At 47.7% G+C, this 70,590-nt stretch overlaps 2 protein-coding genes across 4 annotated transcripts; both read left to right on the top strand.

Moving 5' to 3' along the window:
• Positions 1 to 10,457: 10,457 nt before the first annotated feature.
• On the top strand, positions 10,458 to 12,837 carry LOC142018585 (transcription factor HES-4-B-like). Its single transcript, XM_075004518.1, has 4 exons — positions 10,458 to 10,570; positions 11,084 to 11,179; positions 11,316 to 11,394; positions 12,097 to 12,837. Exons 1-4 carry the CDS (start codon positions 10,508 to 10,510, stop codon positions 12,540 to 12,542), a joined length of 684 nt encoding a protein of 227 aa, XP_074860619.1. The 5' UTR covers positions 10,458 to 10,507; the 3' UTR covers positions 12,543 to 12,837.
• Positions 12,838 to 52,308: 39,471 nt separating this feature from the next.
• Positions 52,309 to 59,940, top strand: LOC142018316 (transcription cofactor HES-6-like). 3 transcript variants are annotated; one of them, XM_075004027.1, is made up of 5 exons: positions 52,309 to 52,446; positions 52,537 to 52,623; positions 52,743 to 52,824; positions 52,931 to 53,384; positions 59,827 to 59,940. In XM_075004027.1, coding segments are annotated over exons 1-5 (690 nt in total). In that variant the 5' UTR covers positions 52,309 to 52,380; the 3' UTR covers positions 59,828 to 59,940. The 3 variants fall into 3 exon arrangements, with proteins under 3 accessions (XP_074860128.1, XP_074860126.1, XP_074860127.1); XM_075004025.1 differs by having other exon boundaries at positions 59,798 to 59,909; XM_075004026.1 differs by having other exon boundaries at positions 52,943 to 53,384; positions 59,798 to 59,909.
• Positions 59,941 to 70,590: the final 10,650 nt, after the last annotated feature.

Raw genomic sequence — 70,590 nt, forward strand, 5'->3', positions numbered from 1 at the left:
TAACCAAACAGGAATAAGGGGATTTCAAAGTGTGCAGGGTCCTTTCAAAAAGGACCCCATGTAGATGAGCCGCGCGTGAGCGAAAGCGGCGCTTTTGAAGTGCCGTGGCCGCCATTATGCTAATGAGGCACTGCATGTTCATGGCAGCGCCTAATTAGCATCTTTGGATTAAGTTCATTATAAGGCCCCTTTCAAAGTTTTGGGGCTGGTATAGACATAGCCTGAGATTGGCACAAGTGTAACTACAGAAACCGAAAGACAAAGGGAGTGCATGGAGAAACTAACCAGAGTCTAACGCTAAGGCCTGCTCTGCACTATACAGTGAATTGATGCTGAAGTGATAAGCCACAGGTCGTTGATTTATCGTGCCTGCTGTAGGCGCAATATATCAATCTCTGGGTTTGCTCCCATGGGCTCCAGTGATCCACCAGAATGAGAAGCGTAGCCAGCACCAATTGGAAAGCAATGCCCCTTGACCTCGCCACATGCATGACACTGTGGTAAGCACATCAACTTCAGCAATGCTATTTGTGTAGCTGAAATAGGTTGAGGGTGCTGGTAAGTGTAAACAATAACAGCTGAATAAGTTTGAGAATTTCATTCATGCTCAGAAATAAGAGGGAATGAGATCAATTACTTTTGAAATAGACGTAGACTGGTTTGTTATAATAATAACTTAAGCATAATCCCTTAAATTCTCCTGTTAATTATCCCCACTTTACAGATAGGAATAGAGAGATTGAGAAATTAATGGCAATGTTTCCAAACTTGTTTAAAGCTAGTCTCTTAAATCCATACTGAGGTACCAAAATAAGCAGCCTGATTTTTCAGACTTCTAGTACCTCTGGAAGTGAGGCCTCTTTGCTTAGCTACTTAGCTCTGGAATCGAAAAATTGAAAATGTTGTCTTATGTTATTTGTCCAAGGCCATATATTGAAAGTCTTGTGTCAGAGCCAGAATTAGAGCTCACAACTTCTTGGCTGTAACTGCAGTGCTCAGGACACTGGATTATAACCCTCTCTGATTGTCTGATGCTAAGAAATTCCTTTCCTATCAGTTTAGAAATGCTATAATGACATCTTTGGGTCTCCTACTGCTTTACACAACTGTTCCCCACAGCAGGCTGCTTCCAAGAGTCACCAGCAGATCTTCGGGGAAAATACCAGTCTGCACTCAGTCCCTGCCTTCAGACTTCCACGAAAATTATTTTGCAATATTTAGGTATCAACAAGTGCTCTTTGTCAGGTGCCAGGAATGTGTCACAAACTGCAGAACTGATCCATCTGGAACACCTTGGGGATCTGCAAACAGATTCTGGAGAAAACAAGAGAAGTGTTTAAATGGATGGTGTCATGAATCAGACATGTACAGTATGTGCAGTTACGCCGATGAGCCAAGTACCCTGTCTGTACGAAACATCAGATGCAAAATATTGTCTGTGTTGGTGCAGAAATACAGCACTCTGTGACTACACATTCCCACCCAGCAGTCTTACACCATGTGTTCCTTAAAATAAGTACTGCCAGTGGGGTTCATGAAGCTCCAGAGATTTTAGTGAAGGGCTTTGAATGAGGAGAGCTTGCATCCATACCAAACCAGCCACCCATCATATCAACTTGGGTAAGTTCTCTGACTCAGCTAAGCTTACCTAAACAGGAGGTATGACACTCAGACACAACTATTCTGGAGAAATAAAAGTTCTCCATCACCAATAGCTTCATATCAAACACCACTCTATGGAAAGCAAGGCCTCAGCTGTGACCTCTCTTGAATGAGATATTGTGCTAACAGGAAACGAAGACTATTGCTTATGTATAACCACCAGGCTTCACTGCCTGGACACTGACATCATGGATTAGGACCCATCCAGTGACCTATGCAACAAGAATGTTTGGATTTTTCTCATGGCTCAGACTCTTCCAGTCTACTCTGCAATCTGACAGCTGTGTGACCCAGGCAGGCTGCTGGACACAGTGATTGCAAGGTGTTTGATGTACGCTTATAGCCTCTCACAAATCGTTGCATCCTGAAATGAAAATGCTCTCTTCCCGAGACCTGTGCTGGCTGAGGCTCGCCAAGAGGCAGGAGGGAAGGGGGCAGTTGCTGTGGGTCCACCGTTTCTGCAGTGGTGGAAGCCACAGCTCTGGGCCACTATGAAGTGCCATAGCAGCAGTGCTCTGCTCATCCATACAGCTGTGAGGGGAGTGCCCAGCTCCACAATCCTAGACGTGCTAAGGGTGGACCACCCTAGGTCCTGCCCCTTCTGTTATTGGCCCCACCCCTTCCAGGGCATGGAGCTGGGCCCTCCTCCCGCCTTGCCCTGTGGCCCAGGATGGCTGGAGGCCTTGCTGGTGTTTCTTCAGATCTAACTGCAACTTCAACCCACTCTGTGAAATGATATCCAGAAGACATCTTCTGTCTCCACACTGAGCTCTCAATAGCTAGTGATGCTTGAGAACATGGAACCGCAGAGAGTCGTGTATGTCATCTGAAATGAAACCTGAGGAGGAGGAGAAAGGACGAAGCCATGATTCTCTCATTTGGCTACTTATACCTTAACATCTCATGTCATGCAACGGAGCTGGAACTGGAATTCATTTCTCAGATAGGGCTTGATCCATAGCCCATTGGGGTCAGTGGGAGTCTTCCCACTGATTGCAGTGAGCTTTTCATCAGGCCCTTGTTTTACCCCAGGAAAGTAGAAAGGCTTAAAAACCTTCCCCTTGTGCCATTATTGGCTTGCTGTCCATTTCTCTGCTGCTTATTAGATTGTTCATGGCTATTAGGTTTGTTTGAATAAGCTCTTTTGTTCTATAGCATTTCCCACGTCTCTGCATTCGCTAGGCAGTCGTGTGTCCTAAGTCAAAGAGGGACTGTGGCCATGAATTCTTAAAGAAACTTTATTCAGAGCAAGACATCTGCCTTGGAGGTAATCTGCCAACATCTGCCAGGCTTTTTTTTCCATTTTCAAGACCCTTTCTTGCTGTCTTCAAAAGAGAGGGAACAGATGTTAAAAGTTGTTTTCTTGCTAGAGTGTGTGAAATGTAGACAAATACTTAAAAAAAAGCACTCAAAGCAGACCTGCCCCTGGCTTTGTAGGAAAGCACGGTTGAAAGGCAGGCTTTGTCTAAGCTGAAGAATCTACCTTTCCAGCTAGATCTGGCAGCGGGCTATGCACGTCAAAAAAGCAAATTGCAAAATGTTTCCTTTAACACTGCAGCATTTACTGTTTATTTTCCAGACAATCACAAGCACAGATGTTCCTGAGTGAAGAGTTACTCCTCAGCCACCATAGCTCTTTGATTTTTCACATAAAGGCTTGAACCCTGGATAAGAAATGTTAAGGAACTGTTTAGAGATAACGCTGCCCATACCAACATTTGAATGCTGTCTTTCAAATGGATTTTGAAATACTCTTACCAAAAACTTGAGATATTTGCAAAAGCTGTGGTATGTTAGGTAAAAATATGAGATCTCACTCTTCCAAGCCCACTGCGCCAAACAAGGGGCCAAACTAACCCCAGTAGAGGACACCTACATCAAAGGAGTTACAACAGGAAGAGATATGACCCCAAATGATCAGATAACCTTCCGTGTGACGTTTTCCACAGGCCTCCTTCACCATATTTGCAATATGTGTGGGCTAATCCATTTCCATGTTCAAAACCCACCCTCTGGCTCTAAAGGCTGCTTGGTAAAACTCACGTGGATTTCAGCTAGGGCTGCCAGCTCTCTTACTTTCATCAGGAGTCTGCCAGAATTATGCCCCATCTCCAAGAAGCTACCTCAGCCAAACCGGGAGATTTGAGCGCTAACAGTCTGGTGAGGCGGCGGAGCGAAAATGGGCTCCCCGACTTGCTTTCACCCTGTGCCACTCCCAGAACCAGTCAATGCCCTTCCTGCAGCCCCTGTGTGGGGGCAGGGGGTCTCTGCATGCTGCCTCTGCCCAGAGCAGTGACTCAGCAGCAGGGACGGTGCCTGTGGACAGAGACTCCCTGGCTGCACCACCTAGGAGAAGCCACTGCCAGAGGGATGCACATTCAGGAACTGTACCCCATAGGGTAAGTGCCTGCTGACCCCCCTGCCCGAGCCTAGATCTCACACCCCACACCAAACTCCCTTCCAGAGCCCAACCCCTCTCCCTCCCATACCCAAACTCCCTCCCAGCTCCTTTACTTCACACTCCTCCTACACCCCAACCCCTGCCCCAGCCACGATCCCAAACCTCACGTCAAGCTCCCTCCCAGAGGCTACACCTCACAGTCCCTCCCATCCCCAAACTCCCAGTCCCAGCCTCGTGAAAGTGATCAACAGAGACAAGCGAGATGGAGGAAGTGGGGGCAGGGCCTCAGAGAAAGGCCAGACAGGGGATGGAGCAAATGTGATGGGTTTGCGCAATTAAACACTTGGGGCTCCGCTACACTAGCCCCTCCTTCGAAGGGGGCATGTAAACAAGCCCGATGGGTGAATAACAATAAGGTGCAGCCCTGCGTATGCAGCACCTCATTAGCAGAATTCTCCCCACACGAACTTCGAAGTTGCCAACTTCGAAGCACCGGCAAGCAGTGTAGCCACAGGCATTTGGAAGCACCCACGCAACTTCAAACTTTCCTTACTCCCAAAGCGTCTTGGGAGTGAGGGAACTTTGAGGTAGCGCATGTACTTCTAAGCACCCGCAGCTACGCTGCTTGCCAGCGCTTTGAAGTTAGCAACTTCGAAGTTCGTGTGGGAAGAATTCTGCTCATAAGGTGCTGCATATGCGGTGCCGCACTTTACAATAACAATAAACCGATCGGGCTCGTTTACATGCCCCCTTCGAAGGAGAGGCTCGTGTAGACGAGCCATTGGCAACCATAGTTTCAAGAGGAGTAGAGTCAGAGCAGTGTTGAGTGTTGGTGAAAAATCCCACATTAGTCTCCAAACCAAAGTGGGGTACGAGTTCTTGATTAAACATGTTTTATTTTTGGCTTGTACCGCTGACTACACGTATTGCCTGTCACAGTATAAATGCCTTTTTACAAGCATCTCTTTCCTGTTTCTGAGGCATTGATGTATCAGGTTTGCCTTCCTAGCTGGTTCCACTCTTAGACCAATTGAAATGCAGCTAGTGATGATAGCAGTAGACAGAAGCAGGTAGGCAAGTAACTATATTCATGTTCTCCTGTCAGGTTGTGGCTGAACTTGTAAAAATTATAGCGTAGCAGGGCCTCCGTCCCCATGCCTTTTCTGAATCCCTACTCCTCTGGTCAGGCCTCAGTGGCCTCGGCAGTCATTGCAGCCTCGGCAGTATCCTCTCAGTCGGCCATCAGCAGCCCAGTCAGAAGGGGCAGGCCTCAGCAGCCTACTTGACCTTGGCAAGTGAGTGGTGCCCCTTCCTTGGAGTCACAGGGGTGGGGAGAGGGGAGCTTGGGCCCCCCCTCTCCACCTGGCTCCATCCTAGGGCCCTGTTAGTGGTGGGCGTGTCTCCCCAACCACCAGCTCAGTGGGGTTCCCCTCCACAACACACTGAGCTCTCGGGATACCTCCCAGCTCCCTGCCCTGGGCTACTTCTTACCCCATTCCAGAGGAGACACACTGCCCCAGCTCTGGTGACAGGGCTGCTACCTGGGTGGCAGATGCTGCTCCCAAGTTCTAGCAGGAGTGTCTTCTCCCCTGGTGGCCAGCCCCAACTGACTGGCCTCCCTGGCCTTTATACGCAAGTTGCAATTGGAGCATGCCCAGCAGAGCTGTAGGGGACGGGCCTTTTCCACCCAGCAAGCCTGGCCCCCACCCGCCTGCCTAGTGCGGGGTTGGTACACCCCATCACATATGGCTGTGCTTAGAAGTTAAGAGCTGACATTTTGCAGGGGCAGTCTTAGTGTCAATACGATGTCCATATTCAAGGAACTTTACTGGGATGTTTGACATGTCCCTCTGTCGTCCCACATTTCATTAATCAAAATAGTTAGGGGGTTTTGTAACTATCAAAAGTTTGTTCCAGACATGTTGCTACAATGAACAGCAAACATTTCTTTCATCCATGTCACTCCCATCACGTAAAGTGTGTGTGCTTCAAAACAGCCATCATTCAAGGTCAGCATTTGGCATCTGTCAGGCAACGCCATTACATGAGGAGGCTGTTGAGTCCATAACACACCTGGTCAACACAACTCCCTCCTCCAACCTCTTGGAAGTAGGAAGGAAAACACCAAGAGCAGGTGGGGCACAGGAGGCTGTGGGAAAGTTGTGAGGGGCACGAAACATGTTGCGAGTTAGACAGTGGCGGAAGGGGCAGGTTTGCAGAAATTTTGATGGTACCCAGAAAGCCCAGAGCCTACACCCCCTCCCCCACCCAAGGCTCCTCCCCACCACCTGCCTAAGGCATTGGCAGAGACTTTAGGGGCTCAAGAGGGGGCAGCGGGGAGAAGAGGTGTGGGAGGGAGTTTGGAGACAGAAGAATGCGGGCTCAGTGGGGGGGTGTGGCACTTACCTGGCACCTCCACCTGGCAGTGACTCCTGGGGGGAGGGGCACAGGTGTCTATGTGGTTCTGCCGGCAGGCACCACCCATGCAGATTACCAGACAGGGGCTCTTAGGGCTGGGGCAGCACACAAAGATAATCCCCTGTCCAGCTGCAGGGAAGTGCTGGCAGCCACAAGAAGTGAGTGGCTGGAAGCTGCTCTAGCTCCTCTCCATTGCTGGGGGTGGGGTGGGGCTGTGTTAAATTGCCCAGGGATGACAGGCTGGGGGTGGGGGGGAGCACATGGGGCAGCGAGTGTGGCTGGGGGTTTAACCTGGCCCCATATTTTGAGGAAGTGGGGCCTCTGGGCCACGAATATTCCTGCCACCCAGCACCAGAGGCCCACAGAACTCATGGCGGTGAGGGGTGGTAGCGGGAGCTGAATGCAATGGCAGCTTTCCATGGGAGGGGCGAGGGAGGGGGAGTCACCTTCAGGCAGCCAGCAGGGAGGCCTGAATTTCTGTGGGTACATTTGAGATCCAGCTTTGAGCCTGAAATGATCCCACGTTTCCCTCTCACGGCTCCACTATCAAAAGGCAGGTGAAGAAACAAGGAGACTGACCATTGACGGGCCAGTCTCTGTGTTTTTTGGCATCTGACCCCAGAGGCTAGCGTGCCAGGGACTGACATTGCTGGGCATAATCACGCATGCCGTGGGGGTGGGGGCAGGAAGGGAAAGGGCAGAGTTCAGCCCCTCCCTCATCTCCTTTGTTACCGCCCGGGAGTGCACTGCAGGGACAGTGTCAGCTTTCGATTTTGAAATAAGTGCACACCCTTAACCGGTTCCTTGGGAGGGTGGGTGCAGAGCATGTAACTAAAGGCCACAGAAACCAGTAGATTCAGCGTGACAGCTTTGAAAGCACAGGTGCAATCACAGCGTTCGTGTGTGGGGGAGGGGCACTGGAGAGCACCTGGGGACAGGTATGTGCTGCAACTTTTCACTCTCCCGGTAACGTCCCACATGAGGCAGCTTCAGGACCACCGCACTCACTCCTGCCCCTGCTCACTCAGCCTGTATTCCCCCAGGAAAGCCTACAGGAGGGGGCTCTGGGGAAGAAATCTTGAGGAAAATCTTACTCCATTTGCCCCCTTGTTCTGTCAGAGGGCCCCTCCTACTTGTACCAGAGCCCCGAGCTTCTGCACTGGCTACGGCAGGCAAGTGAGAGGGGAAGGCTGAGGGAAATGACGCTGCACTGTCAGCAGCTGGGAGAGCGTTTATGATTACCCAGGCACTCAAGTCACAAAGGCGGAAACAGAGCAGGGCAGAAGACACCCCTGAGTTGCAGTGGAACACGGATGGAGCAAGGAATGAGTTGGATGGTCATACAGAGGAAAGTCTTGAAGGGACCACATGGCCAAAAGTCAACAGAGCTCATTTAAATCACCGAAGAAGAGGAGATGGGGAGATGACAAGAAGAGAGCCCATGGATTGCAGAGAACCCCACCAGCAAAGGCAGGTAGTGTGAGTACAGGGGAGATGCAGCCCTCACTCATCTCCCCACCTGATGCAACTAGTTATAGCTTTAACACAAATTACAGGAGAGCCCAGTCCCTTCTGCTCTCTCTGCTGGAATCAGGGTGGACAGGAAGCGGCTGGGGGGCAGCATTACGTCCCACTCACTGCAGGGGTGTGAGAGGGTTGGAACAGGAGCTGAGCAGCAGACATACTTCAACTTCATTCACACAAGTGCCCCACCACCACACTCTGAGCAACTCTGCAGTGCCTCCTTCTCCTGCAGCTTGGGAGGGCAAGCCCCAGCCCTTCCCCGGCAGGTGGGTGCTGTAGGCGCTTTTGGGAAGGCAATGCCTTCCCTTCCCTGCATTACCTGCCTCCCACGGATGTAGGCCTGATTTCCTTCTCTCTCCAGACACCGGCTCAGCTTTTTCTAGGACAAATGCATCCTGCTGCAGGAGGCTACCTGGGCTTCCAGGGCTCCATCACATTAGAAAACTGTAAGTGAGGGTCAAGAATGACTCTTATGGCTAGTCTCCAGGCACCAATTGAGTGGTGCTAGCTCTTAAAGGGTTTGTTGAAAGTCTCAGGACAGTAGGTTGCTCCTCTTACAGCCCCAGTTCTGGAGTGAGGTGGTTGGGTGATTCTCAGTTTTTTTTTGTTTGTTTTGTTATACATTTCTAGTTCTCCTGATTATGGAAAAAAGCTTGAATATGTGAGCTCTGAAAGCCTCAAACCAGGGCCCCAAGCTCATTGTTTGTGAAACCTTGCACGTGATTTTGAATACTTGGAGATGGCAGTACGGAAGCCCTGGGAGAAGTCTCTGACCAGGGAGAAGGGTAACACCCTGTTATTTTCCATTAACAGGGATTACGTATATAATCCCCCTTTTGCTGCCGTGCTTGCGGAGGTACGTGTTCAGCCTCATTTTGTAGTTAAACAATGCATCCCAGCGTCCATATCGAGAAACTCCCTCTCTCAGATACCAGAGAAAATGCAAAATAAGGTCCCGCTCCCCACCCAGAGTGATGTCACCATAGTCCTTTATTAAGCAGGGTGTTTGTTCATTTAATTGAGAAGTCATCTGTCCGCCTCACTGTGCTGTGATTATAAATTCAATACTTGTGTAGATGCAGGTCCGAAACATGTATATCCAGAAAGAGCAGAGCTGTAGAGTGTTTAGATACACTATATAGTGTGTGTGTATATACACATACAGAAACATACTCCCACAGATTATTTAATAAGAGAGAGAAGATGGGTGTATTTTGTTCTCACAAGTTTGTGACCCCTTTGGGGGCACATGGTGCTGAGTGACATCATTTGCAGTTGTGTCGTTGAGGGGTATGGGAAGCGCTGACGTGGAAGGGGGGAGAGGGTTGTTTCTTCTGAAGCTACCTAAGGCTTTCCTGTGTGCTGAAGTAAAGTGATGCATTCAACACCTATTTAAAGGAGATAGTTGGACTCGACAGGATACAAGCAAATCCTGCTTATTACCAAAACAATCAGAAACAAAGAAAACTCCCTGAGATTTTCCTGACAAAAAGTATAAAAAGGTAAAATAAAGACACACAGGGAAGCTGCTTTTGCATGAGCATTTTAGAAGATGGGGGAAAAATCACATTTTCAATCGCATAGTCAGAAGGGACACCCTTGTGAAAAGTCCTCTGGAATTTAATAGGCATTAAACCCAAATAATTCCATAGAAAAGCAACAAAGGTCTATAGATAGTTGACATACTGAATTCTGTGGGATGATTTAAAATTAGAAAGGTTATTTTCTGTTGTGTAAACTTTTTACTGTTCTTTTGTACAGACAGATTATACTTCTATTGATTCCTATTGCTTTCACTCATGTTAAAGAATGCAGGACTATCCCATAAGGGATTTTCATATAGGTATGAAATACATAGTTTCCATATGAGTCTATTGTCAACAGACTTTAAGGCAGCAATACCTTGTTATAACCTTTGTAAGAGACATAAAACAAAACACTGGATCACATTCTTTTTTCTAACTGTTTCAAAGCTCCATCTGGACTTAAATTAGGAAGGGGTTTATATCATGCAAGTAAAAAATGCAGTCAGTTTATCATCATAGTAAAATTAATGACCAAAAAGCCTAGAAACTTAGAAGAAATTCTCCCAGGTGTAACTCAGCCAGTTACAGCCTGTTGTTGGTCCCTGGGAATCTCTGTAAATTGAGCAAGGAACCATGTGATCTGCTCAGTGTTCCCATTTTGTGTCCTTTCTTCTTAACAAAAGCTTTCTGCAAAGCAAAGCTTTGCAGGCAGGACATCTGTTGCTGTTTGGAGGGGGGAGCAAGCTGGCCATTGAAAAGAAGCAGTGACCTGTCAACCTTGATTGATGGCCAACAAGCCTCTGGTCTCGACCCTTCATGTGGGAAAAGAGGTCCAGCCAAGGAATGCCCTTATTCACATGCTAATGATGGGCTATAAATATAGGCAGTCTAAAGAGGAGAGGAAAGAGAAGGAAAGAACCAACCTGCTGCCCAAGTACTTTCTTTTCCCCTTGCTCTCCAGACGAGCTGGATTATAATGACTGCCACAGCAATGGCCAGCACTGTGCAGAAACTTTCCAACGCCAAAGAGGAAAGGAAGGTAGGTAATTTCATATACAGATTTACACCCTCTCTGAAATATGCAGGGCCTGAATACTCCCTGAAAGTGTACGAACTATTGCTTAGGCAACATGTATGGCACTCACCTGTGGAAATGAGAGAGAGAATTCCTTTTTTCACATGTGGGGCTTCACTTTCCTCTCACTTTACACTGGTTTTCCAGTGGTGGATCTCTGTAGACATCTAATGTGCACCAGTTTAAGGAAAGCAGACTCAAGTTCAATGCATGTAAGAAATAGCTAAACTGGAGTGTGATACTGAGATTACAGGAGCATACACTGTCTCTTACCACATACCAGGGATCCTCTGATCCCTGATGCAGAATGTGGCTCTTGTGGATTAAAAATGTGGGACCCAAGCTGTCCCCAACACTGCTGGAAGTTCTGCCAGTGAGTGCAGTGGGAGCAGATTCAAGTCCTAGCAGTTGTACATTGATAAAACCTGCCATTCTGACTCTCAAACCCTAGTGTCTATTTCACTATCTTCCTTTCAGTTAAGAAAGCCACTGATTGAGCGAAAGCGAAGGGAAAGGATTAACAACTGTTTGGACCAACTGAAGGAAGCAGTTGTCGATGCTTTTTGTTTAGATGTAAGTGTATTTTTCAAGTCAGCTCCTCCCCACCTGCCTTCATTTTCTTAAAAGAAGGAGAAAAAAAACAGAAAACACGAACCCAGCATCATACAAAACAATTCTTCTTTACTGACCTACTTACTTTTTTTAATAGCAATCTAAACTTGAAAAAGCTGATATTCTTGAAATGACAGTAAAACATCTCCAGAATATTCAAAACAACAAAACCATAGGTGAGTCTCTTGTTTTTGCATTTTTCTGTCATTCACTTCATCTTGCTGATGTGGCATTTGTTTCCTGCCATGAGCATGGGCTGCATGTTTAATCAAGTACTGCTTTTTTCAAAAATCTTTTTCAAATCTGATGACACTTCAATCTATTACAGTCATATCTTCTAGTCTCTATTCCTTGCCACTAGAAGGAACTCTAAACCTAATGCCTTTCAGTAAATCAGTTGAGTTGTTTTGATTTAGATTTATGCCACCTTTTATAACAGCATTGAAATCAGGATTGTGGTATCCTCTTTATGGAATAAAGTTGCTACAAATGTTGTATTATTTGATTTAAGTTTTTCAGCCATCCTGATTCTTATGGAAAAGCCCTAAAGACTTGATTAGGGATTCAGTCAGTAAGGGTTTATAGCAATTGAATCTAAAACATATAGAATTCAAAAGAGTTATATTCTTGCTGTAGAATTTTTAAGCCACCCTGTACAATCCAGTGTAGAATTCTAACCCTCCTATGGAATCACATAAGATAGTTTTGAGCTCTAGCTGTTAGATAGTGATCAATGTTATAAGTCTCATTTAAATTCTATAGGACTTTTTCAGAAAAGGCAAGTGTTACTGACTTGTTAAATGTTTGTTTAGTCAAACATAATGTACTACTAGCCCAGTGCTCGTAAATCATCTGAATTGTCTCCTGTTCTAATGCAGCAGATTCCAAAGTGGGTCTCGAAGCTCAGCAGAGATACAGCACTGGATATATTCAGTGTATGCATGAGGTTCACAACCTTCTATTGACCTGCGAATGGATGGACAAGACTCTTGGGGCACGGTTATTAAATCATCTCCTGAAATCCTTACCGAGATCCAGCGAGGAGACTGGCAAAGCAGCCTTAAGGTCATCGCTTCCTGTCCACCAATCCCATGCAGGGCAGAAATCCTCTATCTGCAATAAGGGGAACACCTTGGGGTCAAGTCCATCTCAGGACCAGTTCTATCCTGTGGAGCAAAAACAGGCTTTGAAAAATCCCCTTCTACCACAGCCACCATCTCGTTTTAGTCAGCCTGATGTCCCACCCCCCTGCCCAATCCTGCAGCCAAATTTTTCAAATAACCACCACGGTATGGGGTCATTAGATATGTGGAGACCATGGTAAAATGTACTTAAGTTTTCACTTCTAAGCTTAGACACTTCTATATGTATCTTATAGATATGCCTCTTTAAAACACTTGTGGAGCAAGTCTGTTCCAGTAGGTGGCTAAAGACCAGGGTACTTCAAGCCGAAGTAAACCTATACATAGCCTGCATTGTAGAAGGCTGCTATTTTTTGTATTTATTTAATACATATAAATTATTGTATATAACCCTCTCTTGGGCTTTTAGTTTACATTAATTATGTAACTTTCTTATGTTATTAAAACAATTAACATCTAATTAATAAAAACAGGACCGAGGAATAGCCACCTTCTGCATTTTGGTTTCTGCCTTCATTTTTTTTTTTCTAGCTCTCACTTAAGATCTTGAGAACATGTCTCTGAGGTAAAGAGGACAGGCTAAATCCAGTACTCTAGTACATGCAAGTAACAGAAAGTAGAGTTTATCTCTTGCCTTCTGGAAATACCACATTCATTCAAAACGGTTGGTTTGGAAAGTTTTAATATCAGTATAAATTTAAATCAGCATTCTCTGTATTTCATGTGAAAACCAGACTGTAACGTGCCCACTTGAAGAGATCTGATGCTTTATAAAGAGCAAAGTAGGTTGTGGCTTTGGTTTAATACAAAAATACGTTGTCTGGTGCATTATATCTACACGCTATTTTTAAAACATTATTATTTGAAAGTTCAACATTGAAGTTTCCCTACCTAATTTTCCCTTCTCTGCTGGGCATACACAATGACCTGTTTTTGTAAGGTTGTTTCTAGGTCCTTGCTGATTGAATGGGTTATTCATTTGTTAGTTTTTGTTGTGCTTTTTGTTTTAAAGAAAAAACAGCTAACTGCACCCACACGGAAATTCGAAGAATTAAATGGATCTTGTTAACGTACAAGACTATTAAAAGGTCAGCTGTTTGGTTCATCAACCTTGACAGCTTCTTTAGGTTATATTAATGAGAGATTTCCAGACTAGATAAAAAGACTAGAAGGTAAGATTGCCAGCAAACCCTACGAATATGTCTAGGAGAAATCTGCTAAACTTATAGACAACATTTGGTCACAGTTTTTTCAAGTCAAAGGCAGTTAAAACTTCTTTACAATTAAAAGAGCGAGGGATCTCTTAAACACTCTGCATACTAATTAATGACACCCTTCCCCAACAGAAGACTAATTATGCAAACTGATCTGTTTGATGATGTGTTGAAAGAGTGAAAGTCATCACCTTGGGTTTTAGCATCTCTGTGAAGCTCTCCCCTTTTATCCAGCCCTCTTGAAAAGACATTAGAAATGGTAGCACAGGGATGACAGGAGTGACAAGTGTCCTACATGAAAAGAGAGCCAATTATAGAATGTAGGCAAAATACTGGAACTGTGGTTTCAAAAGCAGCTCCATTAGATTTGTACAATTCAACGCTTCTATTAGCGGCCTCAGTTTCTTCACATATATGTTTGGCTTTGCTTCTCCATTCCGGATCAAGCCTTCCAAAGGAAAGGTAACCTTTCCAGTGGCTAGAAATATAAATAACATGGCCCAGTCCAGCTCCAACTGAGGTCAACAGGAAGATGTCTAATGGGAATTAGATCAGGTCCATTCATCAAGCAGAGACAATATCTATATAAAATTCACTTAGGTCAAGAAAATTGTATTATTATTATTATTATTATTATTATTATTATTATTTAATAATTTACTAAATAATATTAATAATAATAATAATAATAATAATAATAATAAACTCTTCAAGTTATTAGAAGTGAAAGAATATTAAGAACCTGTAACAATTAGTGTTTGCTTTTGTGCATCGTAGATTTCTACTAAGGCCGCAATTTTGCTGTTGAGTCCCAGGGACTCCATGTCATGTAGGAATGTATATGGGATGCCTACATGGGATCAGGGCCAAAGCTGTTCAGATTCCTTTTTAGTTTAGGTTCAGCCTTCCCTCAACAGACAACACAGCCAATGTGTACACACATCTTAAACTCATCACATTATGTCTCTGTTTTATGGGCTGGAAAGAAAGAAAGAGGAACTTGCTTCTATTTTTAAATACTTGGTAAGTGCTGAGGTCTGAGTACAGGGATGGGGGACACATGAGCACCAAGACACACAGAACTCCAAAATGTCAGAAGGGAAAGTGGATTTTTTTTTGAAATTTAATAATCAGTTCAGCTCTGTGCATATAAGCACAACACACTGTGCTTACATTTATGAGATCATCATTACAAACTGAATAATCGTCCTCTATTCTTGAACTTCAGCAACATGAGTCTGAAGCAGAAAAGTGAAAATGCAGAGAAATTGTTCCTTGGTATGTTTAACTCACATCTTTCCTATAGGAGCTTAGTTTAACCAGAACGATCCCTAATTATTGTGCTCCATGGTGGTTCAGTGCAAAGACTCCCAACCACAGAATCCAGTTTTATTTTCTGTAAAGTCTTCCATGCACAATGCGTTTCCAATCACTTACCTTACTATGCTTACGACAGTTACAGATTTAAATCACATGAGAGCAGATAGAGACAGAATTAAAGGGTAAAGATGGAGTGGGACAGAAAACGTGAACTCATACATGAGATACAGAGAGGGAAGCTGATCTAAACTGTTGGCACCACAGAGAGCGGTTGACAGCACCAGTAGTAAGTATTCATGGAGAGACTCAGAGGAAGCCGCTGCTGGAAGAGAAAGTAGAGGGAGCAGGGATAATTCAGAGTAGGGTAGAACCTGCCAGTGAAGATTTTTGAAGACCTACCTAGCCCCTTTCTTTAGTTCTATCCACATTAATAATACTTTGCACTTGTGTAATGTCATCTGTAGATTTCAAAGGCAAGCGAAGCTATCATCCTCATCTCATAGAAAGGGAAACGGGCCCAAAGAAAGGTAATCCAAGATTACCCTTTCCTCTTTCCTTCTTCACCTTCCCAACCCTGCTGCAGCTTCACTCTATGATACTAAAGAGCCATAGGTAAGAGTGGTTTCTCTTACTCCATAGTATAGTGGTGTCCTTTCCAGCAAGCTCACACAACATGTACGTCTCCACTGTAAAGTGGTGAATTTCTCTTGCCTTTTAACTCCTGTCATTTTTTATTATCCCCCCAAGGTCTTCTGGTAAAGTCAATGATAGAGTTGGGAGACAATGCCCCAGAACCAAGACAGCGACTGGCTCGGAATCTAAACAGCACAGGAACTTTCTCAGCTAAATAACTTTTGAAACCAGAGAGAGCATTTGATCACACCCCCAGACAAAGCACGGCTGCAGAGCACAAGTCTTTGAGCCCACACCCAGCAGACCAGAAAGGATGGAGGCTCCAGAGGAGCTGTGTCTGCCTCTCCAGTGTGAGAGTTCAGTGCCATGAGGGACCTAGCCCATAGGACAACTTGCGTGGAAAGTTCCCCGCCCTGTGGGAGGAGCAGGGCATTGCGTTGAATTTACAGCTCCTTTGACAGACATGCACTTTTGCGCAATATTTCGAAAGACTGGCTTTGGTAAACCGTTTCCCCTCCCCCAACCTCCCAGAGGTGCACCTCATTTGATTTACAGTAAATTCCCAGCCCACCTCCCATTGCCAATTTGACCAGGGGCTCATGTGGTGAAACTCTTGTCAGAGCACCAGGTTTTGTTGCACACAGGTGTTCTCTTCTTCCTTTCCTCCTTCCCCTTGTGCCTCCCCTCCCACCCTTGCTGCGGCTGCTTCAGTCTAGGATCTTAAAGGGGCATAGATAAGAGTGGTCCTCTTAACCCTTAGTACTGTGGTGCCCTTCCCAGCAAGTGCACACGTCAGGCTTGTCTCCACTGTGAAGTGGTGAATTTTTCTTGCCTTTTAACTATTCTCATCTTGGATCATAGTGATTAACAATGGTGTAAGGGCGTAAGCTCTCATGAGCTGCAACTCACGAGGAAGTGAGCTGTATCTTATGAAAGCGTATGTCCCAACACTCTAATCAATGTATCAGCCGGCAGGCTCCTTGTTTTTGCTGAAACAGAAAAACACTGCTAGCCCTCTGAGAGCCACGACTAATTACAAGATGTTGCTGAATTCAGTGAGCTAGCTGCACCAGCTTGTGAAGGTGACTAGAAAGCAGGAACACAACCTCCTGGGAATTAAACCCAACTCTCATGCTGGAATGGCAGGACGAGTCTCTCTCTCATTTGACTTTGGGCTGTTGTCTTGTTGGTGAGCTGTTCCAGCCTTGACAGCTGCAGAAAAGCTGTTAGAATTTTGGATCCTGCCTGCCTGGCACGTAAGCTAATTTCCCATAAGATAATAACTTATCAAAAACTAATGTCAGCCAGGAAAAGAAACAGCCACACAATCCTGCTATGGCCATGTGGTGTGGCCCCAGAGCTGAAAAACAACCCACATGCACAAACTCGCCCTATATAAAGAAAGTTGCTGGCAGAGGCTTGGAACATGGCTGCATGCTAGGCTGGGGCAAGCCCAGCTTGTGCAGCTAGATGCAGGGTACAAACATGGCCAAGACCCATGTGTCAGTGTATCTGATGACTGTATAATCTCTGCCATACAGTCATAGAATCACAGAACACTAGAACTGGAAGGGACCTCAACAGGTCATTGAGTCCTGTTCCCCACCCTCTCAGCAGGACCAAGCACCATCCAGACCAGCCCTGATAGGTGTCTGTCTATCCTGCTCTTAAAAATCTCCAGTGATGGAGATTCCACAGCCTTCCTAGGTAACTTATTCCCATGTTTAACTACCCTGACAGTCAGGAAGTTTTTCCTAATGTCTAATCTAAACCTCCCTTGCTGCAGTTTAAGCCCATTGCTCCATGTTCTATCCTCAAAGGCCAAGGAGAACAATTTTTATCCTTCCTCATTCTAGCCCCCTTTGAGGTACTTGAAAACTGCTATCACGTCCCCTCTAAGTCTTCTCTTTTCTAAACTAAACAAGCCCAGTTCTTTCAGTCTTCCCTCATAGCTCATGTTCTCTAGACCTTTAATCATTCTTGTTGCTCTTCTCTGGACCTTCTCCAATTTCTCACATCTTTCTTGAAATGTGGTGCCCAGAACTGGACACTACTCCAACTGAGGCCTAATGAGTGCTGAGTAGAGTGGAAGAATGACCTCTTGTGTTTTGCTCTCAACACTCCTGTTAATGCATCAGAATCATGTTTGATTTTTTGGCAACAGCCTCACACTGTTGACTCATATTTAGCTTGTGGTGCACTATAGCCCCTAAGTCCCTTTCCACAGTACTCCCTCCTAGACAGTCGCTTCCCATTCGATATGTATGAAGCTGATTGTTCCACCCAAAGTGAAGTACTTTGCATTTGTCCGTATGGAACTTCATCCTGTTTACATCAGACCATTTCTCCAGTTGTCCAGATCATTTTGAATTATGACCCTATCCTTCAAAGCAGTTGCGACCCTTCCCAGCTTGGTATCATCTACAAACTTAATAAGCGTGCTCTCTATGCCAGTATCTAAATCATTGATGAAGATATTGTATGGAACTGGTCCCAAAACAGATCCCTGTGGAACCCCACTTGTTATGCCTGCCAGCATGAAGTCATCACTGGTGGGCTCAGCTCACTAACAGAGGGCTCAGGGTCAGAGAGACATTGTATCCGCCGGCTTCCATTGGAAAGACAGACTCTGAGGAGCAAGCTTAAAGTAGGTCCACATAGACTGTTCACTTTAAAGACAGGGAGTTTTAACCCTGATCTCCTGGGGAGAAATTAACAGGTCTCAAACCTTCCATCCAGCACAGAGTCTGGACTTGCTCCCAGCTCCTGGCAGGCAGAAAGCAGGGAGGGCCTCACTGAGCCGGTTCCCCAGATTTCCTAGCATGAAGAACATTGCACCAGACATCAGATAGGCCCAATTACCCCACAGTACCAAAAGATATCCAGAAGCAAGTCGGAAATACAGTGGCATCCTTCCTGGTCTCCCTGGTAGTAGGATTGCTATTGTGACAGAGTAGGACCAACGGTTGGGCCCGCCATTGTGTAAGGTGCTGTACAAACAGCGAGGAAGGGACTGGTTCTACTCTGAAACGCTTACAATCTGCAAGGCTTTTTGGAAAGAGAATGAATGGACTGGCTGAAACCTGCTCTCTGTGCTGCTTTGCAGCCGAGAGAGGCTAGGGAAAGCTGTGACCTTTAATAACCCACAGGCTACAAAGCCTACTGATTTTTAGTCTTGGGAGGGCCAGGGGCTAAGCATCTGGAGCTCAGCATCTAGTCCTTCCAGAGCTGGCTTACACCCTGGGTTGCTGCTCTTTTCGGTAATGCTGCTATGCTGCTGTCGCTCTGTCTTGCTGCAGTCAATGCACTCCAGCTCCTCACGAATAAAGCCACCACTGAGCAAAGGGCTGCTTGTCTAGTGCTGATCTCCTTCAGGAGTTCTGCCCCCAGCACCAGGCAACACAGCTGCAGAAGTCAGCCAGCCAATGCTCTGCTCCTTTGCTGCAGGGACACGTCGAACCCTTCCTCTGGTTCTCAGTGAACGCTAGGCCCACAGCGCGCCAAACAAACCGATATCTTTACGTGGATCACCTCTGAAAAGTGTCTTCAAAAAAAAATTGTTCTCAGGCCAAAAACCGAACAGCGACATATACAACAAACCCCAAATGAAGGAATTCGCTCAGGTACCCTAGCACTGAAGAAGTAACACCATATCTAGGTTTAATAACAGAAAACGTACACCGGCAGTGTGTGCGCTCAGAAAAGTGCTAGATGTTCGCGGCACACCTGCGCGTTGCTCATGGAACACCAGTGTGCCGTGGCACAGGGTTTAAGAAACACTGCTTTAGGCAAGCTCACTCTTTGCTCCTGCTCAGAGGCACTGCAAAGTACATGACACGCATGCTCCTGCCAGCCATAATCCTGGAAACCTGCCCTGGCCGTGGGGGCAGAGGGGGGCAGCTTGTGCAGAGGGCACTCTGGGTCCGTCTTGCTCAGTCAGAAGCCCATGCCGTGGCAGCTGCGTGCAAGCCCTGCGTGGGGCCAGCAGACAGGCAGGGTGGGAGTCAGCGCTGCAGCAGCTCAGATGACACCCAGAGAGGTGAAGCACCACATGCGTTACAGCAAATCATGGGATGGCACTAAAGAAATACACACCTGCTCCCACGAGACCCCCTTTTCTAAATAGAGCAGCTCAGTCCCACTCCCCTGCTGCCCAGCGTGGGCATGAAGTACAGTCACCAGCAACCTGAAAGTATGCAGTGGTGCGGGGGGAGAGTTTTAAAGGGTTTTCAGTCGTAAACCTGGGCTCTGCAGAAGTGGAGATGAGCAGAGCCATTGCCACTAACCTACAGTGGGGGCAGCGTAACCCTGTCCACAACTGACCTTAGGACCAGGCAAGTCTCTCAGCCCAGGGTGGGCTTTGAAGGGAAAGCACAACAGCTGAATGGCCAGAAAAGCTCTGAAGCCCTTCGATGCACAGGCGAATGGCTTCAGGCAGCGCAGCTGGACAGGCAAAGCCCCACCATCAGCCGGCACAGAGAAGCACAGCTTTAGTGACTTCAGCAGAACTATGCCAGTTTCTACCAGCTGAGGACCCCCCCACAGCAGCCGCCCCACCTGTCCTACGGATGGGGGAGAGGATTACCTGGGGTGAGCGCGGCAGGCAGCAGCAACAGCAGCCGCAGGGAACTGCCTCCCCCACAGCACTCACCTCATGGTGCTTCGCTGTGTCCCCCTGGCCTCCAGCCACCCGTGGAGCAGTGGGGTCAGCGGGCTGGGAGGATTCAGCAGAGCACTGAGTGGTGAGGGGGGAGGGGAGGTGACCCCCTACAGCTGCTGCTACTGCATGCTGCTCACCCCCTGCCCCAGGTAATCCCCAGCCAGGCTGCTTGGGGAGGGGTCGGGGGCAGGGGGCAGAGCAGAGGAAGGGGTAGGTCCTGCATCATGGAAGGAGTTACCCAGGCCCCATGCCTGGGACGCTGGGGGGGTTGTCCCAGGTCCTACCCCACCTCACCCCTCCAGATGTCCCTGTTGACAAGTCCAGGTCCATCCCTAGGAGGGTGTGGGGCCCAGGACATGTCACTTGTATGGGTCCCACCTCAACATTTTGATACAGGCCGGGGGGGCCTGACCCACCTTCAGCAGCCTGCAGAGTCCCCCAGCTCTGGTAATTAGTAACTAACAGTGCTCCTCTTGCCCAGGGGAATTAATTCCCCCTTACAGGTAACAGAGGGACCCCCTGCCCTGCCCACCACCCTTAGACCTCTGGAGGAGGGACCTACTGGCTACGTCTACATGTGAAGCCTACATCGAAATAGCTTATTTCGATGTTGCGACATCAAAATAGGCTATTTCGATGAATAACGTCTACATGTCCTCCAGGGCCGGCAACGTCGATGTTCAGCTTCGACGTTGCTCAGCCCAACATCGAAATAGGCGCAGCGAGGGAACGTCTACACGTCAAAGTAGCACACATCGAAATAGGGATGCCAGGCACAGCTGCAGACAGGGTCAACGGGCGGACTAGCGCTTCCGGGGCAACAGCTAGCCACTCCCTTAAAGGGCCCCTCCCACATACACTCAGCCTGCACAGCACGCGGTCTGAGGAGCCATAGGCACACAAACCCCGGGCGCCGCAGTCATGGACCCCCAGCAGCAGCAGCAGCAGCAGCAGCAGCAGCAGCAGCAGCAGCAGCAGCTAGAGGTCCACCCAGCCCTTCCAGCAGGAGCAGGGCTTGCCCTGGCCCATGCCATGTGGGAGGCAGCTGAGTACCTTCTTGCCCCAGGAGAGGAGATGCCCCCAGGGCAGCAGGGCTCAACCCCTACCCCTGCAGCACCCCGCTCCACCCCCCGCCTCACACGCCGGCGGCTGTGGAGCTACCCCACCAGCACCGACTGGTGGGAGCGGCTGGTGCTTGGGGAGTGGGACGACGACCACTGGCTCAGGAACTTCAGGATGAGCCGGCAGACATTCCTGGAGCTGTCCCAGTGGCTCACCCCCGCACTCAGGCACCGGGACACTGCCATGCGGCGTGCCCTCCCTGTGGCGAAACGGGTCGGCATCGCTGTCTGGAAGCTGGCCACTCCGGACAGCTACCGATCTGTGGGGCAGCAGTTTGGTGTCGGAAAGGCCACCGTCGGGGCTGTCTTCATGGAGGTAAGAGAACCCACAGGGGGAGGCCAGGGCAGGGCAGGGGGGCCAGGGCAGGGCAGGGCAGGGCAGGGCCACGCACACCCTGCTCACCCCTCATTGGGGCTGTCCCATGTGCTTTCTCTGCAGGTCGTGCGTGCCATCAACGCCATGCTCCTGCACAGGCTCGTGAGGCTGGGGGACCCACATGCCACTGTCGCCGCCTTTGCCACCCTGGGCTTCCCCAACTGCTTCGGGGCTCTGGATGGGACTCACATCCCCATCTGCGTCCCGCATCACAGTGGAGGACGATACCTCAATCGGAAGGGCTACCATTCTGTCGTCCTGCAGGCCTTGGTGGACAGCCAGGGACGTTTCCAGGACATTTACGTGGGCTGGCCTGGCAGCACCCACGACGCCCGGGTTTTTCGGAACTCGGGCCTGTGCCGCCGGCTGGAGGCGGGGACCTACATCCCCCAGCGGGAGATCCCTCTGGGGGACACCACCATGCCCTTCTGCCTCATCGCAGATGCGGCCTACCCCCTCCGGCCATGGCTCATGCACCCCTACATGGGCCATCTCTCCGCTAGCCAGGAGCGCTTCAACGAGCACCTGAACCGTGCGCGCCAGGTGGTGGAGCGCTTATTTGGCCGCCTCAAGGGATGCTGGCGATGTCTCCTGACCCGCCTGGATGCGGGCCCCAACAACATCCCCCAGATTGTGGGTGCCTGCTGCGCCCTGCACAACCTCGTGGACAGCAAGGGGGAGACCTTTCTGCAGGGCTGGGCCGCGGAGGCTGGCAGGGCACACATGCAGCCACCTGCTGCCCCCAGTCGGCAGGTGGACCCAGAGGGGACCCGGGTCCGGGAGGCCCTGCGGGCCCACTTCGACCAACAGGCCGCGGGGTGAACTCTGCCCAGGCCCCCTACTGCCCGCCCCTTCCTCCCCCACACTCCTGCCCCAACGCCCACACCATGGAGCACCCCACCGCCCCCCCCTCCCACTTGTCCTGGACAAATGACAGCACGAACTTGTGGGTGAACGTAAACTTTTTTTTCGTCTTTACGAAACTTTTTTTTTTTGTATGTAAATAAATAAATATGTGAAACACAAACCAAAAAGGAGGGACAAACGTTCAACCAAAGCAAGATGTGCACAAATAAAACAATACAACAACAAAGCAAAGAAGTGTGCGCCATCAACAAAAAAGAAAAGCAGGGAGGAGAACGGGGAGAACTATTTACATGGGGGGGACGGGGCAAACGGGGGCACCAAAAACAAACAGTCAAACTATATACAACAAGGGGGGGGCCACGTCCCGGGCCCCTCGCCCCTAGAGCCCAGCACTGGGCGTGCCCGGCTGGGAGCCCCGCCGTGCCTGCAGTCTGGTCCGCGGCTGGGTGGGGGCGGGCTGCACAGGAAGGTATCGGCACCAGCGAGTCTCAGGTGGCTCCAGGGGTCCCTCGGCGCTGTGGCCCTCGCGGGTGGGTGGTGGGGCGACGGCGGACGGCCCAGCGACGGCTGGAGCAGCTGGTGGTGGGGCTGCAGGAGCGGGCGTGGCGGGCTGTGGCTCGGCCGGTGCGGCATGGGGGGCCAGGTAATCAACCAGCTGGTTAAATGTATGCATATAGGCCCCCCATGCCTCCTGGCACCAGGCCAGCGCCCGCTTCTGCAGCTGGAGGTGCTGCTCCGAGACCTCCAGCTGCCAGCGGAGGATGGCCAGCAGCTGGGGGTCCGTCGCCGCCGCCGGTAGTAGGCGCGGGGTCCGCCGTCTTGCCCTCCGTGGGGCCGGTCGTTCCTCGGCCGAGGGGCTGCCCTGGAGCGATGGTCCCGGAGGGCTCACCGGGACAACTGAGGCCTCGCCGGCGCTCTCTTCCGGTCCTTCAGATGGTGCAGGTGCAGGTGCAGGACACAGGAGAGGAGGGGGGGAAGAAGAATGGAGACAGGCGTTAGTGTGGGCCCCGAGCCGTGGCCTTTGTCCCCCCTGCCTGTGCTGCAGGTTCCCCATCCCCGTCCCCGGGAGATGCTGCTGTGATGGATGGGGTTCAGGGGTCCCCCTGCCCTGCACCCCGTCCCCTGGCGGGAGCGACTCTCACTTCACCCCGCAGGGTCTGAGAGCAGGAGAGCTTTCTTAGGCCACAGATGGCCAGTTTCTGGCAGGAGTGACAGCACCAGCTGTCAGAAGAGACAGTCCTTCCAACCCGTCGTGGGGAGAAGACCCCAAGGGGGGCCCCTCTGGGATGCAGCTTTCCCCCTCCTCTGGCTGGCTGCCTACCAGCTCCCCCTTCCCCTAGCCTCTACCTGTGGCCCCCGCCCTCGCCCCCCAATTCCAAGCCAGCTCGGCTCCTCCCTCCTGTTTGTTCAGGGCAGAGGTGTCACCTGCCAGCTGTAGCGCCAGGATCCTCCTTTGGCCCTGGGAGCTCCTCAGCTCTTGTGGCTCATATGTAGCCTGAGTCTCCCTTTGGCACTCCCCCCACTCCATCACATGCTGCTGCTGCGGGGTGTCCCACCCCCTCCGCCCGGGGGCCCCTCGAGGTTCCGCTCCCCCCTGGCCCGGGGATGGGGCATGGCACTGTCATGCAGGGTGGGGGGGGCAGGGGCTGATGGCTGCAGTGCTGTGAGGGCCATGGCCCTGGTGTCCTTGGGCCCATGGCCATGTGAGCGTGTGGGGGGCCCTGGACACATCTCTGTTACCCCCGCCCCTCAAGCCCAGGGGTGTCCACCAGAGAGGGGTACCTACCTGTGGGTCCGCTCCCACGGTCCGGAGATCCCCGGGGGTCGGAGGCCCTGCTGCTGCTCCGGGATGGCAGGAGGAGGATCTGCAGGCTGGATTCTGCGGAGGAGGAGCCCCCCTCCTCCTCCTCCTCCTCCTCCTGTCGCGATGTCCCGGGGATGGCCTCCGGGGGGGGCCCCCGGGGTGCGGGGCTTGCCTCCGAGTCGGACTCCGGCTGCAGGGCCTGCTGGGCCTCATCAGCCAAGGTGTCAAGGGTGGCCGGAGGGGAGGAGGTGTGCCGGGAGCCCAGGATGTCCCTGAGCTCCCTGTAAAAGGGGCAAGTGACGGGGGCGGCCCCAGATCGGCTGGCCGCATCCCGGGCCCGGGCATAACCCTGCCGCAGCTCCTTCACCTTACTCCAGACGTGGTCCGGAGTGCGGGCAGGGTGACCCCGGGCAGCCAGGCCGTCGGCCAGCCGAGCGAACGCATCCGCGTTCCTCCTCTTGCTCCCCATTACCTGGAGCACCTCCTCCTCACTCCAGAGCCCCAGCAGGTCCCACAGCTCGGCCTCCGTCCAGGAGGGGCCCCGCTGCCGCTTCCCAGACTGGCAGGTCTTCTGGCTGGGCTGGCTGCCCTGGCTCCCCTTGGGGGGGTCCCCTGGGGGCGCTGGGGGGGCTGCCGGCTCGCCATTGCCGCTGGCTGTCTGGCTGAGGGCTGTACAGGCTCGCCGCGTGTGCAGGCAGGAGCCTGCACGTTGCCTCAGCTTCCTGCACAGGAAGGGAGGGGGAGGGGACCTTTAAGGGGCCGCTCCACGCGGCCACCAGTGAGCTGAGGGGCTGGAGAGAGCATCTCTCAACCCCCCAGCTGATGGCCGCCATAGAGGACCCGGCAATTTCCACGTTGCGGGACACGGATCGGCTACACTGTCCCTACTTCGACGTTGAACGTCGAAGTAGGGCGCTATTCCGATCCCCTCATGGGGTTAGCGACTTCGACGTCTCGCCGCCTAACGTCGAAGTTAACTTCGAAATAGCGCCCGACGCGTGTAGCCGCGACGGGCGCTATTTCGAAGTTAGTGCCGCTACTTCGAAGTAGCGTGCACGTGTAGACACAGCTACAGAGTGCAGCACACAGCACATTCCCCTCAGAGCGGCCCTCCCAGTACTGCTCCCTGCCCTGAAAGCATCCACATTTGCCCCTTCCCCTAAGAAGATATTCTCACCAGTGCCAGATAGCCCCACCCGTGACTCAGACACTGTAGCACCTCCAGCAGGCGTCTGCTCCAAAACCCCTTTGTCTGATGGGGGTGCGATGGGTTTGTTCTCAGTTGCCAATGGGGTGAGTTCACACCACTGAGCTCAATGAAGACAGTGAGGTCCGTCTGCGACTCCTGCAGACATTTAGTACCTGGCTCTGGGTAGTGCTGAAAGGAACAGGGGAGGGGACAGCCTGGCACTCGGCGGGAGGGATTCCTTGCTCATATGACCTCACATTCGGATGGCTGGTGACTCTGCATCCCCCAGAGGCAGACTTCCAAGCGATCGCAGAGAGCCTGGAGGTGCAGAGCGTGCAGATAGGTTGGGTTCTCAGACAGATAAAAGGCTGAGGATCAGTGGTATGTTTTCTGCACTTTGCCAGCCCTGGCGGGTGGTGGAGCTGTGGGACTCGAGGCCCTGGTACTGCTGTGAGATGGCCCTGTCCCAAGGCCAGAACCTGCTGCTAGAGTGCTGAAAAAGGCAAGGAGGACCCTGAGGAGGTGATCAGGGCTATGCCCCCACACGGCAAGGATCCCACACACACCTTGTGCTGGGAGAGGGGAGACAGGGCAGTGGAAGTCGGAGGGGTTGGGATCTTGGGAGGGCACCAGTGCTGGGCGATGGAGACTGGCTGTGCTAGGAGGGGGCCACTGTGCAGCAGGGCTGTGCTAGTAGAGGATCTCACCTCTGGAAAAGGATGGGGTCCATCTGTCCCTCTGGGGTAGGAGCCTGGAAGAGCCTGCCCTGCATAAGCTGCTGGAGTGGCACTAGTGGGTAGGAGCCTGTGTTGGCCTACAGCAACTCCCAGAGCCGGAGCAATGTAGTTGGGTCACCTGCTGAAGAGACTGAGCAGCCTAGAGATCAGAGGGGCACAGGTCTGATCCCTCCTGCTAGCTCCAGGACCCCTGCCAACTCCCCTGCATGCCCCCAAAGTGCTGGGCCCAGAGCTGTGGCCCTGATCTGTCCTATGGACCTGGCAGCTCTGTACAAGGTACTGAACATGCACTTGGGTGCAGCTGTCAGGACAGAGGAAGGAAGGGAGGAAAAGGGAACGTATATCTAGACAAGCAGGGCAGAAACTATTCCAAAGCAAAAGAACTTTTTAAAATTTCCCACAATTTTTAAAAATATTCAGCCAAACAAAATTTACAAATAATCATTTGGCACAAATTGAAACATCTCTTTTTGATAAAGCGAAAATGTTTTTTTCTTATTTTAACCTTTTTAAACTGAAAAATGTTTTGTCTTTCAAAGCATGTAATGTTTTGAGGGGTTATTTTGAAAAGAAAAATCAAACCATTCCACTCTGAAAATGTTGAACGACCATCCGAATGCTTTGTTTAGGGTTTTTCCCCCAGAGGAAGTTGTCACAATCAACTTTTTTTCTCAACTGTTTAATTTGGACAAAAAAAAGCATTTTACCTGCCCACAGGTACGTATCTCATAGAGCTGGAAGGGACCCTGAGAGGTCATCAAGTCCTGTCCCCTGCACTCACAGCAGGATGGACCTATCACCAGCTCTGATTTTTTTTTTTAGTTTAAGCTGCCCCAGACCCTTGGAAGGTCCCCTCAAGGATTAAATTCACAACCATGGATTTACAAGACCAATTCTCTAACCACTGAGGTAATAGAGTCCCAGATGCTGTCTGAAGCTGGGCATCTCCTTGGGCTTCTCTGTGGGCAGCTATCACTTCATGGTGATGAGCAAAACTCAGCCCTCAGGTAAGCAGGCACAGTTCTGCCTGACAGTGGCCCAAAGACGTGCTGTCTTTCAGACCTTGCCTACGCTCTGAGTTCTGTTGGGATAGTGACACCAACAAAAGCTTCCTAGTTGAAAGAGACACACAACGACGTTTCTGCAAGTACAGCTTATTCCAGCTTGGCAAGTCCCTTCCTCCTTGCAGAATTCCTGACTCATTTTGGAAGACAAGGGAAACTGAGCCATTAACGCAACCACTTCTTAATCCTGCCACGAAATTGTTTTGGGACCATGCAGGCGAGCTCTACCACAGGGTGTATTATTGCACCAGTATGGCTGGATCACTAGCCCTCTGCAGAGCTCTCTTGCTAATAGGGTCAGCTGGCAGGAGTAAGGACTGAAAAAGCTGCAGAATAATTTCCCCTGACACACATGGTGAGTGCAGATTCCAATGGAACTAGGACAGTAAAGACCCTCTGTCTGTCACTCTGCTCAGGGGGAACCAGGGTCCGAGACAGGGAGCCTTCACAGGGAACATGAGCAACATCCAGGCAGTTCGTGTTCTAGGCACAAGCCTTCTTCCCAGGTATTGCTGGCAGCAAAAAGAGCTGGGCTTAAATGTTGTCTAGTTCTATACAAGGGATGTTTACAACACTGTCTTGGGACCCTCACCCAGAGACCTTGAAAACTTTCCGGATCAGCCCGAGCACTCTTCTTGGCAAACCTTCCCCACTCACAAGCCCTGCGTCCCGAGGGTTACAATAGAGGGAATGTTTTGGGGGAGGGGGAGGGGGAGGCCACGGGGAACAGCAGACTGGACTTGGGAAAGCAATAACACTGCAGTGTTTGACAAGATTCCCATCCTTCAGGGAGTGCCAATGACAGTCACAACATCAGTCCCCCTCACACCGATATGTCCTGGCCACTTCCATCCTCCCCAGCTCCCCACTCACAATTTGTAGTCCTGGGTGGGTGGAGGCCCAGGGGTTCTGCCAGGCAGGTCAGTGCTGCCTGGGATGTACTGGAGGCTCTACCTCCTCATCCATCTGCAGTGATTTCGGCTTTGATTGCTGGCTGGGCAGGCCCACTCCCAAGTTCCGTAGGGGGCTGCTGCTTGCTGTGGTTTCAGCCCTCACCATCTCAGCTCTGTGGCTGTCCTTAGCGATATATCACGTGATGGCAATTTTCAAGACCCATGCACCCCTTTTAACCATGAAACAAATGTGCAAAATAAAAAACACCCCCCACAATGCATCACATAATTTGTAGACAGCCCCTCTGCACTGCCTGTCCCTCAGCTTGTCTTTCACTCACTCACACAGAGTATTGCAAGTGTCTCAACCCTAATCGAGTCCTTACACCGAGAGACGTTCCCAGGAGAAGGCTGGGGTGTCTCTCCTGTCTTACCTAGTTGCAGTGTCAGTCAGGGTGACCCAGGCACATTTTTTGTCCATCTCTTGACCCTTCTTCTCCCAACTGGGACAACAGCATCTGATTGCGCCTCCTCTCAAAAACTGAACAGTATGTTAACTAAGATGCCCCAAGCTGTCACATAACTGATATACATACAAGGTGTTTCCCATACGAAGCAGCAGAGGCCCCATCAGCCTCACATCAATTATTTTTGTGTCCCAGCCCCAAATATCTGCTTTACAATCCCCAACCTTATATCACTTCTGTGTGCCACCACCCCAGACCAGTTAGTGTTCTGCTTCCCCCAATCTCATAGCATACCCCTGCACTGCTCGCCCCCTAGGGCATCTCTGGTCCTCCAGCAGCCAGGGAGGACCTTCATTCCCAGGCCTGGGAAAGGGGTGAGGAGGGAACCTATCGAGGGGTCTTTCATCCAGCCCTCTCTTCCAGGTGTGGGTGGAGGGCAGGTCAAGGAGTGCCCCTCTTTCCCTCCAGGCCTTGAGAGGGGGTGTGGAGGGGGAGGGCAAGGAAAAAGTGAAGGAAGAGACAAACCATTTTTTCCACAGGAGGCAGAAGGGAACAAAGCCTTCTCAGCTTCTGAGTTCCACTCTCTCCTCCCCCATTGTAAACACGTGGTATAAGATGCACTTCCTACCCCAGCCTGTTTGGGATTAAATAGGAATTCAGCACATGCTCACTCAGTTCAGGGGGGTTTGGTTCAGTCCACGATAGACAGGGCTAGATCCTCAAATGCTCAGTGTCCATAAGTGAGGCCAGTTTTCCATGCTCAGAACACAGCAGATCCCACTGCGACATTTTTGGCCAATAGTTTGGAAGAATTCAGCTATCCGGGCCCCCAGCCTACTGAACTTTTCTAAAAATAGGGCCTATAGCAACCATTAGCATAACTGAGTCCTGGAGCTGGTAATGCTCCACCCTCAAAATTCAGGGGATTTGGGATTTCAGTCTGGTAGTCAGTCCAGACTCATTCCTCACAAAATCCTACTCACTTTTCAATTGCTTTTTGAAATTCCCTTAAATAAATGGATTTTGGCACAGAGATGTCAAATTCTCTGTGAGATGACAGCACAATGAGAGTGGGGGGTGGGAATATTATGGTTACCATGCCTCACATACACCCTTGTTTACTGATAAATTTCAGTGATTGATCTATCAAGATATGTGTTGAGATCAGTGAGGACAGAAGATCAAAACATTACCACCAACTAGGTAAGATTCCTACTATTTCACAGCTGGATGTGACTGGAACAATTCCAAATAGCCAAGGTGGAAAGTTTCAAAGCAACCTAGGGATTAAAAGACTGATTGGGAACCACTCTGATTATGTAATCTGTACGCCACCAGCCAAACAACTTCCAAAAAGACATCTTGAAGTTAATGGACGATGTGTCCAAAGCACCTAGATTGCTTTAAAATCTTAACCAAGGACAGTGTTTTCCAATTTTATTTGGACGAGGAACCCTTTTAAACATGCAAGAATTTTGCGGAACCCCATCCCCAGGCTTAACCCGCCTCAGCCCCAAACTCAACCCCTTCCCCCCCACTTAACTCCTCTCAGGCCCATCCCCCCCATCCCCAATCTTAACCCACCTCAGCCCCAAACCGGCCACCAGTACTAACCCATCCATGGTGCTGGCTGGGGAGCCTGCTCCGGACAGTCATGTGCACCCAGTGGAAGGAAGGCTGGCACGGAGGTGTTCTGCTGGCAGGGGTGAGGCAAGCCACGCCCACTGAAGGGGTGTGGCTTATCAGGTAATGGAGTGAATGGGGGGCTCTCTGGAGCTCCCTACCCTGCTGCCACTGAAATAATGAAACTAAATTCAGTTGGTTTAATGGCCAGATCCCTCCCACAGCCCTGCCAGCCATTAAACCAATTAAATTTGACTCTGTTTCAGCAGCGGCAGGGCAGGAAGCTGCAGAGGAATCAGCTATTGTAATGGAACTTTCTCATGGAACTCTTATTTTCACTTTGTGGCACCCCAGGGTTCCGTGGCACACCATTTGGGAAAACTGACCTCGGATGTTCAAAGTCCCAATTTTTTTTCAAGTTGGGCTCATCAGCAGTTCTGCCAGAGATTTGCAGGAAAACACCACAATATAGCTATCTACAGATATATGGCTATAATAGCTGCAAAAATATACTGTGGACTGACATACATTACTAAATAACAGTAACCTGTTATAACTGTATTTGACATACAAGATGTACGATGCTAGTTAACACCTGCTTTATATTTACATTATGTCACACTGCAACAGCTGCAGTATGCTTCACACAGCTGAGGTCACTTGGAAGGTAAATATAGCAAGTATAATAAAGCATATGATGTCTGGGCTACTAGGACAAACATTTGATACATCTGTTATGCTTCAGGTGGAAAGGGCCATGTGCAGAAGAAGTCGACATGCTGGGATTTTAATAAATATTGCATGTTTCATTTTAGGGATACAAAATAATTTTCTCTTACACTGTACATGCTTTCTTCCAGACCGCTGCATGGCACTGCTTTTTTTTTTTTTTTAAAGACTAGTGCAAGTCTTTTGCTAGAGCATAACAAAGTACTGAAATCACATTAAGCCTACATCTATACTTAGGAAAAACTTCAAAATGGCCATGCTAATGGCCAAATCGAAGAATACTAATAAGGTGCTGAAATGAATATTCAGTGCCTTGCTAGCATGCTGCCGGCCGTGGCACTTTGAAAGTGCTGCATTTCGCTCGCGCGCAGCTCGTCTATGTGGGGGTCCTTTTCGAAGGAACCCTGCCGACATCGAAATCCCCTTATTCCTATCAGCTTATTTCAGGGGATTTCGATGTCTGCAGGGGCCTTTCGAAAAGGACCCCTGTGTAGACGACCCACGTGTGAGAGTGCCGTGGCTGGCAGCATGCTAATGAGGCACTGAATATTCATTTCAGCTCCTCATTAATATTCTTCGATTTGGCCATTAGCATGGCCATTTCAAAGTTTTTCTTGTGTAGACCTGCCCTGAGATTATCTCATTGATATGCTAACAGATATCCAGCCAAGTTTATTTTAATGAAATGATTGCAACACTAGCATGACAGCTGAGTTAAGCCAAATTTTAACCCAAAGGAAAAAATTTATAGATTACTTCTGTACACGTGCCGGCAGGTGGTGGTTGGATATGCATTGTGAGTTATGACTGTCAAGTACATAGTCCTTACGTGTAGGTACCCTTTTCTATTTTGAAATCTAAAGAAGGGTTGAAGGACTCACACAGGCCTGGAGAACACAACTGTTGTTCTCACATTTCATTTAGTATTCACAAAAAAGGCAACATGAACTAATGGATTATGCACTTGATTGGGACTCAACAGACTTAAGCTCTGTTCCTAGCTCTACCACTCATCTGCTTTGTGACCTTGGACATATCACTTCTCTGCTCCTCTTTCATCAGTCTTATTGATTGTAAACACTTTGGACAAAGGGCTGCCTCTCGCTATGTGTTTGTTCGTTCATTGTGGTAGCCTTTCATAGGAATGCAAGTTATAGATGGAAAATACCTACTATCTCATTTGTATTTCAAGAAAATTAAGAGTAACGACCAATGGAGGTAAGGAACCACTCATATCCAATTCTGCCACTCATCATTACTTGCACTGAATCCATATATAATCCCACTGAAATCAGTAGAACTGATCATGTTATAAAATATTCTTCGTAAACAAGGGTGTCCTAATGTGGGCCATTGGCACTAATGGCAAATCTCCCGTTGGTTTCAATGAGCAACAAAGCAGACCCTGCCAATGGAGCAAATTCTTACCCTTCGGTATAAGAGCAACAGTGGTGATGGTAGAAGTTGCATTTTGATCAACAGGTGATGGTATGAGAGAAAGGAAGATGAAAAATTAAAAACAAGGGTGGAAGAACTAAACAGAGACACCCCAAAACCAGCTACTAGATCTACAGTGTGGGTGGAAGAATGACTGAGACTCAGTGAGAGAATGGTCAAGTAGCAACTGCCCCCATATCAAAGCTTAGGCCTGTTCTACACTGTAAGCTTAGGTCAAAGTCTACACCCCCAAACCCCTTCAGTTGGCTTTAAGGGATTTTAAAATAGACTTTGGTGCTCCACCTTGATGAGAGGAATAGAGCTAAAGTCAACCTGGGCTGCTGTCCAAGTCAACATTCTTGAACTGCATGAGGTGTCCCACAGTGCCCCAATAGGACTGCTCTGGCCAGCACTTTCAACTGCGTTACTCCTCTGCTCGGGCACAAAGGAAAATCCCCTGGGAAATTTGAATTTTATTTCCTATTTGTCCATCATGGCAAGCCCAGCAGCACAGCTGACCAGGAGTGCTCAGGGTCACAAACAAGCTCCAGCGTTCAGGAGAGACAGGCTCTAGCAGCTGTGTGGGGAGAAGAATCTGTGCAGGCAGAACTCCGAAGCAGCAGAAGAAATGTGGATATCTGTGTAAAAATCACCCAGGGCATGGTGGAAAAGGGATGCAGAAGGGACACACTGGGGTGCCACATGAAAATAAAGGAGCTCAGGCAGGCAAACCAGAAAGCAAAAAAGGCAAATTGTTGGTCCAGGTCAGAGCCTCAGATATGATGCTTAGAGAAGCAGCTGCATGGGATTCTAGGGAGGACCCAACCACCTTCCCAAATCAGTCTGGGGATGCCACTGAAGCAATTCTTCAGGCAGCCCCAGGCAAAAATGTGGAGGATATTGAAGATGAGAAAGACTAGGAGGAGGAGATTACTCAGTAGGCAAGGGAAAGAGCTGATTTCACCAAAAGCCAGGACCTTCTTCTAACTTTGGAGCCCATCTCCTCGCAGGACCTAGACACTGATGGTGTGGAGGGCACTTCTGGTGAGTTCATTTGTGTAATTGTATCACTGTGGTTAAGTGTAGTTGGGTTTAATCTTGAGCAATTGAAATACATTGGTGGCCAGTCTGCCTACACAGTAGGAGCTGCCGGGAAAAGTTTGTTAGCATATCTGGAGATGGAGCAGGACTCATTCCTATATTTCTGTACAAAACTCTCATTGAGGTACTTGTCAATCCTTCCCAAAAGGCTTCCGGCAATAGAATACTCCACCACACCAAGCCAGCAGTAAGTCACCTGGCATCATTTCAGCACAAACCATAGCAGCACATGGTCCAGGTTTCTGGACATAGTCATTCAGCAGCCATATCTTATCATACTCTCTGCTTTGGCGAAGACTGATATTGCACATGGTGGCTTGGATGAAATGGGGGATGTTCTGTAATTGACGGCACTGAGGCAATCTACCTTTGTTTGTTCATCCCCAACAAATTATGACCCCAGATTGACTGCCCTCTTTGCAATGGGCTTTAAAGCGACACTCTGGAGAACAACCACACTATAAGGAGCAGTGATTGTGCATTGACTAGAGGGACAGTGATGCTGTGCTTACTATGAGCCCCTAAACGCCTGCCTGCTGCCTCCCCACATTCAGGTCAATGTGGCAAAGGAGGGCTGCAGATTCCAGCCATGCTGTAGGTGTGAACAACGAGGACTGCAGTTTGCAAGCGTCCTTTCCCAGATATTTTCAAAGTGGTTGCTTATCATGCTTGCCTACAAGATGAGTTCAGCTGCCCTGCACTCTTCTGTGTGTTATACCTTCCCGTAGACACTCTTTAAAATGAAAAATTCAGCTTGTATCTAACATTTTTTGTGCAGTATAGCACTGCAGTCATTGTAAAGAGTTATTTTACAACATATCTGCTCCAAAGTCTACTTTTGGGTTTTTGTTTTCCCTAGTTCTGCTCCCTACTCTCTCCACGCCTCCTGCTTTTGGGGTCTTGGGTGAAAAAGCCCTACCCAGGATGAAATGTTCAACGAGCTCATGCAATCCTCCCGCACTGATGGGGCTCAACTGAATGCATGGAGGCTAGAGCTGTTAGAGGTCATCTGCACTGAACAGGAGCACAGGAGAGCATGCAGGGAACGTGATTAGACGACACATGGCAATATTAAGGGTCATGGGGGAGCAAACAGAGTTGATGAGGTGACTGGTAGAGATGCAGGAAAAGCAACTGGAGGACAGAGCCCCCTGCACCCAAAGCTAAACCACCTGTCTCCTCACCAGGTTCCATAGCTCCTCTCCCAGACACCCTAGAAAGTGGCAGAAGGGGGAAGGAAGGCCCAGTAAGCCTGTCACAACTCCTGGAACACAAGGCTGTCAGTAAGCCACAGCTCCTTGTGCCCCTCCCCTCTGTTATCAGGCCCTAGCTATGCCCACAACTCCTTTTCTCAGCAGTTACGTCTGTGTTCCCCAGGCTTCCTAAATAAAAGATGCCTGATTTCAGAACAACAGGCTTTTTCCTCATTGTGCCAACTGTGCTGGTGGGGGACAAAGGCCCTCTGCAGCCCTCCTTTGTCAGCCGTCCTTTGTTTACAGGGCAGTACACATCCAACAATGAGGGGCTTGTGGAGAGCAACGCCCATAAATGTTACATCATTATCTGGTCATTCATGAAACTGCTTTTCAATGCTTCTATGCCACGCAGCGCACCTTGACTTGCTCTCTTATTGCCCTGCTGCCTGGCTGCTCAGAATTAGGTACTAGGTCGGGGGAGGGAAGCATGGCCTGTGGATGGATCCTGCCAGGCAAACATTCAGATGAGGCCCTCCACAAACCACTGGGCTGCCAATGGCCCAGCAGGACCCTTGGGCAGGCTCCCTGCCTGCCACTCACACACTGCTTGAAGTGGCTGGCTGCTCGGGCCAGCACGTGTGTCTCTGGAGGGCACGTGCCCTTTGTGGAGAGGAGGGCCTCCAGCGCAATCCTCACAATCCCATTCTTTTTATCTACAAAACAGGCACACTGCAGATCTCGAAGGACCACTTAGAGGGGCTTTGCGGTAAATCAGTCTCAGTACCTATTTAATACTTGTCTATCTGCTAAGACCTCCAAGAAGGGCACCATCTGGGTTTGCAGTGGTCTTGTGAAGCAGAACCTTATCTTTAGGCCTATGAGCACCAATTTGTTTGTCAACGATGTAATCCAGAGAACTGTGTTGTCTTCCCACCTCTGCCACTGGTCTGAAGCCTCAGGGCACGTCTACACTACCCACCAGCTCAACAGGCAGCGATCAATTCAGCAGAAAGTGCTGATGCTCTCCCATTGACGGTCTCATCCACCAGAATGAGCAGCATAGTTGGGTTGATGGGAGAGTGTCTGCCACTGACTCATCTCAGTGAAGGTAACATGATCTAAGTACAGCAACTTCAGCTACCTTATTTACATAGCTGGAATTGTATAATTTAGGTTGAAGCCTCTGGTAGTTTAGACCTGTCCTCAGTTGCCCCCTCCGTCAAGACCTCGGCAGATGACTAGCACTATATATGAGCTAAGCATTTTCCCAGGCTGCTGAAGGACATTCAGTAACAACTTTCCCTTGCTGCTATTTCCTGCTGGGTTTAGAAATGGACCTGGGTTTCCTTTCTCACCAGTGACACTCCATTGACCTCAGTGAAGTTGCTCCCAATTTACCCTTATTTTAGGAGAATCAGTCTCAGAATTCAGATATCCCTCTTGAATTAAATGTCACAGTATTTAGTACAGCTTCAGCGAAGCAGATGTCTACAGCCAGGCTCTGCTCTGATATGCACTAGAATAAATTCAGAAAACAAAAGATTTGAATTAACGACATAATTCTAGATTTGCACAGGTATCAATGAGCTAAAAACCTGACCCATTTTGGATAATACACAATTTTCACTCAATGTTTTTATCACTTATTGGCTTTTCTAGTGTATTTGTTTGTAGTTGAGGTTTCTGCATTGTTTAAAATGCTCCATTTCCCTTGAGACACTCAAATGCAGCTGACTGACTGAAATTAGAAACCTAACTTCCATCTGCATCAACTGTTACATGTAAACCTGAAGCACATTAAGATTTCTAAAAAGCTACCTTTGTTATTTACATATTGGACTGCTCCGATTTGTAGTGCCGTACTGTTAAAATACACCGTGACAGGGTGTACTAGTCATTCATCTACTATGCAGACTGCAGAGGTGTCAGCCAGAGAAGTGCGCCCCCTCTAGGGTGGAGTGGGCCACAACACCTCTTCAAAGTCAAGGTGCCACTTGCTTCTGGGTAGACAGCAGACTCTAGGGGGCCCAGTCCCCTTGAAGGGTGGGTAGTATGTGCAGCCAGGCCCTGGGGCAGGGCCAGCCGCAGCCCAAACAGGCTGTCAGTGTATAAGACCCGACCCTGGGTCAGGGTGGGACCACAATCAATTAGTCAGGCTCAGACCCTACAGCAGGGCAGAAGAGCAGACCCAGTCTGTGTAGGAGCCCTGGCCCAGGGGAGGGACTGGCCATCTTTAATCAGGCTCGGTGCCTTGTTAGCAGGGCTGAGCAGGCCAGACAGTATATAAGCCTTGACCTTGGGGCAGGGTAGGGCCGAGCAGGGCAGAATAGCACTTAATGATGCTCAGCCCCTTTCAGCAGAACCGAGCAGGTCACACAGTATGTTCGTGGTCTTCCCTTGAAGCAGGGTAAGGCACCGAGCGTACCACCAAGGCTGCGTGGGTTGGGAAAGACAAAGGACTTCCCCTCTGCAGGGAGAGAGAATAGGGGTTGCAGACCCACCCGCTCCACTGTGCCCCAGCCTGGGGTCCTAACAACAGCTCACGCCAGAGCCGGTCAGTGAGGATCCAGGCTGAAACACACCAACGTGGGCTCTGGCACAACATCCCTGAGCTGCTTTCTACCTCCACTTTCATGGGTGCAGGTCCCACTCTGGGTCGTCTGGGAGGTCAGACAGCTCTACATCCTCCAGCTAAGTAGCCACCAGCCGGCAGGAAGCTCAGGAATGTACATAGTCAGGGTAGTGGACTGGTGGCAGGACAGTAAGCTCAGGCAGGTCCTGGGCCCCAGTAGCTGGCAGCTGGCAGGTCCACAGGTTCTGGCAGGTCAGGTCTGTCCCTGTAGCCCAGGTAGGTAAGAGACCTCTGGCTATTGGACAAGCGGGGGCTTTGACCACACCTCTGGGATCCTGTCAGGGAGGCTGGTGGGACTGTCTGGCTGGTCAGTCAGCTGGGTATGGGGTCTTCGGCTCCTACTCCCAGGAGCCCGGCCAAGGTCCTTTGCTCAGCTTAGAGGCTGCCCTTTTAATGATCCCAGGCCCTACCCCAGGCACTTCCTGCCTCCCATGTCAGTCTCTTGGGGCCAGGGCACAGGTGTTCTGGACCCACCCACCAAGGCCTCCAGCAGGCTTCACCTGCTTCTGAGGATGGGTGGAGCCACACCACCTTACTACAGAGACCCACAGTTTCGCTGGTAGTATAAGAATACACAGATGCATGCAGAATCATAAAGTCTTCTAGTTTAATACTTGGATATGAATTTCCATATCAGTAAGGGGAGCATGGACCAAAGATCCTAACCACATTTTTAATGCACTATACAAATGAATGGGATTCCCGTAAAAAAGCTAACAGCTGGCAAGGAAGCTTCACAAATACGCAGAGATAACCCACCCTAAGTCTTAGCAAGAGTTGACAGTCTGAAAATTATTTGATGAGCTGCACTGAACTTCAGTTAGATAGCACAATATTACCATCATAGGCTGTATTCTACAGCTACCAAGGCTAATCTGAGAAAAGACTGATCCAGCCCTCTAGTGGGGGATCTGAATTCAGGTCCTGTGCTCATTTCCCTTCATTTCTCTTTGGTGTGTTAGAAGCTGGGAACACCAGGCATCATTCACCACCTTAGCCTTCAAAATAACCACCAGGGACCTTGCTGCCCTAGAGAGGCATCCATGAATATAAGTAGCTATTCAGCTTAGGAAAGTGCTGACTAAGGTGTAGCATGGCATCAGTCTGTAAAATCATATATGGTGTGGAGACCGTGAATAAGGAAGTGTTATTTACTTCTTCACATGACATGAGAGCCAGAAGTCACCCAGTGACATTAATAGGCATCAAGTTTAAAACAAATGAAAGGAAGTATTGCATCACACAACACAGAGCCAATGCATTCATTGTCAGGAATGCTGTTAAGGCCAAAACTGAAAAGAGTTAGAAAAGCTCATGGAAAAAAGGCCCATCAATGGCTATTGGCCAACATGGTCAGGGACCATGCTCTGGGTAGCCCTAAAACTCTGATTGCCAGATGCTGAGACTGGGTGGTAAGGGATGGGTCATTCAATATTTGCTCTGTGATGTTTATTCTCTTTGAAGCATCTGGCCTTCACCATTGTAAGAACACAGGATACTTAGCCAGACCATTGGTCTCTCCAAATATGGCCATTCTTATGTTCTGGTCAATCTCCACCTTGGATGGAGGTACATTTCTCAGGTGGAAGATGGAAAATGTAGAAACGGAGAGAGAGAAAAACCTCCCAGGAAAGCTAGAGGTGAGGCTTAACAATGGCAAGTCAGACCATATCAGCAAATAATTGAAGCAAGATGGAAGGTCCCCTTACGAAGCCCTGTGCGGACACAAAAGTGTTTAAAGGAATGGAATTTTTAACTAGCAAATTAGCAGCTATGATTTGAATGCAGCTAGAGAAACGTCAGACAGCCACACCATCTGCTCTAAATATTGTAAAAAGACACCCTGGTCTACAGTGTCAAAACCAGTAGATAGATTAAGGAGCGTTAATATAGAACACATGCCTGAGCCTGTCTGCAGCAAGGGATCACTGCACCTCTTCAAAGGGGCTAATTCTTGAAGCCAGACTGGAATTCATCAGTTACATCATCTGTGTGGAGGTGTGACTGAAGTTGTAACGCAAAGACGCTCTCCAGAAATGAGTGAATGAACTGGCATGTGTTGGTAGGCCCAGTCTGAGGCCAGAGTAGGGTTTAGCATGAAAATACAAGCTAAATTACAGTGCTGTTTCTGCTGTCTTTATCTATTAGATATGGAAGGGGACTTCCTTATAGACATCATTGCAGGGTGACTGATATTAATCATAGTCAAAAGATACCCATTAACTTTATTATTTAATTGTATTGCGGTAGTGCCAAGTGACCCCAGTCATTAGGCAGGACCCCATTGTGCAGTGCACTATACAAAAATAACAAAAAGGCAGGCTCTGACAGAATTTTTTTTGACTCTCACAAATTAATGTGACTGGGTTATGCCCTTAGCTGGGTATTAAAATTTTCATTCAGGAGAATTGGTTGGGAGAGGGATAGCTCTGTGGTTTGAGCATTGGCCTGCTAAGCCCAGGGTTGTGACCTCAGTCACTGAGGTGGCTATTTAGGCCTGGGGCAAATAAATTAAAAAAGGGATGGTGCTTGGTCCTGCTAAGAGGGCAGGGGAGTGGACTCAACGACCTCCTGTGGTCCCTTCCAGCTCTATGAGATACGTATATGTGTTATTATAATAGACCTATCCATTCTTTTAATCTTTTACCCTACAAGAAATATTTCCCCAACCAAAGAAAGAGGATTGCCTCCATTTCAAGATTACCTTCGAGACTAATTCCCAAGGGAAATCAAAATTCCTGCTGCTAATAGAAAGTCTGAACTATAGGTACATTTTCCATAATTAGGACAGTCCTCCGCAATTCCAGGCTGCCTAGAGCTCCTTATTTTCAGTTCCTTTACAGAAGATGTAAATTATCTTCTCACAATGCCATCGTGTTCCCCTAACTTAGGCTATGTCTACACTACATCATAAAGTCACTTTGAAGGCACTTAACTCGATTTTATAATGTGACTGTCTTCACTGCAAATACCATTAGGTTGATTTGAAGGGAAGCCTGGGCTGACTTTCTTGCCCTGTCCCTCCAATGTGGTGTAATGCCAAGTTTAAATTTAAAAGGTTGAATTAATGCTAGTGTGGAAACAGCATTACTTTAAATCAATTTTATTGGCCTCCACAGGTGTCCCACAGGTATCCCACAATGCCCCACAGGTGTCCATTCTAGCTGCTTTCACCTCCACTGCTCTCAAGTGCACAGGAAGTTGGTAACAGGAAGCCTGGGAATTTGAATTCATTTTCTTTCTGACCAGCATGGATAGTGCAACTCAGGAACAATGGAGAAAGGGTGTGCCAGGGATGCTCAGCAATGCCAGGTCAAAATCAAGTAGCTTAGGCAGGCATATCAGAAGATGAAAGAAGTCAGTGGGTGCTCTGGGTCATCTACTATGGGCAGCTCAACACCATTCTTGGGAGGGACCCAATCATGCTCCCCGAGGGTAGCATGGATTCCTTAGAAGACCATCCTCAGGTCTCCAGTGGGAGCCGAGAGGATGAGGAGGAGGCAGAAGATGATGAAGACGCTGCCAGTCAGCAGATGCCCAGGGGAGCTGATTCTGCCAGCCAGAGCTCTTCATCAAACTGCAGCCCGTCCTCTCATCAGCACCTGATTCTCTGGGGTCCAGCAATGCTGGAGAGGGCTCTTCTGGTAAGCACATTTTTTAAATTGCTATAAGCAGGTTGCAGTTTAGGTGCAGTGGATCTACACTCCTTAGAAGAGCTTGTTACTATTTCTGGGGATGTCCTTTCTGGACATCTCCATAAAGGTCTCAGCCAGGTACACTTTTATTTTTCACATGAGGTTTTTGGAGAGGCCTGCTTTATTCTGGCTTCCTTGATAGCACACCTTGCTATGGCAAACCACCAGTAAGTAATCTGGCATCATGGGATCACACAGTATTCTGGCAAACTTTCCAGCCCTGTGCTCACACAGTATGTGCATATTTTCCCTTTCACTCTCTGTTATTCTTAGGAGGCTGATGTCTTTTTTTGCAACCTAGAAGCAGCATGGGAAGTCTCATTAAAGTTTGTCCCTGTAATATTCTCACACTATTCCCTGGCCATTTAAATTTCCCAAGACTGCCCTGCCACACCACATGGCTGGCAAGCTCTCCACCTCCCCCCTCTGTATGGCTGGTGGGTTCTCCTGGCCCCTCCCCATCTCACCACACTGCTGGAGGGCACCCTGCCCCCCTCCCCCACTATCACACTGCTGTGAAGGATCTCTGAGGAGCCACTGAGAAGGTTTTTTTTTTTTTGCTTTGCCTTACATTTTACAAGGATGACCCCCCCCACACACACACACATCCCAGCCAGCTTTGCAAAGATCCAAATGGGTCAAAAGGCACCTTCGTCTGGTTTTAAATGGCCAAAGGCACATTCCACCACCTTTCTGCACTTGCTCAGCCTGTAGTTGAAGCACTCCTTGCTACAGTCCAAGATGCCTGTGTACAGCATCATGAGCCAAGGGAGCAGAGGGTAAGCAGGGTCACCCAGTATCTCTATGGGCATATCCATGTCACCAATCTTGATTTTTCTGGTCTGCAACAGTCCCATCCTGGAGCTTTCTATACAGACCTGAATTTCTAAAGATGCGTGTGTCGTGCACCTTTTCCAACCTCCCCACGGAGATGTCAGTAAAACGATCTTTGTGATCCACCAACACCTGAAGCAGCATAGAGAAGTAACTGTTGTGGTTTATGTATTCTGAGGCCACGTGGTCTGAGGCACGGCTGGGGATGTGCATTCCATCTATCGCCCCGGCGCAGTTAGGAAAACCCCAGGCAGCAAAGCCATCCACTATTTCTTGCACATTTCCCAGAATCACGGTCTACTGCATGAGGTGGGCACAAGAGTGCCTTGGTGACCTGGGTGACAGCAACCCCCACAGTAGATCTGACCACCCCAGATTGATTTCCCACCGACCAGTAGCTGTCAGGCTTTGCAAACTTCCACAGAGCAATTGCCACTCACTTGTGAACTGTCAAAGCAGGTCTCATTCTGATATCAGTGAGCTTCAGGGAGGGGGACAGCAAATCACAAAGGGCCATAAAAGTGGCCTGGTGCATGCAGAATTTCTGCAGCCACTGCTGTTTGTCCCAGACCTCCAAAATGATGCTGTCACACCAGCGCGTGCTGGTTTCATGTCTCCAGAACCAGCACTCCACTGCAAGCAATGCACCCAGGGCAGCCAGCAGCTCTGTATTCCTGGCCTCCAGTACTTCAATATCATCACCTGAATCATCTGCATCCCCTTTATCCTCTCACTAGCTATGTCTAATACAATATTGCATGACACTTTGGGAAGCTGTCATAACACACTGTGCAATGGCTCTAAGCTGGTCACGATCCATTCAACCAGGGGCAGGCTTTCAGAAAATGGCTCAAAAATGGCATGGAATTCCTTGGGCTATTTGTTTTCCCCCAGCCGGGGGCTGGGGCATTGAACTCTGGGATAATGACATCAGCCACCCGCAAGCACTTGCAGTGCATTTTTTCCCATAACACACTGGCACAGAAAGCCAGAATGCAATGGGGCTGAAGACACTGTGGAATAGTTTCTTACAGTGAATTGATAACACCGCTGAACCTAGCAAAGGCAATGGAGACGCACTATGTCGACATTCTGGACATTTGTGGACGCTCATCTTTGACTTTATAAAATCTAGTCGACTTCAACAAATTCAAATTTATTTCATAGTGTAGATGTAGCCTAAACTGCAGCATTGTTTTCTCCCCAAACCTGGATTACTCTGTGCAGATTTCTCTCTGTAGAAATCTCCAAATAGCTAGAACAAGGAGATCTCACTAACAGCTCTGATAATATATTGGCAGACATAACAGGGTAAACAGTTGCCGGTGCCACTAGTTCATACCCTGCTAGGTGAGAAGGAATCTGGTGCTTCACAAGTCTAAAGCCAGGAGTAATCAATTGCCATCTTTAACTCACTACTTCTATCGCACAGTATGCTGGAACAGAGATTAAACTGACCTCTTGGATGATCCACAGAAAGAAAAAGGAAATTTTAGCTGATTATTTACTCTTCCCAAAGTGGAAATAATTTACAACAATTTTGCAATAAGTGCACTCAAAAATCCATAGATGGATTAGATTAACAAGCCTTTGCAGATAGAGTCCAGGTCCAGACAATGGTAGTCTTAGTTAATGGAGTAGGATAAACGTTGCCTTAATGAAATATCTGCAGGCTTGTATAATATCATGTAGTAGTGAAAGCAAGCATGTATTCTGATCTGTATTTGCATATGCCAACACATGTTCTACCCCCACCCCCACGTCACCCCAGCCAAAACATCAGTCTCTTGGGACTGGTGAGTCTCAGTTGACTGGGTCCCTTTGGACAAGGAGCATGAGAATCTAGATCAGCAGAAATGTTTTTTTAAGACATTTCCTCCTTAATTTCAGTTCAATGAACCTGTTTGGCATGTCAAAGGAGACAAGCGTTAATGGATCTAGGCACAGGGTAATAAAGTAGTCTGCCAGTCTAGGACTAAATGTAAATACTGTGATGACTTATACTGGGTTTTGATTGCACAAACAAAACAAACTATTCCTGCAAGTGAATGTTACTCACAAGTGGCTGGGAACATTTGGCCTAAGCATTCCATCCAGAAGCTTCTCAAACCCCATCATCATTCCCTTCACAACTCCTCAGGTGCTGTTCGATCACATCATCCTGTCTTTCTTCTTTCCACATTTTCCCCTTGCTATTTGCCCCCTTTTCTCTTCACACTGGCAAACAAGATAAACCAGAGCACATGAATGGTTTAATAATGGTTTGTTCAGGATTCCAAGATCCAAAACAGGCACTTTTGATGACAGCAAGAGCTTAAAACATAGGTGTAGGGTATGCCAAGTTACTTTCACCAAGTGCTCAGGCACTGTCATTTCCTGCTGTATTTTAACAACATCAGATGTACCTTTGAAATGCCAGAGAGTAAGGCTTGGTCTGACATTCTTTGGTAAAACTGATCTTTGAATAACAACAAAAATTAGGAACACATTCTTAGGAATTTTTTGTTTGCAGACATGAAAGTGTTTTGAATGCCACTCATAATTGAGACTTCTGAGTATCATCTGATGAACACAGTGATTTCCGCTAAAGCTGCATTGTAGCACATGGAGGGGGGGGACAACCTTTGTGGTATTGAAAGGCTCAGAGGATGGTGGTGGACTATCCATCCCTACAGGTTTTTTAATCCCAGCTTGACAAAGCCCTGGCTGGAATGATTTAGTTGGGATTGGTCCTAATTAGAGCAGGGGGTTGGACTTGATGTCTTCCTGAGGTTTCTTCCAACCATATGAGTCTATATCCCACAGCCCCTAATAAAAACACTCAGACAATCTAGTTTGTGAAAACAAATGCAGAAAACTCCAAAAGTAGCTGAATGGAAAGCATGGAATTAAATCAATTTGGGTTAAATATTCACACTGCTGAAAGCAAAGAGACTGATGGCACTAGAAAGATCCAGGTATCAGCCTGACCAGGACTGCAGGCTACTCCATACAGCTCTTCTAATGCCCATTTGTAATATCCTACAACCCTTCTTTATTCCATGTTCTTGCTCCACTGTAAATGGTTTACTGATTTGGACTAATCTGTGGAAATGAGGCTGAGGCCATAATGCTCATTTCCTTAGTGTTGGGAGCAGCGTTCCCTGCAAGATAAGCGTTTGGGTGGCCACCCAGGAGAGACTACAATATAGCCCAGCTGATTAACAGAGCACCCATAGCTGAGAGCATGTGCTTTCCCTGGTGGTGAACATGCACACAGGACTTGGAGCACATAAACAAATTTATTCCGCACCGAGATGGAAAAATTAGTGGGAACGTGGGCTGCAATGCTGCAAAATGTGGTGGTTTTTAGAAGCCACGGCTATTGTTCGGCCTGTAACTTTTCTTAGAGGTTCCAAAAGCCCCATCCCTGAAAAGGTGCCACTTCTGTGCAATGAATACAGCTGAAAAACTCATGTTATCATCAGTTCCCGTCAACTGTAAAATTAAATAAAAATTACATCAACATTAAACTAGTATTGATTGTATTGAGGAATATTAATACAGATCAGATTACCTAATTTGTTTGTTTTATTGCTCATTTGCTAAAGAGACTATATTTTAGCCATTCCAAGCATGGACCCTCCCTTGATATCGTTAGTATTTCCAATCTCAGTGGATGTAGATAAATGGGTGTCACTAAGTCCCTGATTAAAGTCAATATGGCTCTGTCTATACTAGCTCCCCCCATTTTGAAAAGGGGGATGCTAATGAGACACTTTGGGATATGTTAATGAGGCACTGCAGTGCATATGCAACACATCATTAGCATAATGGCAGCCGCGGCACTTTGAAAGTGCTGCTTTCGATCGTGCACGGCTCATCTACACGGGGTCCTTTTCGAACGGACGCCGTACACTTTGGGTGGGTCTACACTTGCATGCCTCTTTCGAAAGAGGTATGCAAATGAGATAAATTGAAAATGCAAATGTGGCATAAATTTGCATATTTGGCACATCATTTGCATATTCTAATTTCGAAAGAGCTTCTTTCAAAAGAAGAAAGCCAGTGTAGATGCTGCTCTTTCGAAAGTAAACCCATCTTCAAAAGAATCCTTCTTCCCTTTATTTAATGGGAAGAAAGATTCTTTCAAAGATGGGGTTTACGTTCGAAAGAGCAGCATCTACACTGGCTTTCTTCTTTCGAAAAAAGCTCTTTCGAAATTAGAATATGCAAATGAAGTGCCCAATATGCAAACTTATACTTTATTTGCCTTTTCAATTTACCTCATTTGCATACCTCTTTTGAAAGAGCAATGCAAGTGTAGACACATCCATAGAAATTCCCTTATTCCTATTCGGTGTCGGGTCCTTCTGAAAAGGACCCTGGGTAGACAAGCCGTCTGCGATCAAAAGCAGCACTTTCAAAGTGCCATTCGTTGCAGCACCTCATTAGCAGATATTCATTGCAGCACCTCATTAGCAGATCCCAAAGTATCTCATTAGCATCCCCCTTTCAAAAGGGGAGAGCTAGTGTAGACATAGCCTGTGAGACTCCCACCAATGGCAACGAGCTCCATACCAGGTTGTACATCAAAAATAGACTAAATGAATCTTGCTCTGTATTGTTTGGGTTGTCTCACCTCGCTTTAGTGTTTGGATCTTCTCTGAAAAATTTTGTTGGTGTCTTCCTGATGCCTCAGCTTTTCCTCCTGCATGCTTTTCAATTTGCATGCTAATATCTTCTCTACTTTTTCCCATGTTCTGTGGTCCTCTGGGGGTGTAACCTTCTAATTAGCTGGCCATGCAAAACTTTTGTGCTGCTGCAATTATGGAAAGCATGACAGAGCCATTAAAAACTCTGCCTGACTATCTGACTTAAGTGTCTTGATTTCTCAAGCTTCTTAGGAATCATACTTTTTACTCTGAACTCGCCAGTTCTCATTACTCCTAACTGTGCAGATGTGAGATGAATGAGAAATTCTACTCAGCACTTATTCAGTGTTTTTCATTACAAAAATCATTTCCAAATTAGCTGAGTATCACAGCTGCCCTGTAAACAAGGTTAATGCTATCCTATCCCCATTTTACAGATGGCAAAACTGAGAGGTGGAGTGGTTTACCAGAGTCAGCAGCAGAAGTCTGTGTCATAACTCATGAGTTGAACTTAGGAGTTCCTTTGGTCATCCTTCAGAGACAGTGTCTTATTAGCTAGAAATTTTTCATATTATTCTGATTTTAGTCTCATGCTGGTCCATGTAACTCCATTCACTTCAGTGGCATCATTTCCGAGTTACACTGATTTAAGTGAGAGTAAAAAAAGACAGTAAATTATTTATACTGATGAAGCTGGGTACTCAGATTGCTTTCCCATTGATGTAAAGCAGGTTTAACTGCACTGTAATGAGAGCAAAAAAGCAGTAAAGTAGCACTTTAAAGACTACCAAAAATTTATTAGATGAGCTTTTGTGGGACAGACCCACTTCTTCAGACCATAGCCAGACCAGAACAGACTCAATATTTAAGGCACAGAGAATCAAAAATAGTAATCAAGGTTGACAAATCAGAAAAAAAAAAGATCAAGGTGAGCAAATCAGAGAGCAGAGGGGCGAGGAGTCAAGAATTAGATTAAGCCAAGTATGCAAAAAAAAAAAGTATGCATTATAGGGGCTCTTTTGCATACTTGGCTTAATCTAATTCTTGACTCTCCCCCTCCCGTTCCCCGCCCCTCTACTCTCTGATTTGCTTACCTTGATTACTATTTTTGGTTCTCTGTGCCTTAAATATTGAGTCTGCTCTGGTCTGGCTATGGTCTGAAGAAGTGGGTCTGTCCCACAAAAGCTCACCTAATAAATTATTTTGTTAGTCTTTAAAGTGCTACGATACTGCTTTTTTGTTTTGATAGTATATACACTAGCACGGCTTTCTCACTATAATGAGAGGTAGGCGAAACAGTCATTTACTATTTTAACATAGCAGATTACAAATGTGAAGCTAAATGTCATCAAAAGAAAGACCTTCTTGTAGTTTCCTTTTGGATTCCTTATCTGTTACGAATCAAATATTTTATACTCTACAATTTACACATTTCTTCTATGTACTATAATCTTACTCACTTTGTGTCAAACCTAAATCTACCTAGGGTGAGCGTAGTACTTCATTACTTTACCATAATTTGTATCCCTGCTTATTTTGTTCAGTTCCTCTATGCTGATTACTTTTTTCCTAGCCTACTAAATATGACTACATCAGACCTGTCTTCAGAGCTGAGAAATTTACTTAAGAGTGTTGCCACTAAGTACAAGATGGAGCAGATCTCTATAAACACAAACATTTGTCTCTCTCACAAAACAAGTTGGTCCAAGAGAAGATACTACTTCACCCACTATATGTCATGCCTTAGGACAAATATAGCTACAACAACACTGCGTAAGAGCTGCTGTGTTCTTTTCTGTGAGTAGGCCATTATGCAATGGACTGTACAGGACAACACAGCTGTGCCAAACCGTGACGATGACCAATAGGTGGAATATGTGCATACACAAATACAAATGTGTGTCTCAAATGGGTGCTTATACTAAACAAGTCTTAAAACAAAAAAAAGCTAATCAGGGATGTAAGTGAGAAATGGCAGTAGGTTCTTATGGCATTATTTGCAGCTATGCCTTTCCCAAAAGGAGTGTATATACCATGCACTGTATGAGCACCAATTCTTCTATTGGCATGCTTACAAAAATAGCATGTGCTAGCACCATTCATGAACTCAACAATGCAAGCAGCACACAAACACCAAAAATGCATTGTGGGGGCTATTAACGGCATGATAAACACTAGTAATGCAGAGCAGAAATGAGAAGAGTTATGCATAACACGTGCAGAGAGGCAGGCAGATTTGTATCCTGGCATATGTTTATGCATTTGTCCTTCAGTGCTTGGCTAAGATGTTGCTCGTACACACAAGAGCTGCATCTCATTTTCTTGGCTAGTCAAAATATGACATGCATTACCAACAAGGGAAAAAAGAAGAAAACAAAGAAGCGAGAGCGAACACCTGTCGCTCTCCTTGGGGACAAGACCTAATGCTTTTATTTGATTCAGTCTGTTGAGGGAACTGCAGCTGCCAACTGTCATCAGCATCAAGTTACATTCACAAAGCCACGCTATTTCATTTTTTAGGTTAAGGAACAGATGAGGAACCAAAATACAACAAGGAAGGGAGGATGTGTTTACTTGTACTGCAAATACTTGGGACGATGATTTTCTATAGGGTTTCAGCTTCTAGCTCGATGATCAGTCTGATTTTTGAAGCACGCAGGCACTAGTGTATGCTAATTGCTAAATATTTAAAAGAATAACTTCACTCTGCAACATTTAAAATTAGCATATGACGTTATGCATATAATCAAATCTCTCATAATATCGAATCATGATGACAGCCTGCTCCCAGGTCCTTGACTTCCAATGCAAGGTTAACCCAAATAAGGACTTCAGGATTGGGTTCATGGCTTTTTGCTCCAGATATTTGTATCTGTTTTCTTGCTTGCATATAAATTGCCTTCTTCACATCCACATGTTGGTTACAAAAAACCTCTTACGCTTCTTGTGCTCTTAATAACACATATACTGCTAAGAAAGAATTGTGAAAGAGATTTATAATAAACTGTAAAGTAAATGGCTGGAAATTGACTATTAATATCTCATAAAGACAGTGAAAAATTCTCCTCCGGTTTTGTTTGTTTCTTTATTTGTTTGTAGGATTAGGAAAATTAAAAGGGCATTTTTAAAGCAAAGCTATTTAACTCTGAACGCCTTTGGGAATGTACAATGAATTCTGGAGCAGGGATGCATTGGGGGGGGGGCCACGGGGCAGTACAGTCAGCTGCTGGGTATCAGGCTCATCCATCTCATTAAAACATTGAAATATGCTTTAGTTTTTGTGTGTGTAGTGACATTTATATACCGATGAATAAAGTTTTTACATTCCACATTTTTTTTACACATTCCAAAAGGGCTTTTTTTTTATATGAACATAACCGAAATGTCTACCTGTTTGGATGACATTAGACAGGTTCGGGGGACTCTGCTAATTGCAGGGATGAGAAGTGGGGCCTGACGTAAAGATTGTTCACCCCTGGTAAATGTTAGCTAGTATATCCTGCAATATTTGTTGATAACAATGAAAAGGGTTTTATTTGACTCTATATTACCACCAAGGACCACAACAACTCATAAATAATAACCGATAATTGGCAGTCACAGTATTGTAAATTGTATTTTGGGACTTCACAAAGATTATACTATGGTATTGTATTGGCCGCTCTTTGGTTCTAAAAAACACATATTCAGAATCAAAGATTTAGAGAATCTTTTCTTACTTTATTAATTTTCACAAAATAAGAGAAAACTAGAATTTCAGAATATATTTCCATGTTCCTCAGAATGTGCTGAATACCTGGCTTTAACCTGTCTGTAGCTGTGTCTACACATGCACGCTACTTCGAAGTAGCGGCACTAACTTCGAAATAGCGCCCATCGCGGCTACACGCGTCGGGCACTATTTCGAAGTTAACTTCGACGTTAGGCGGCGAGACGTCGAAGTCGCTAACCTCATGAGGGGATCGGAATAGCGCCCTACTTCGACGTTGAACGTCGAAGTAGGGACCGTGTAGACGATCCGCGTCCCGCAACGTCGAAATTGCAGGGTCCTCCATGGCGGCCATCAGCTGAGGGGTTGAGAGACGCTCTCTCTCCAGCCCCTGCGGGGCTCTATGGTCACCGTGGGCAGCAGCCCTTAGCCCAGGGCTTCTGGCTGCTGCTGTGGCAGCTGGGGACCCATGCTGCAGGCACAGGGTCTGCAACCAGTTGTCGGCTCTGTGTATCTTGTGTTGTTTAGTGCAACTGTGTCTGCGAGGGGCCCTTTAAGGGAGCGGCTTGCTGTTGAGTCCGCCCTGTGACCCTGTCTGCAGCTGTGCCTGGCACCCTTATTTCGATGTGTGCTACTTTGGTGTGTAGACGTTCCCTCGCAGCGCCTATTTCGATGTGGTGCCGCGCAACGTCGAAGTTGAACATCGACGTTGCCAGCCCTGGAGGACGTGTAGACGTTATTCATCGAAATAGCCTATTTCGATGTTGCTTCACGTGTAGACGTAGCCTGTATTTGATGCTATATACACAAAGCTTCCCTTGGTGTTTACTTTGTCTCCTCCACAACTCATGCTGGCTGCCCCTTTTACAGAGAATCCTCAGAGAAGAGAAATATAATAAGCTGGTCCTTTGAAATCCCATCTTTCCTCTTATGAAGTTATTTGGCATCTCCTTTTTAAATAGGGAGACTGGAATTCTTCCCTTAGGCTTATCTGGGCATTGCATACAAATATCTCAAGACAGAAGTTACACCCCGAAGGACACAACAACGTGTTCTACATTTATTTAAACTAGAGTATCAGGTATTAGCACTACATATGCCAAACACTGAGTGTATCACCCATCATCGATATTAGGCTGTCCAAGGAGCACATTGGGAGGTGGTGGACATAAACTTCTCACTGTCCTACTTTCTACATTTGGTGACAATTACTGGAGAGGGGGGGACAGCTACTGCTCCCCCCCACCCCGACAACGTTTGCATTTGCTTGAAGTTCCATCGACTCCAAACCTGGGGAAAGCTCCCTGCACCTAACCATTTTAAACAATCACATATGACATCAATACAGCCCTACACTGAGGCCAAAGGGTGCTGCAACATGGAGCATAGGACCTCCCTTCCTGTTGGGTGGAACACACCATAGTCTTTCAAGAAATTGATCCATGGTGGTGGCCCTGTGCAGCTAACAGAGAGCAGCATCCCAGGCCCAGAGAGACCCATGATCCATGTAGAGCCGGGTGGGGACAAGAAAGGTAGTTGCTTCCCCCGCCCCCCACTCCCCACAAACGTGAATTGGCACCAGTGTTCCCATCCCTGATCACGTCTCAGCCACCCTGGCAACAAGGGCACCGCTTACAGCCCAGCAACGCCCTGCTGGAGTTGAGTGAATCCCATCCCCTGTACAGCTGGACGCCGCGTGTGTTCCAATACGGCGGAGTCCCGCTACAAACGAGACCAAAAAACAAAAGAGGAACAGGCGGGGGAAGACCCCAACCAACGCCATCCAGTCTGGAGCCCCATGCCCTGCCCCAGCCCTCCAGCCCCCTCCCGCCGCACTGGCGGAGGCTCAGAACGCCGCCGGACAGACAAAGCGCCGGTCTCTCATTGGTCGGTTCGCCCAAACCTTCGGCTTCTCCCGGCTCGGCAGGACCAATGGTCTCATTGACATGCAAATCAGAGGCTATAAGTAGAGCTGGGGAGCGGCGGCGCCTGGAGGGGGCGGGGGAGCACAGACGCGCGGGGGCGCCGGTGCGCACCGCTCGCCAGCTGCTCGCCTCCGCCCGCGGCTTCTGCGCCGGCTCCGCCATGGCTCCGTCCTGTCGGCCCGGCCGCGAGGAGGAGGATTTCTGCGAGGCGAGGGGGGACAGGAGGGTGAGCGGGGGGCCGGGGCGGCTGGGGGCCGGCGGCGGGGGCGGGGCGGTGGCGGTAGGTGCAACGCGTCTTTCCCCTTTCCGCCCCCAGGCCAGGAAGCCGCTGGTGGAGAAGAAGCGACGGGCGCGGATTAACGAGAGTCTGCAGGAGCTGCGGCTCCTGCTGGCCGACGCGGAGGTAGGCGGCGGCGGCGGCGGCGGGCTGGGGCTGGGGCTGGGGCTGGGGCTGGGGCTGGGGCTGGGGGCCGGGGCCGGCGCGGGCTGACGGCTGCGCTCTTTCTCTCGCCGCCGCGGCAGTTTCAGGCCAAGCTGGAGAACGCCGAGGTGCTGGAGCGGACCGTGCAGCGGGTACAGGGCGTGCTGCAGAGCCGGGCCCTCGGTGAGTGCCCGGGCGGGGGGCGGGGGGCGGGCCTGGTCCGGTCCGGCCCGGCCGCGGCGGGCTGGGCCCCCTTTGACGCCGGCTGTGTGTGTTTCTTTGGGGCCAGCGGCGGCTGCAGAAAGTGACCAGCTGCAGCGGGAGGCCAGCGAGCGCTTTGCAGCCGGCTACATTCAGTGCATGCACGAGGTCCATACCTTCGTCTCCAGCTACCCGGGCATCGACCCGACCGTCGCCGCCGAGCTGCTCAACCACCTGCTGGAGTCCATGCCGCTCAACGAGGGCAGCTTCCAGGACTTGATTGCGGACCTCTTGGCGGAACCGCCCATCGGCCCCTGGCCCGGCATTGAGGGGCTCGCCCAGCTGGCAGCAGTGCCCCCGGGGGCTCTGAGCCTGGCCAGCCCCACCTCAGCTCTTCTTTCCCCTTCCTCCAGTGAAGAGACCTGTTCTGATCTGGAGGAGACCGAGGCCGAGCAAAGCCTGACCTCCCCAGCTGAACTGGACCCTTCCCGGACGCGCAGCGGGCCTGCCGCAGCCTTTTCCAAGTCTATGTGGAGACCTTGGTAAATAAGAGAACTGCACAGGAATTAACGAAAACCTACCTAGTGTGGGGCGAATAGGAGCACTCTTCTCCTTGCAGCCGTTGGAATGGATGGTGGGGCTCGCAGATGGGGCATGCGGCTGTGTCTCACTTTGCTGTGCTCCAGGACTTCCGAGATGGCACTCTTACACTGCCAGACCCTGGCAGGTTAATTGCTCAGTGTGTAGACGCTTCATCCATTTGTGAGTGAGATGTTCGGTGAGGTGGGGGTGGTTTTAGGCAGTTTGAGAGTACATGGGAGGGTAGAAGGAAGAAAGATCATTTTGTAGCAAAGCTCTTTTGGGGAGACACAGTGGTTTTTCACAGGCTTGTCTTTTTCTCTTGGCTCTTATAAATGGCCTGACTATCACTGCCTTTAAGGAAAAGCCCTTGTGCATTTTTTGTCTTGGTGGTTAACTCAACCAGAGGTATAGGACTTAAGTGTGCATGCACAATTTTAAGCATTATAGTGATAGTGAAGATCCCTGAAAGGGATTGGTGTGGTTTTTATCTTTATTATTTAGTGGTTTAAAATCTTGCCTTCAGTGAAGGAAGAGTAAATGAGAGATCATTTGGGATTAGACAAGCATTTAAAATATTGGTGGCAGGGTGCCTTTTTAGAAGTGAGTGTTTTGTGCACATTTTGCTTTTAGCACATCTGAGTTTGACTGTATATTAGGGTGTCAGATGTTTTATTTTTAATCTCTAATAAAAATACTGAATTCACAAATGATTGCATGTATTTTGGAGGGTGACACTTCTAACCACTTTAAAATTAAAACTAATTCCATGTTTGCTATTAACACATGTATTGGTTATGGAAACAATGCTGGTAATTTAGCACTTAATTCTTGTACTAAGGATTGCTTGCTCAAGTATTGGAATTTGAATGGGTTTGCTGAATACTGAAAGATTCTTAGGATAGTTAAGGGTGGTGGTGGTGTAGGTTGACATTAGAACCGTAAAATTCCTAAGTGTGGTTATATGGCTGTCTGCAACTACTCAGCTTGTTTGAAGTCTTTTGTAAAGCTGTACCTCTAACTTTCACACTAGGCAGGTGCTCTACTTGGGGCTCTTTACCTGTATGGGTTTTTTTCCTGCTAAGGACTGACAGGTGTTGAAGTGTGAAATACATTTGAAAATTTCCTTCACAAAGAAAATGCTTCTGGAGCATCAGCATTCCTGTATACAACCTCCTGCACCTCAGTGTTCCTCTTTTTGGAAGATACAAGCTATTTATACCAAACTACCTTTCACAGAGTTGTCATTGCAACAGGAAAAGTATTGTGGTATTGCTTCCTTGGTCCATGGAGATGGTTGAGCGTAGAAAAAACTTAGAGGAAGCAAAATAAGTACAGGGGGAATTAGCTGTGGAATTTGCTTTGTTAATGACCCAATGGAATAATAAAATCGGCTACCTGAATTATTGGTAGACCAATTATTGCTTTGTAAAGTTCTTTAAATTATCTGATGTGGAGTTTTCATTCACAGCTGGGTACAAGTTTTGTTTGTTTTCCCCAGTTGTGCTAAAATTCTTGACTGCCTTTGAACTAGCAAACAGGCAGCATCTCTCAAAGGGAGGTGAGAGTACTGCCTGTAAGGACCTTTCTGCTTAAGAGAGGGAGATTGATGTTTTGATATGTAGATGGAAGTAGGGGCACGTACCGGTCAACTAAAAGTAACACCTTAAGCACAAAAGACATCGCCAGGAAACCGGCATTTCACAGAGTGAATGTGATTCCAGATTTTGTTAGAAAAAGGCCTTGTCCTCCAGTTCTCAGCCTCTGCTCACTTGTACTGGTATCCGAGCGTTCACAAAGCACTGCTAACATTTGGCCCTATTTTTAGCTTCTACAAAGCAGTTCATTTGTACTATGCTCTTGAGAGGAAGGTAAAACCACAGGCTCTTTCCTCACAGCAACAAACATGTCCAGTGTTTTAAAGCCCTGGACCAGGCCTCACCAGCCAGCACACCACTGAGATGAAGGCTGCTCATCCTTTCTGAGCTTGCTGGATGTCAGGTAGTTAAGAGGTGTACAGTAAGCAGCAGGGGCCATTAACTAAGAAGAAGGTATATAACTGAACTTAGGTTGCATGAGCTTGCCTGAGCTTAGAGCCTTAAGTCATTGAGGCACTTCTGGTGAAGCTGTGCATGTTCATGTGTCTCAGCATTTTCACCTCTGGTAATCCATGTCTAGCCACCCCCATGAGCAACTGTCCTCCAGCTCCAAGTATGCAGCCTCTGGGAACTGCAGGGGCAGCTCAGCTTGGTTTCATTTCCATGAGATGAAAAAGACCCTTGGTTAGGGCTGTTCTGAGGCCCTGTGAAAGCAAAGTGCAAATCCTGACACTTGTGTGATGGAAACATGGTGAAGAGTCAACATCAAAAAATGCCACCTTCAGTTCAGAGGTGGATTGTGTAGCTGCTGAAAGTCATTTCCAGGGGGGTCTATCTTTGTAAATGACACTAGATGGAGAGTAATGGAGAGGCAGCCTTATTCATCTGCTGGTTTGTTTTGTTAGGATACAGTCATGTAGCACTTTGAAGACTAACAAAATAATTTATTAGGGGGTGAGTTTTCATGGAGCACAGGTGAGTCTGCCCCATGAAAGCTCATCACCTAATAAATTGTTAGTTTTTAAAGTGCTACAGGACAGCTGTGTCTTACAAGGAAGCTAGAGGGTAAACACAGGTTGACTCTCTCTGATCCATCACCCTCTGAGCCTGACTGGTCCTGCATGGGAGAATTTGTCAAGGTTGTCTGGTATGGTTGCCAACACTTCCACTGCTTACTGGACTCAGACATTGTGGGGTAAATTATGGATAACTGGAACACAGAGCCAGGACTGGTAACTGTAAACAAGCTTTATGGGACTGTGGGAAACTTGGCCACAACCATGATCAGTGGGCATCCAGCTAAGTGAAATCATGCTGGATTATAGATGTTGCCAGATGCATGTTCTGGATTACAGAGGTCCAAGCTGTGCTGTGATTCTCTAACCCCATGCATGCCTATGCTATTTATATCCCACACCACAATCCTGATCATCTTGCATGTTCCACATTTTGCTTAAGCTGGAAGGGGATAGTGCTGCCTGCTACATATTTAGTCTACTCCAGAATGCTACTTTTTATAATTCTCACAGAATGTGGCTTTTTGTAAACCTCATCTATATCTCCACTGCATATCTGTTTTTAGCAACACTGAGTGACATACTAGCTCTGCAGCCATACAAGTGCCCAGTGTGCTACTTAAATTATTTTAGTGGAGAAGTTGTGTCCACAATAAATGCACAAAACAGTAAGAAGGGGAGGAGGTTTTCTTTTTAGACAGGTTAAAATAAGGCCTTCTGTCTGTGCTTGTAATAAAACCAGAACACCTGGGTATAATTAACATCAACAGAAACCAAGTGTGTACTGCACCCTTTCTGGAGGGAAGGAAATCTCCTTTTGCTTTTTCATAATTCTGAGAAAAATCAAGTGGACTAAAGCAATGGAATTAGCCCAAAAAGTGTCAAAAGCATTTTAGAAATGTGCTAAATTGGGGGATTTTTTTTAAGATCCACAGATTAGGTTCTCAGAACTTTTACATCCTCGTTATATGTTGCTGGATTTCTAAATTTGCATTTCTGTACCTTACTGTAAAGGTGTCAGAGCTAGCACTTCCTTGACAAAGGCAGGAAGAGGTGAGTTTTGGGGAGGGGAAAGGGAAGGTTTCCAGCAGCTCTGATGAAAAAAAGTAAAGAATAAGAAAATCAGTGTAGTCCTTTTCAAGTCCCCCCCCTGCCCCCATACACTGCCTTTCTATTACTTTGGAGTGGGAAAGAATAAACGTGCTCTCTGATCTGAAACCACACTGCATTGTAAAAGAAAGAGCAGCAGCCCACAAAAGAGGGGCTGTTTGATATGCAGTTGAAGGCTTAGCTAAGGATGGAGGTGTTCTCTCTCTCCTTTCCCCTTTTAGTGTAGTTGAGTTACTCCCACCTGTTGCAGGAAAGACCTGATCCTTGTTACAGCAGGATAGTTCTGATGAGTCAAACATTCTTATAGTGGAAATACCTTCAGGTACTTTTGAATACCTGTAGCCTGGGCAGGATATAGAACTTAGTCATGACTTAAAAGGTTCATAATCAAGTGCTATATTCTAAACTTGACCTACCATTTCCTTAATCATGTTAGCCAGTTTGTATAATTCTCTTGTGTTTTCCCTACAACCAGATGTTTTAATTACCTCAATTAAAATAAAGGAATAAAAGATATCAAAATCAATAGGCAAGTAGGCAGAAGCAGTCCCTAGAGAAACAGACCAGGATGAACACAAAGCACCAGGGGTGGGGGGAACCCCTCCAACAACAACAACAGATAAACAAATTTCATTTCAAGCTTCCCAGAAGTTTGTCCAACACCAAGACATAAGATTTTTAAAGGTATGAAAAGTGATAAGGCATCAGAGGGGTAGCCATCTTAGTCTTCAGCTGCAAAAACAAGTCATCCTGTGGCACCTTATAAACGAACAGATTTATTGGAGCATAAGCTTTAGGGGGCAAAGATGTGTTTCATCAGATGCACAGGACTTCTTGTTTTTGCTGATAAGGAATACAAACGATTGCAATTGATTTTATGTGCATGAGTTTATTTTTTGGCCAGAGTGCCTTCTACGGAAAAAAAATTGCAGGGATTGTTCAAACTCTCTCCTGGCACCTGAAATATTTCCTTGGCTTGCACAGCCTTCACATTCTCCCGCAGTTACTCCTTTCAATTAACCTTCCTAATACCAATTGTTTTGTATTATGGCCCAGTTGCCTGAGTCCTGATGGGGCCTCATTGTGCTAGGTGCTGTACAACACCCATCAAGCCTCTGGCTGCTGCCCTTTAGTTACAGGAGTCCCACGCCCTTTTACTTGCTGCCAGCGTGGCACATGGTGCACTGTGGAAGACATTGGGGGCTGTGGGGTAGGAGCACGGCCTGGCTCTAGGTCTGAATGGCCCAGACCTCACCTCTTCCACTATGAGCGCTAAGCCAGCCCTCCAACCCTTTGTCCAGATAGGGGCCTGAAGCACTTAGACTTTGTGCAGTTACAGAGGGCACATACAGCAGAGCCGCGTATTGACTCCACTCAGTGTCAGGCCAGCATCTTAATTCCAAGATTTTCCTTCCATGGGTGGCAGGTTGGCAGAAATTTTGGTGATCCTAAGAACGCCCAGAGACTGCACCCTCCCAGCTGCACCCAAACTCCCTCCATGCCCCCCCCAAGCACCTAAGGCTCCATGGGGGGGGGGGAAGGTTGCAAGCTCTGGGAGGGAGTTGGGTTCTGGGTGCAGGCAGGGCTGGGGGAAGACATCCAGCCCCAAAATTTGTTGGAACCAAGCCCCTTGGCCAGAAATATTCTGGTGACCAGGCTCCACCGGCCCCTAGAACTCCCTGCTTCTCACATGCTTCCTTCCTCTGAGAATTTAATCTGCTTTTCTGTACCTGAATTATAGTTCCATGTACTATTCTATAGCCTTTTGAATACATTTTGTAATGTGCTGTGACACCAGCATGCATTTGGCTTTAGTGGCTACAATTTCAAGCTTACCAGAGTGAAAGCCACCTCTGTTACTGGCTTCAAATTCTGTGTCACTGTCTGTGACTGTGCTGCTGCACACATCATTGATGTGATTGACTCTGGAATACTGGGTCCAGTGTGGTGTTCTCATTTTAAAGAGAATGTGGAGAACTGGCAGAGGATGCAGAAAAGAGTTAAGGGTCTTATTTATCTGGCTTCAGCTTCCAGCAGTTAGTTCTTGGCTTGCCCTTCTCTACTAGTTTAGAGCCCTTTGGTACCAGGTATTTTTTCTCTGCGAAGATATGTAAATATGAAGTAATGGTCACCTCTCGTTCAATTATTTTTTAAACTAAACCAGTGGAGCTCTTTAGATCTCTCCCGCCCTCTAAAGCATCCCTCTCATGATGAAGCAGGTCTTTGCCCATGAAAGCTTATGCTCCAAAATATCTGTGCCATGGGACTTCTCACTGTTCTCTCTAAAGAAGTTTCTTCAGTGCTTGAATCATTTCTATAAAACTCTTTTCAGCTTCAGAAAGCAACTGCCACATACATGGCCCAGCTGCCTCCTCATGTTGCATCTTTCTTTCATATTATTGTTTAAAAGGTTACCAAAAATGATCAGCGTGAAAACTGCAATGTGTCCCACTCCTGCCGTGGAAACAGTCTTTTCCCCCCACAGGCTGGGGGAGGTAGAGTAAATAAGTAGCTTACCTCCCTGCTAGGAGTTGAGCCAGTGGTTCCATGGAGCCTAGATGTTCCAAGCCTGATGGGCCATTCGCTCAGCCAGGGAACAGAGGTGGAACACGCAAGGAACACTTACGTAGATTTTCTTACCTTTTTAAATAGTCTGAACTACAATCTCTGCTTCCCGACAGAGGCCACTGGATGTCAAGTTCCAGTGCAGCATTCAGAGATTCAGCAACAAGAATTCCATTACCATTAAGGACAGTTGTATGGTTACCCCGTTACCAGACTGAAAATGCAGTGAGATGAAAGAGCCACTATTTACTGCAGATGACAAGGAATACACCCTTTCCAGTTTCTTCCTGTTGCCTTTTGTTTTCTCTGGTCTCTGTCGTACTGCTCAGTATAACCTCGGTTTATTTCCTAAGAGGTGTGTGAGTAATTCACATTATTGCTTCTAGCATGCATTACATTTCTCACTGCTGAGCATTCTCCACCATGCAGTAGCCCATTCACTTTGCTTTGCTTGGGTCCCTCTAGATATCCTCAGTCTTCTTGACTAGCTTAAATAATTGCATCATTTACAAAGTTTCACTGCTTACCCCCTCCCTGTCTCAGCCATTAGTTATAGCCAGCCTATGTCTGTACTGCTGCAGAAGATACACACATCATAGAACTGGAAGGGACCTCTGCAGGCCATTGAGTCCAGTCCCCCACCCTTTTGGCAGGGCCAAGCACCATCCTGCCCTTTTTTTTTTTTTTTTTTTTAAAAAGTCTATTTGACCCAGATACCTCAATGGCCCGCTCAAGGATTGAGCTCACAATCCTGGGTTTAGTAGGCCACTGCTCAAACCACTGAGCTACCAGCTCACTCTGATCTTTCAGAGTTCTGTTTCATGCACACATGAAATGGCACTTTCTGGGGTTAAAGTCATTCTTGGAACTCCTTGTGAGCAGTGAGCATTAAGGAAGGTCGATTGGAGAAATGGTGTAGCTAAAATTGCACATCAGCAGTTGACTGATACATCTAGTGTAGATATTGCCTTAGTTAGGTGTGACTCTTACTATACTGAAAATTGGCTCTTTTCTTATTCTGTCTAGATCTAAACATGATACTTCACCTCTCATCCCTGGACTACTTAGTCTCCATCAAAGCCTCATGAAGGACTTTCAGAAAATTTTTGACAAAATCCAAGTTAAAAAATACTATCAATAGATTTTTCCTTTATCCACTTTTTCTTTTTTTTGACACAAACTCATTCTAGATTAATGAGGCACTGGTTTGCTTTACAGAATGGTCACTGTTTGTTCCAATCACATCATGTTTCTCTCTGAGATTTATAATTCTCTTACCTGGTACTGAAGTATGGCTTACTGATCTATCAGAGCTCTTGGTGGTGTGTCCTGTGTTGCCACTGGATTGTTGCCCATTTACCTATTTGTTCAATATATTTATCAGTGACCTGGATGAGGGGTTGGATTGCACCCTCGGCAGGCAGCCCCAGGAGCTGAAATTCCATCTCCCCACTCCCATCCCCTTACATAGTGCCGGAGGGTGGCTCATTTCCACACCCAACTGACACAAGAACCTCTCTGACCAGAAAACAAGTGGGAGGAGTGCTCCTGCTTGTGAGAATTAAAGGCTAAGGTAATTCCAGGCAATACATCTCTCTAAGCTACCCAACCCATCTGATGCTTTTGTAAGGTTTCGTTACATAAAGGGGTTTCCCCCATAATGTGTGGCAGTGTGACAGTCCCACTCCCACAAAAGAGAGGGAAGTAGACTGTACAGAAGGGAAACAAACCAATCCTAGGCAGAGCATAGATAAGTGTACAAAACCCCCAAGTATGATTTTTTATGTAGGTCAATTAACACTAAAAATAACCTAATTAATGTGAATCAACCTACGGACCCAGGAGCACTTGTGCTTGTTTCTGCCCATCCTAGGTCATATATTACCACACGCAGTGAACAAAACTTGAGAGAACATGCTCTGTGCTGACTGACTACACCAGGGAATTCCTTGCCCCTCACCTCTGTTTGTTCTACTTGCTCCCCTAACTCTACAAACACATCAAAGCACAAAGTTCGATGTGGCCAAGCTCAAGGCAAACACTGGCCGACGCTTTCTGAACAGCAGTGAGGCTTTACTGCGAGACAATACAAGACGTGCTACATTGGCACAACTGCACCCATGTAGCTGAGCTGCTGCTGCACATGGGGTGCTGAGAAGAGACCTCCGGTCTGCATAATAAATCCACCTCTATAACAGACGGTAACTACCAGTCGGAGAAGCTGCCTCACCATCAAAGTGGCACTTTGGTCTGTGTAGCTTGCATTGCGCAGGACGGTGGCATAGTCCCACACCCAACAGACAAGTTACACTGAAGTGCTAGTGTAGACTTGGCCTAACGGTCCCTCTGATGGACAAAGTCCAGTGTCACAGGCAGCAGGTCCCTTAGAATGGTCTCACTTCTGAATCCCTTTAATTTGGGGCACTACTCAGCAATCCACAGGACTTGTGTTGTAAGGCGCGCCCTCTTAAAGCCTCACGTTGTTAAACCCCCTTCCGATACTACGTCACAGCTAATGGGTGTGTTGGGCAGCATGTACTGGGGAGTGCCTGAAAACCCCTGGATGGATAAGAGAAGCGGAACTAATGTGTCCATCTCCTGTAGGCCATTGGTCCTGCATGGAATCTGAAAACGTAGTTAATGCAGAGGGTGAATTCAATCACAGTCTCCTCCTCCTGTCTGTGAGTGGCAGGGATGATCACGCTGTACCTCAGCGTCTCTCACATGTGACATGATAAGTACAGGTAACTAAAATGGCTGTTTTACAAGCTACTGCTTGAAGTTAAGTCTTTCCCAATAACTCCATTAAAATAAACAGTCAAAGCAAGGGGCACTGGCTTGCTGGAAATGCTGTTCAGTGCCAGGACCCCAGCATGAGAGGTAAACAATTCAACAATTACCTCCTTCAGCAGGAGTAACAGAGAGGTAGCCCTGTTAGTCTGTATTCTAACAAAACAAACCAGCAGTCACGTAGCACTTTAAAGACTAACAAAAGGATGTATCAGCTGATGAGCTTTCCTGAGACAGACCCACTTCTTCAGATGTATAGACTTTCCAGTCCAGACCCAGATATACAGCACAGAGGTTAAAAAAAAAAAGTTGACAAATCAAATACATAGATTTGAGGGGGACGGGGGGTTAAGTGTCTTGTCTGAGATATCAGAATTCAATCTAAGGCATTGCTGAGCTGCACAGATAAGCTATATAGTGTGCTGTGTTGTTGAATGCTACCATTGACAGGCAGAGCCCATTCCACCTACTTAAAATGTCTCATCTCAAACAGACCAACTTGGCAGATGCACACATAGAAAATGTCTCATTGAATTAAGCAGTAACTTCTTCCTGGTATTGAACAGACATTTTTGTCTTATCCACAGCAGCTGCGTGTTGGCTAAAACTGCATTTTTCAAGTGGGTTGAAGGTGTGGGGCAGACAAAATATCTACTTAGAATCATAGAACAATAGAGCTGGAAGAGACCTAAAAAGCCATCAAGTCCAGCCCCCTCCCCTAGGCAGGACCAAACCCATCAGATCAGCCCAGCCAGGGCTTTGTCGAGGCGAGACTTAAACATCTCCAGGGATGGAGACTCCACTACTTCCCTTGGTAGACCATTCCAATGCTTCAGCACCCTCCTAGTGAAAAAAGTTTTTCCTAATGTTAAACCTGGACCTTCCCAACTGCAACTTGAGACCATTGTTCCTTGTTCTGCCATCTGTGACCACTGTGAACCGCCCCCCTCCAGCCTCTTTGCAACCTCCCTTCAGTAAGTTGAAGGCTGTTATCAAGTACCCCCTCAGTCTTCTCTTCTGTAGACTAAACAGTCCCAATTCCCTCAGCCTTTCTTCATAGGTCATATGCTCCAGCCCCCTACTTATTTTGGTCGCCCTCTGCTGGACCCTCTCCAGAGTGTCCACATCCTTCGTATAAGTGGGGGCCCAGAACTGGACACAGTACTCCAGATGCGGCCTCACCAAAGCCGAATAAAGAGAAATAATCACGTCTCTGGATCTACTGGCAACGCTCCTCTTGATGCAACCTGATATGCCATTAGCTTTCTTGGCTACAATGGCACACTGTTGACTCATGTCCAGCTTCTCGTCCACTACAACTCCCAGGTCCTTTTCTGCAGAACTACTACTGAGCCAGTCGGACCCCAGCCTGTAACAATGCTTGAGATTCTTCCGGCACAAGTGCAGGACTCTGCACTTGTCCTTATTGAACCTCATCAGATTTCTTGTGACCCAATCTTCCAATTTGTCTAAGTCACTCTGGACCCTATCCCTACCCTCCAGCGTATCTACCTCTCCCCCTAGCTTAGTGTCATCCACAAACTTGCTGAGGGTGCGATCCAACCCCTCATCCAGGTCACTGATAAATATGTTGAACAGAACAGGGCCCAGAACTGAACCTTGGGGCACTCCACTAGAAACCGACCGCCATCCCAACATCGAGCCGTTGATCACTACCCACTGGGCCCGACCTTCTAGCCAGCTTTCTATCCATCTTACCGTCCATATATCCAATCCACATTCCTTTAACTTGCTGACAAGAATATTGTGGGAGACTATATCAAAAGCTTTGCTAAAGTCAAGATAAATCACATCCATTGATTTTCCCCATCCATAGAGCAAGTTCTCTCATCATATAAACTAATCAGATTTAGAATTTGAAAATATGAGTTTAAACCAACATTTCCATGTTAAAATGAAGTGTTACTTTAATTGTAATTACTTATTTTAAATCTTTGCAGGACGTGGATCCACAAGAAGGATCAAGCTCTAAATGATAGGCAAGAACCATTTTTGGGTCGGGGACCACTTACCCACAGAAATATCAGTTTGTGGGGGGTGGGGATGTCGCACAAAAAAGTGAAAAGCAAAAACAAACCCAAAACCCAAACACTTCACTGACGGGACCACCAACTGAGAAGAAAAAAATATATTGACTTCACTCCACTCACACTCCAGCCCCATGGGGCAGGGTGAGGGAAATGAAGAAGGGTAGGGAGGAAGGAGGGCAGAATTACAGGGCTTCACCCAGGCCAGCTTAACTCTTTTGGAGGCCTGGGCCTGGTAGATTTTTGTGGATACACCAAGTTCTGGGGGTGGGGCCAAAAATGAGGGGTTCAATGTGTGGAAGGGGGCTGCAAGAGCTGGGCAGGAGGTACAGTGCAGGAACAAGCTGGGGGTGAGGGGGTCCATGTGGGAAGGAGAGCGAGGAAGCAGGCAGGGGCTTGGGGGATTGTCAGCAATGAGCTAGGGTTCTGGTCCCATTCCCAGACTACTCACTCCCCTTCAGGGATGGGGCTGGGGATACACAGTCTGATCAGAATATAGGGTGCAGGAATGGGTTGGAGGGTCGGAGCAGGAGGCAGGTTGCAGAAGCAGGTTGTAGATATGGGTGGAAGAGGGGTGTATGAAGGCAATGGGGAAGTGCTTACTAGCACAGCACCCCAGGGGGACATGGGTCTCCACCCACCCACCCACACACTTCCAGTCACTAGCCTCCTCCCCCGGCTAGAATCACAGCCAGTGGGGGAAAAGCCTCCAGGTTGCCACTTCTCTGCATTGCCATTCCCCAGCTGGAGGGAGGAGGAGCAGGGCATTGGCGAGTGGCAGCAGGCAGGGGCTCAGAGGCCAAATCCAGCCCTGGCTTGCCTGGATCAGGCTGGAGAGGCTTGGGGCTCCTCTCACCCCTGCAGCAGGGAGCCGACATTATAAGAAGAACATAAGAACATAAGAATGGCCATACTGGGTCAGACCAAAGGTCCATCCAGCCCAGCATCCCATCTGCCGACGGTGGCCAATGCCAGGTGCCCCAGAGAAGGAGAACAGAAGACAATGATCAAGTGATTTATCTCCTGCCATCCATCTCCTGCCCTTGTTCTGAAGGCTAGGGCACCATACTTTATCCCTGGCTAATAGCCATTTATGGACCTAACCTGCAAAAATTTATCAAGCTCTTTTTTAAACCCTAATAGAGTCCTGGCCTTCACAGCCTCCTCCGGCAAGGAGTTCCACAGGTTGACTGTGCGCTGTGTGAAGAAAAATTTCCTTTTATTAGTTTTGAACCTACTACCTATCAATTTCATTTGGTGTCCCCTAGTTCTTGTATTATGGGAAAAGGTAAATAATTTTTCTATATTTACTTTCTCCACACCATTCATGATTTTATATACCTCTATCATATCGCCCCTCAATCGCCTCTTTTCCAAACTGAAAAGTCCCAGTCTCTCTAGCCTCTCCCCATATGGGACCCGTTCCAAGCCCCTAATCATCTTAGTCGCCCTTTTCTGAACCTTTTCTAATGCCAATATATCTTTTTTGAGGTGAGGAGACCACATCTGCACGCAGTACTCAAGATGTGGGCGTACCATAGTTTTATATAGGGGAAGTATGATATCTTTTGTCTTATTATCGATCCCTTTTTTAATAATTCCTAACATCCTATTTGCCTTACTAACTGCCGCTGCACACTGCGTGGATGTCTTCAGAGAACTATCCACTATAACTCCAAGATCCCTTTCCTGATCTGTCGTAGCTAAATTTGACCCCATCATGTAGTACGTGTAATTTGGGTTATTTTTTCCAACATGCATTACCTTACACTTACCCACATTAAATTTCATTTGCCATTTTGCTGCCCAATCATTCAGTTTGCTGAGATCTTTTTGTAGTTCTTCACAATCCCTTTTGGTTTTGACTGTCCTGAACAACTTGGTGTCATCTGCAAACTTTGCCACCTCACTGCTTACCTCATTTTCTAGATCATTGATGAATGATGAGACATTCATGCACCAGTCTCACAAGGGGGTGGTGCTGTAGACGAGGAGCATGAGATCCCTGCTGTGGAGGGTTAGAGGTGCCCTGAGCCTTGTGGACAGATCCAGGTAAGCAGCAGGCCGGGTCTAGTCCATGGGCTGTAGGTTCTTCACCCCTGCCTAAGTTTGCACAAGAGAAACATAACCGCTTCACCCATTACCCAACTTCGGTCCACCCCCTCTGGGGCACCTGGTACTGGCCACTCTTGGCAGACAGGCTACTGGGCTGGATGGACCTTTGGTCTGACCCAGTATGGCCATTTTTATGTTCTTAACTGTACTAAACTTAATCCAATCAAAAACAGCAAAGAGAGCAAAAAAAGGGGATCTAGTGAAATTTAGATGCAGCAAAACTGCCTCCAGCAAATCCAAATGTGTGTGAAGAGCGCCACCTCCAGGTTACAGAGCCAACATTCCATCTAACCCTAGCTGCAGATCACTCCCCATATTTTTACCATGCAAAGAAAACCGCTTGTCTTTAATACCGTCAGAGAAGAACACGCTGAATTATTTTTGTTTTTTACATGTTTACACCTTTCACACAAGCCATACTTCTGCAATCATTCTTCCCCTGGGCCTATTGGTGGGCAGCTTTTGCCTTCGGCTTCAAGTGTACGTGTTGAATGCTTCTTCCAAGCCAACTTCCAAATTTGTCCCCCTTTAGTGTCTTGCACCACCTTTTTCCAGGTATTCCCCATGGTCTTGGTTTTCTGAGTACCAGATAACATGCTCTCTGAGCAGCATATGTTGATTTTTCTAAGAATCAACACACAGTTATAGAAGACTCTAGATACAGCATCAGAAGCATATTACTGGCATGTAGGCAATGTGGAGGAAAAGGTATATTAAGCTTAAGCATATTATGTATTCAGGAAAGTAATTTCTTGAAAAATTTTGGTACTTGATTGCATTGTTGTTGTTTTAAATATTTATACTCTTCCCCTTTGTTACCTCTACTTGCAAATTATGCATCATAGAATGTGCTTTCCTCATTCTTCCACTACACATTTTGTGCAATTATTTAATTATAAATAAGTGATTACCATATATGCATAATTTGTAAATGTAGATGTTTTGTGCTAGTAATGATGGGTAGGCAAGTCAAAATTTTAAAGACATTTTACAAACAATTTGTAAAGGTTCATTGCCACCTTAGTGCTTTAGTCAGACGCCAGTTATCATTTTCTTGCTCCAAAGGAATAGGTTTGCAAATATAGGCCCTCATTCAACAAATCCTGAGCATTGACTTAAATCTGTCCCTGTTCAGCAAAGCACTGAAGTATATGCTTGAATTCTCTGCTGGATCGGGCCAGAAAAAGGACGTGGTCAATTAAAAAAAGACCTTTTCTGAGTTACAAATAGTTTGAAACTTGTGTGTAGTGCCACTTAAATGGCACTTTCCCAGCAGTAATAACAACCCCTCAACACACCAGGAAGATAAATTGGCCATATTCATTTACCAGAGTGAGGGTGTTTCCAATCTGCACAAAATATTGGATGTTGCACTGTCAGTAGCAGACAAAAGACCAAAAACAAAACCCCCCCACAGAATCTAGGATTCCTTGTTCATATAGCTCTGAGTAAAAAGATTGGTTATTCTACATTCCAGTAACAGTTAATAAGCACCAAAAGACAGTTACCTGGTCTGTAACTGGTGTTCTTTGAGACATATTGCTTATGGCCATTCCAAGTTGGGTGTGTGTTAGCTTTTTGCCCTTCCCGGTAGCCATAAGGTCAGTGTGGTGCCTCCTGGAATGGCACTGATATGGTAAGCAATATAAGCACTGCCCCTCCCCCTTTAGTTCCTTCTTGCCGGCTACTCCGTCAGTGGGGAATGCGGGAGGGTTTTGGAATGAACATGAGCAACACATCTCGAAGAACACCAGTTACAGAACAGGTAAGTGTCTTTGCTTCTTCAAGTGATTGCTCATGTGCATTCCAATTTGGGTGAATGCAAGCCAGTGCCTAGGAGGCGGGGTCAGAGCCCCAAAAGGAATGTAGGGCAGCCCTACCCACTGCAGCGTCTTCCCTTGCACGCTGCATCAAAGCATAATGTTCTGTAAATTTATGAATTGAGGACCAGGTAGCTGCCCTACAGATGTCCTGGATAAGCACCTGTGCCAAAAACGCCACAGAAGATGCCTACACCCTAGTGTAGTGAGCCCTAGGAGGAGGACGACATGTGGTGAGCCCTAGGAGGAGGGGGAACCCCAGTGAATTTGTAACACTCCTGGATGCACGTCACTATCCAGGAAGCAGTCCGCTGGAAGGAGAAGCCAGTGCAGAGTGGGAGCCCACAGAAGGAGACCAGTGGATGCTCCATCCTAACAGCTACCACCAGAAACAGTTGCTGCGTTCTTCCAAAGGGCCTAGTCCTATCCATATAGGAGGCCAGCACCCTTCTAACATCCAAGATGTGTAAACATTACTAACTTGGGGAGGCATGAGGCGTTGGGTAAAATTCCAGTAGGGAAATGTCTTGGTTAATGTGAAATGCAGAGACCACCTTAGGTTAAGAACTCAGGGTGAGGTCTCAGCCTAACCTTATCCTTGTGAAATACTGTGTACAAGAGATCCACTGAACATGCCTGCAACTCAGATACCCTTCTGGTTGAGGCAACATCCACCAAAAACATTGTTTTATAATTCAAACAGCAGGGAACAGGTGTTAGCTAAACTTATGGGGCCCCCCTTTGAACAGCAGGGATCAAAGGGGGCCCCTATAATCTCAGCTGACATGCAATTGAGATCCCACAGGGCCAGTGGCGCCTGAACCTGGGGCTTGATTCTTTCTAACCCTTTCAGAAACCTTTTAACTATGGGGTCAGAAAACACAGACTTTCCATGACCCGAGTGGAAAGTTGAGATAGCAGCAGCTAAGTGCACTCAAACCAAGGACAGACACAATCCCTCCAGTGTCAGATCCCAAAGTAACCTAAACTCATCAGGATGGGGCCTTGTGCGGGAGATAGCTCCCTGTGAGACACCCACACCAAAAACCTTTCCCAGTTAGCCAAATAATTCACCCTTGTGGAGGGTTTTCTACTATTTAACAATACTTTCTTTACTGGATCCGAAGAGGCCAGCTCCCAGTCCCTCAGCCATGGAGCATCCATGCTGTAAGGTGCAGTGACTGGAGAAGGAGGTGCTGCAGCCTCCCCTCCTGCTGCGTCAACAGGTCCAGCCAGATTGGCAATGTCATCAGCTTGTGGATCGACAGGTGCACGAGGGTCAAGTGCCAGCGCTGATGGGCCCATGCTGGTGCCACCACAATCAACACCCCATCTGACCAAATCTTGAGGAGGACCCTGTGGACTAGAGGCACTGGAGGGAAAGAGAAGTTACTCACCTGTGTAGTGACGATGGTTCTTCGAGTTGTGTCCCCGTGGGTGCTCCACAGTAGGTGTTGGGCTTGCTCTGGCACTGCAGATAGGAAATTTCCAGCAGTCTCCATCGGGTCGCGCATGTGCCGATGCGTGTTGGTCCTTCGCGTGCTTTCGGTCACGTGCGCGATCCGGTCCCTGCCAGTTCCGTGACCAACCGCCCCGGATGCTTCTGAAAAACATGAAACAGAGCTCCTAAGTGGGGAGGAACGGGTGGGTAGTGGAGCACCCATGGGGACACATCTTGAAGAACCATCATCACTACACAGGTGAGTAACTTCTCTTTCTTCTTCGAGTGGTCCCTGTGGGTGCTCCACAGTAGGTGGCTACCCAGCAGTGACCCCAAAAAAGGAGGTGGGTACCCAATTTATGTGCAGCTTGCCCTTGACTGCTGTTGACAGGCGTGTATCCTCATCAAACACCCAGTGCATGGCATAATGCTTGGCAAAGGTGTCGTAAGATGACCAAGTGGCTGCTCTGCAGATATCTCTTAGCACAATTCCCTTGAAGAAGGCCGTCAATGCCACCATCGCTCTGGTGGAGCGAGCCCTGGGCGGAACTAGTAGAGGGGTCTTACGAAGCTCATAACACAGTCTTATGCAGGATACGATGTGATTTGAAATCCTTTGTGAGGACAGGCCTTCCCCTTTCGACCTGGGTGCGAGGGACACCAGGA

This window comes from Carettochelys insculpta, chromosome 10 (assembly GCF_033958435.1).
Source record: "Carettochelys insculpta isolate YL-2023 chromosome 10, ASM3395843v1, whole genome shotgun sequence".
Lineage (NCBI taxonomy): Eukaryota > Metazoa > Chordata > Testudines > Carettochelyidae > Carettochelys > Carettochelys insculpta.

Coding starts and splice junctions, on each gene's coding strand:
- LOC142018585 (XM_075004518.1), top strand. CDS start 10,508: ATGACTGCCACAGCAATGGCCAGCACTGTGCAGAAACTTTCCAACGCC. Junction 10,571..11,083: donor ACGCCAAAGAGGAAAGGAAG/GTAGGTAATTTC, acceptor TCTTCCTTTCAG/TTAAGAAAGCCACTGATTGA. Junction 11,395..12,096: donor TCAAAACAACAAAACCATAG/GTGAGTCTCTTG, acceptor GTTCTAATGCAG/CAGATTCCAAAGTGGGTCTC.
- LOC142018316 (XM_075004025.1), top strand. CDS start 52,381: ATGGCTCCGTCCTGTCGGCCCGGCCGCGAGGAGGAGGATTTCTGCGAG. Junction 52,624..52,742: donor TCCTGCTGGCCGACGCGGAG/GTAGGCGGCGGC, acceptor CCGCCGCGGCAG/TTTCAGGCCAAGCTGGAGAA. Junction 52,825..52,930: donor GCTGCAGAGCCGGGCCCTCG/GTGAGTGCCCGG, acceptor CTTTGGGGCCAG/CGGCGGCTGCAGAAAGTGAC.